This window comes from Chlamydotis macqueenii, chromosome W (genome assembly GCF_036417535.1).
Source record: "Chlamydotis macqueenii isolate bChlMac1 chromosome W, bChlMac1.mat, whole genome shotgun sequence".
Lineage (NCBI taxonomy): Eukaryota > Metazoa > Chordata > Aves > Otidiformes > Otididae > Chlamydotis > Chlamydotis macqueenii.
This window is the reverse complement of record NC_141592.1, coordinates 45,090,123-45,151,070: the sequence shown is the minus strand read 5'-3', so window position 1 is coordinate 45,151,070 and position 60,948 is coordinate 45,090,123. Positions and strand designations below refer to the sequence as shown.

At 44.7% G+C, this 60,948-nt stretch overlaps 1 pseudogene; it reads left to right on the top strand.

Moving 5' to 3' along the window:
• The first annotated feature begins 9,526 nt into the window (after window positions 1-9,526).
• On the top strand, window positions 9,527-30,958 carry LOC147596736 (uncharacterized; annotated as a pseudogene).
• Window positions 30,959-60,948: the final 29,990 nt, after the last annotated feature.

Sequence of the window (60,948 nt, the reverse complement as noted above, 5' to 3'; positions counted from 1 at the left end):
GCTTATACACACACACACACAAACATGCCACCTCTATAACAAGGAAGCTCCAAAGACTGGAGGCTCCTTTTCCGGATCTATGGGACCTGGATCAAAGGGATTTTTCCAGCTCGCTGTTAGTCTTTGTTTCCATGGACGAAGGAGCGGACGGGGTAACGGGTGCTGTTGAATCTCCTTTCTGCATGTGATTCTTCAAGGCTTCAAACATTACACGCCACACCGGTAATAACTTTTGAGCAGCAGGGTCACCCCGCGTTACACAGTCCCACAGTCTAATACCTATGGTGTTCCAGGAGCCCACTGTATAGATATTACAGAGATTTGCGTTTGATACGTGAGCGGACACCCAAGTCAACAAGCTCTTCAGGTCAGTGTTATTAATAGCACAGTTCTGTTCTTCTAACACTTTTGTTAGACTCGTTAAAACTGATTTATGTTCCTTTGAAGCAGTGCTTCTCGTCGTTCTGATCTGGAGGACCGCGGCTCTATCACCCGCCGCTTTATCCTTGATATCAGGGACCGTGGCACTTTTCCCCACTGGGAAAGCACTAGGACCCCGCTCCGCGCCCCGTGACTCCTCGGGCGCCACCTTGAAACTGGCTCCCGCCTCACTATCACCCCTCCGCGAATTTACAAGCGGTGGAGCCGATGGGGCAGAAAGAGAGACAGAGGGCATTTCTGTGTCCTCGCATCTGGGGGGTCGCCCCCTCAGCCCAGGCCCCCCCGGCAAGGAAGGCGTGATACACGGGGAAGTACACCCAAATTCCATCGCCCCTCTACCACCATCAGAGGCTCCCGGCCAAACGAGGCAGACCACCGGAGCGCCACCCCCTGTCCCCTCTGCGCCGTCTCGACCCCGTTCGTCCCCCTTCCCTTCCGAGGGCCACCCTTCTTTGATTGCAATTAAAGCCGCAACCCACACTTTGCGCGCCTCTTGAGCCTTAGCCAGCAGTCTTTTCACCGAACCTAACATCTCCAGCCGCATCGCCACACCCTTCGTTCCGACCCCCCCTTCTTCCAACGACTCTTTCCCCGCCACCTGTAACCGCGCCACGTCCATCACCTCTCCCGGCTTGTTAATCAAGCCCCTTTTCTGCATCCATAGGATGAACTCCGTCAACGGTGCCCTATGCACCGGACAATTCACATCTTTACCCAACACCTTTAATACCTTCACTGTATCAGAGATGGATGCCATCTTAACAGCAGGCAGGCATGACCGCCACGCGGCCCCAGCTCAAAACCGTCCGGACCTGTATCACGTCGGGGTCACCACTTGCCGGCTCTCTTGCCAGCTAACCTACCCCGCACGCACCGGAGCCCCGCTCCAGGGAAAGCAGGGCATCACACGGATACCGTCAAGCTAAGCCTTCAATTTAATGCTGCGCAACACAGTGTTAAATACCCGTACACCCGCTACGCACGCGAACGCATCCGCCCCCTGCGCCCATGAATCTATCCGTGCCTGCCACGCACCTGCCCCTGCACCCATGGACTTATCCATGCCCACCACGTACGTGGACGCACCTGCCCCCTGCGCCCATGGACCTATCCGCGCCTAGCGCGCGAATCACTGCAGACTGCCCCTCCTGCATACATGCAGCCCTGCTAACGTTACCCCACAGTACGTGTTTGTTTAGGGAAAAAAAATGAGATGAGTAAGAATTCCGAACCACAAATTATGCCATGTGAAAGACTAAACTGAACACAAAAAGTGTTACAGACCACTTTGCAAATGCAAATGAAGTAAAGTGAAGAATAAAATGAAAGTCCAGCTCTCCCCTAAATGTTTTTTTTGTGTTTTTCTTTAATAGTCTTCATTCTTTGCAATTTCCATGTTTATTTTCTAATTTTATTTTTTATTTTCCATGTTTATTACTAAGCAGGAGTACCTGAAGCAGATCACCTAAGTTCTTTTGGTTTGGCTTATTTTTTAATTTCCCCCTAAGTCCTTGGGTATTGTTATTTAATTGTTTCAGAGGATCAGTCAGGGCCTCTAAAGCCACAGGATAAGCCCTGCCTGACTGGTCACAGAGTCCACCAGGCAGACTGAAGTACTCGCATAACAATTATGGCTAATGATTGAGTGCTGCATGAACTGGAGCTTGAGCCACTTTCTGCTATAAAAGGTCTGTGATGATAGGCTCATCTTATGGAAACAAGGTGTCTTCCCTTTTCATCCCTGAGACAAATCAGCAATCCTCTGCTCCAGCCATCCACCAAAAAGTCTTAATCCATTATTCTTCCCAGTTCCCTTTACAGGCAAGCATGTATGATATTCTGTCCACTCTTCCTAAAAACAACATCAGCCCCTCAATTACACTCATGTATACACACACCTTCTTTCCCTTAAACAGAAACCAGAAAAATTAGAGGCAAGTAGGGGTAGAGGATTGCTCACTAAATCTTTGTTGTTGAAGACAGTGAAAGAGCTTAATGAGCACTTTGGCTGAGAGCCTGTCACGCTCCAATTTCCCTTGTGTTCTAGCCGACCTCAGATGAGTCTGGGAGGCTAGGGGCGGCTAGACCAACCTCACACACACCGGAGCATGGTTTTGCTCGTATTCTTGGGAACAGAATTAAGACTCAGAATGGAGTCAAGTGCCAGGTAACTTTATTTACCTGAGAACAAGTTTGCAAATGCAAGAGAAAAGAGAGAAAGAAAGGAAAGAGGGAGAAAAGAAGAGTTTCAGTTGCAATAGCTACCACCATGGAGCTGCGGCATCCCGACAGTCCAGTTCACTTGGTGGGGGAATGTTCTGTCCGATGTTGGTTCCGATGTTGATTCCATCGATGTTGGTTCCCTTGATGTTTGTTCCCTCTTTTGATGTTGGTTGTTTTTGTCCTTTTATTGTTAGTTTCATTGCATATTCATTGTATTCCAAGAGTTGGTTTGCCTAGCCGCACCCTTCACCTGGTGGTGATATGCATGCCCAGTACCGTCTCTGGGCCCCTCTGTTTTTCTGGCCTCCGGTTTGGGCGCATGCGGGGGGGGGTGGGGGTGGGGGGTGGGGGGCAGGGGGCAGGGCTAAATTTCTCAGAATCAGCTCTGCATTCAGGTTCGCAGGACAACAGGAATTGGCTTGCAAGATGATGGGAATTGGCTTGCAAGATAACAGGAATTGGCTTGCAAGATAACAGAAAGACTCTAGTCCTATGGTTTAACTGGTGTTCCATTGTTCGGATGGTGGTTTGATGTTTCGACAATGTTGAGACAAATATTCGACAGTCTCTTACAGAGCCCCACACTGACTTGAGCCAACTGTTCTTGCAAGGACAGCATCAGCACAGTTTTATTCTCAGTTCAGTCAGCACCTCCCCAGTGAGGAACTTCAATCACACCAGGTCCTACTTTCAGACTGCAAGGGACCATTAACTTCCACTGTATTGACGTGCGGAAAACAGACTCCACAGTCTGTAAGATTGTAAAGTAGGTATGTTTATTCAGCGCTGGGCAGCACGGGGGATCACTCCTCCAAACGTGTGCAACGTGTTAAGCAACAGGTACAGTATTTATGCATCATAGACAAGCATATTCATAGAATTCCCGCAGACTTGGTTATATATTAATTAGGTTTCCGAGAAATCATTATCGTAAGTTTCCTCCCAGGACAGGTTATTCCCCGGTCTCTGCGTCCATCTCGTGTCTGTGCTCAGGAGTCACAGTCTCTCTGGTGGTCGTTCTCTCTTCCCTATCACTATGTCCAGCTGCATGGATTCAGACCTTTGTCCTGCTTTGTTCTTGCTGCCAGGGTGGTTTCTTGATGACTTATCTTTGCTGGTTCCCAATTTCCTTGGTTATTCCACCCTATCAGTTGGTTCTAAACTTCTTAAGTCCCTTTATCTTGGTTTCAGCCACTGAGGGGAACACCCCCTCAGGATGTTCCCATCTAACTTATCTTAGCACTTGCTAGAGCATCCTGAAAGTATCTCCTTATGTTAAGTTTATGACTCTACTGTTCTTTCTCTCAAGGTTAGTAAATCATTGATCACTATTTATCAGCTTGATTCCTTAGTATTAATCCCTTCTTTCAGTATTCTTGTGGGTGACATACCAGAGAAGATCAGGGACAAATACAAGAGAAATCCACTCCTATCCTAGGCTACTTTGGTCAGATAATTCCCTTTGGATTTGTATCAAATTCCATTTAATGCCATTCATTTCTGTGGTCTCTTTTTTTTCCCCTGTCACTAAGGTCCTCTCAACTGTCCCACTGACAAGTTGGCCTTTTTCTGGTATTCCCAGGTGCCTGCATGGACACAGTATCAGATAAGCACTGTGATGAGTGACTGGATTAACTGATAAAGTTGCTAATTAAAGTCCTGTTTTCAGCACTCCTGAAAGATTAAGTGGGCCAAAATTCAGAGCACAGGGGAAGTTTTACTTTTAACAACGTACACTGCTGAGTAAATAAAAGGGTCTAACAATTTCAAAGACAGACATGTCAAGAACCTTGCAAAAACATTTTACTCCTCAGGGAATTATACAAACATACAAACGGTACAGTTCACTTTAAAGCTTTGTAGGTTTAACTTTGCAAGTCTCTTGTAAACACTGAGGCTAATTCACTAAAATCATTGCAGCATTGAAAGCACAAACATTTTATAGTCTTAACCATTCATTTCCAATTACATATTCCTAACATTTCAAACTGGCCAAAAATCAAAATTACTGGAAATAATTTCTGTCCTCTCCAGTGTAAGGTTAGATATCCAGTTACTGGCAGGACTGTACAAATGAGATAATGAAGTCATATTAGGATGGCAGTGATTAAGTATACCCATACTAAACCACTAAATGCACTCAAGGTAAACTGAGTGGCTCTGAGGCTAAGTTGACTAAGCCTCAACTGAGTCCCTGTGCAATCCATAGAAAGGCTGCTGCTTTTCTTTCTAGCACTGGCACAATTATCAAATAGTTAATCATTACTGGTTGTATAAAATAGTATGGAAAATCTAATTAGCATAAACAGAAATACTATTGCAGTTTTAAAATGTTCTCAGATGTCCCAAGTGTGCACACACCTGTTTTGTTACTTGCTTGTAATATTCCCAGATGGAAAATGATTAAGACCTATTTTGAAATAGTGTGATGAGCTGAACTGCTCTGTCTGATAATGAGCACAGAAATTTCTCAGCATGTTTTTTTTTATTAAAATGCTGCAACAGTGGTTATTTACTGTGAGGGTAACAGAACAGATGGCGAACACTTAGCAGACTGATATTTATGGGTTGCACATGCATCAGGACTTTTATTGGCATTGAGGTAATGATTCTAAATTGCAGCTTGGTTGCTTGTTTCTTTTAGGAGTGAACTTCTATTAATAAATGGAATGGAAAATGGAAGATTACGATTGAAGGACTGCACTTATGTCTTGACTACCTTGTGTTTGATATGTTCAGATTTCATAAGGTAAACCAAGGCAGGCAGGTCGTGATGAGAGCTCTCATTTATAATCTATACTAAGTTTACTTAAACATGGGTGATACAAAAAATCTGAGTACAGGTCCTGACCTGATCCCAAAATTAAGTATAACCTGGAAATATTTTTTGACACATTACAAAGACCTAATAGAGAAGTCCAAACTGACTCCACCATTACTGATGAATTCCAAAGGTGTTTGGCTCTGGACTATTAATTTAAGAGCACACTTTAATTTCGTGACACTGTGCTCTGTTGGCACTATCACTAAAGAGCGATATCACTAAAGAGTAAAACCAAAGTCATCACCTAAATCAATATTTTCTTTTAGAATGACAGGGTCACCATTGCTGGTGTTGTCTCTGCTTTCTAATTACATTTTGGATCAGGTAAACTCATTCCTTCCAGTTACTCTGCAATAGTTTACTGAACTCTGTGCCATACTTTCAAATCTCGTTGAGAAATGCTTACATTGCAGCTATGGTGTATATTTGTGATGACACTATTTCACACAAAAATAAAGAGCTCACACCTCACTTTCTTCTTACAAGTCAGTGAATGGTAAAATTGACAAGACTCTCTTCATGATCTAAAGTTGTTGTAGTTCAGCCCCACTCGGGACCAAGCTATGCAGTCTCTCACTCACTCTCACCACCCTCCGAAGGAATATTATAACAAAAAGCTCGAGGTTTGAGATAAGCAGAGGGAGAGATTATTGAAGTTACCGTTATGGGCAAAACAGACTCAACTTGGGGAAAACTATTTATTTATTATGTTAATAAAATCAAAGCAGGATAATGAGGAAGAGAACAAAACCGACTTTCATCCACCCCTCCCTCTTCCCAGGTTTAACTTAATTTCAAATTATCTCTACCTCCCTCCCCCTACCCGAGTGACACAGGGGGAAGAGGGAATGGGGGTTATGGTCAGTTCATCACATGTCATTTTCTGACACTCCTTCCTCCTCTGGGAAGAACTCCTCACATTCCTCCCCTGCTCCAACATGGGATCCCTCTCATGGGTTACAGTCCTTCATGAACTGCTCTGGCACGGGTCATTTTTCCACGGGATGCAGTACCTCAGGAACCAGGTGCCCCAGCACGCGCTCTCCATGGGCCACAGCCTCCTTCAGGCATCTGCCTGCCCTGACGTGGGGTCCTCCATGGGCTGCAGGTGGATCTCTGCTCCTCCGTGGACCTCCATGGGCTGCAGGGGGACAATCTGCTTCACCATGGTCTTCACCACAGGCTGCAGGGGAATCTTGGCCAGGAGCTGCATTACTCCTCCCCCTCCTTCTTCACTGACCTTGGTGTCTGCAGTCATTTCTCTCGCAATAAATTATTCACAGTCAGGCTCAGGCACACGCCTCTCAGGTTCTCTTCACCTATCTTCACTTCTCTCGACTGGGCCGTCTAGGTCAAGTCAGGCCCAGACAGTCACCCGACGTGAGGCCAGAGGATGAGGGTCACAAGGCCCACAAGGCTCACGCCTCCCCCTCTCTGCCTCTGCTTCTTCATTTCTTTTTTTTATTATTATTTTCTCCTTCTTAAATGCATTATCACAGAGACGTTATTGTTGTTGCAAATTAACTTGGCCCTGATCAGCAGCGAGTCAAGCGACCCAGTCAAGTCCACCAGACAATGGGGAAACTTCTATCAGCTTCTCACAGAAGCTACCACTGTAGCCCCTCCCTACACAAAGTCAGCACACTTTGCAACGTAGATATCTAATATTAATTAAAAGCTCTGGCTTGACAGCCATGAAGGCTAGAATATCTTCTTTATCCATGGAGCAGGTGCAAAACAACAATATCATAAATGCATTATTAGTAGACACAAGGTCTATTCCCTAATTTGACCTCTAAGTGGAGAGTACCAGGTGGGACTCCCATGTGATCCCACTAAATTATCTTTCACATTCATAGCAACAAGTTTAGATTTCACCAACCCAGGCTGAATTTTAAATAAGAGGCCAGTAATTATTGCAGGAACCATTTATTTTGCCCTTCCTTCAACTCCCTCTCTATGAATGTTGTTCAACTTCCTCCCTCGCTGCTTCCTCTAGGAGCTCTGGATATGTCTAGGAACAGTCTGTCTTTAGCTAAGAATTGTCTTTAGCTAATGACAAAAAATTGTCATTACCCCATTGCTTCTACAGAAGTCAGGAGCAGTAGCAGCTCTAAGAATTCTGATCTAAAAGCAATATACATCAGAAAGGATAAAAACAGGAACCTAAAAGTTAAGAAAGCTACTGCAAAGATTATCTAAAAGATAATTAGAGTTGTAGCCCTACCCCACCACTATAGTCTGATCCTGTTCCTAAGTCTACATTGAAGACTGAAAAGCAGCCTCAGGCCTCATTTAACTCCACAACAGGTTGCAAAACTCCCTGATAGAAGTTTAATGAGGAACCATTTCTTCCAGTTCCACTGACATGGATCTGATCTTGCAAGCCCAGCTGAAGCCAAAAGGAGAGTTTATTTTGGTAAGAATAACTCACGCAACAGTTTGAAAGGAAAGCTACATAGAGCAAGACACGTACTCTGCAAATCACGACTCTCTGTGAACATTTTGGTTTTAATCCCTAAATCTAATTCAGAATAGTGTTGTAAGGTTTTTGCTAATATTTCTCTGCATAAACCCTTATCTCCTCACAAACCTCTGTCCTCAGCTTCCAGTCTACTTAAAAAAAAATTTTAATTTAATTCTTTTTTCAGATTAATTTATTTATGATCTCTTTATTTTCCATTTGTTTTCCTCCTCCTGTTCCACACTGATGCCCACATCTTTTTTGTCTTTCAGTCCTTACATACTGTTTCCTTCTGGGGAATGCTGTCATTTAAGTACACTAAAATTGTCTGAGAAGAAGTTGCTAAGGGATGCGGAAGAGAAAGGTCTGTGGAGACTTTTGTTAATCATTTTATACATAGAATGTACAACATAGAGATCATTTTATGCAAGAAAAAGGAAAGCAATAAAATCAATAAAGCAAAAGAAATATGGAAATTTACAAGTGTGGAGAGATCAGATATTAAGGCTATTTGGATTCTCAAATTCTAAAAGAAAGAGGAAATTGTACAATATTTACCTCTGCATATTCTGGAGAACAGTGCACCCAGCAAATAAGGAAGTAAAAGAATGAAACATACAGAGTTATCCTGGTTTCAACTGGGATGGAGTTAATTTTCCTCTTTCCATGATTGCTCCTCAGGACAGGCTGTGTCGATCATCAGGTCATCGGGTGGTGAGAAATTGTGCATCACTGGATGTTCATGTTTGTTTGTTTTGTTTTTCAAATTATTATTATTATTCTTTTTTCCTCTTAGTATTATTATCATCATTATTATAAATATATATGTATAATTATTTTTTTTCTTTTGCTATCCTAGTAAACTGCCTTTATCTCAACCCATGAGTTTTCTTTTCTTCCCAAAAGGGGAGGAGGAGGGTGATTGAGCAGCTGTGTGGTACTTGATTGTTGACTGTAGCCAAACCATGACAGTTCTTTTGGTGCCCAACGTGGGGCTCGAAGGGTTGAGGTAACAACAGATCTGACCAGAGTGTGTTAAAGTTGTTACAAGTGCTCATTATTTTTATTTAAGAGTCCCTGGTCACCATGTTGTACTACTTGTTTGCATGGTTGTGTTATGTAAATCCTCAGGTGCAGCACATATTTCCTGTGGTGCTGTTTATCACTTCTCAGAAATGGATGAGAATTATCATTTTGTTGTACTGGGCACTACTGACTTATGATATGATAACATCACTAGTCATGAAATCAGTCTGGTCCATATATTTGGCATTGCTGGCATCTCTGTACCTCTGGCGCCATTTCACAAGAATTATTAACAATCACACTTTTTACTTTTTCTCCTTGGAGAATCAATCTATGGGGAAGACAGAGGAGGATACTTTCCCCTATTCTCTTACCTTCCCTTTTTCCTTCAAGCTAGTTACACCAGCTTTCGAGAATTTTGAATATCCTAGGGATGTGCAAGCCAGCATACTCCTATTGCTATGTCTCCTGAATGTGTTTCAGATTTTGGTTAGGATTAAACAACTATTTTAAAATACCGCCTGGAGATCTGGATGGGCAGGGGTGGCATGGCATGTGGGAGAATACGGGCAGGTACCTGGAGAACTTCTCACAGCAGCGGGTCCGCCCTAGGCCTGGCCAAGTCCACTGAACAAAGGGGAGCGACTTCTAGCAGCTTCCTACAGAAGCTACCACCTTAGGCCCCCCCTCACTAAACAAAACCACGACACCTCCAATGGTCTGGAACTTCACGCCCGAACAACTACAGAATCCTTATGAAGTGATAGAATATTTGGAAGGAAAATGCCATGGCTATTCCAAAGAGGCACAACTTATTGCTCTGTGTTGGGCCCTGGCTAGTATCTACCAAACACTGCTCAGTGTTATGCAGCACCTTCAGGAAGAAGGGAGGGAAAATCAACCGACAGATACTGCGGCTATTCCAGCCCCTGCGACAGACAGTGCAGCTACACCAACCCCAGCTACCGGCACTGTGGCTACTCCAGCCCCAGCGACAGGCACTGCGGCTGCTCCAACTCTAGATACTGGCACTGCAGCCGAATCAGAGAACCAACCCGTGTCAGTATCAGTCGCCCCTGTACAGAAGAAGAAAACTTGGAAGCGAAAGTCAGCTCGTTTAGTAAGGGATGAGGAAAAATCGGGACCATCATGAGCAGAGGAGGAAGAAGAGGAACTCATAAGAGAGGAACTCATAAACGAGACTGAAACCACCCGATCCCTATCCCTGAATGAGTTGTGAGATATATGAAAAGATTTTGGCCATGGTCCAGGCAAGCACCTTCTCACCTGGCTGCTTCAATGCTGGGATAATGGGGCCAGTAGCCAGGAATTAGAAGGCAAGGAAGCTGAACGTCTGGGATCCCTTTCTAGGGAAGCAGGCATTGACAAAGTGATTGGAAGAGGTGCACAAGCTCTCAGCCTCTGGAGGTGACTCCTGTCAAGTATGAAGGAAAGATATCTCTTCAAGGAAGATATTACCTGTCACCCAGGCAAGTGGGCCACCATAGAGAGAGGTATCCAGTACCTAAGGGAATTAGCCATGCTGGAAGTCATTTATAGTGACCTAGACGGTGAGGAGTCACCCCAAGATCCAGATGAAGTCCGGTGCACACGGCTCACGTGGCGGAAGTTTCTACGGAGTGTACCATCATCGTATGCCAATTCATTGGCAATTATGACCTGGAAAGATGGAGAGGGACCAACAATGGATGAATTGGCTAGTCAGCTCTGGCAATATGAAGACTCTCTTCTTCCCTCGTCTTGGCTGTGGAGAAACTGTCTCAGTAGGTCCAGCAGTTAAAAGAGGATAGGTCCTACTCCCCGCCCATACAGACCAATATTTCAGCTATTAGGAGTAAACACTTCCCCGCTCAAGAGAGACGGTACACATGGCGAGGTATCCTATGGTTTACCTTGCGTGACCAAGGAGAGGACATGAGAAAGTGGAATGGGAAACCTACCTCGGCCCTAGAGACACGGGTACGTGAGCTGCAGGGAAAAACAATTGCGAATAGAGGTTCTCCCTGGAAAATTGCTGCTCCAGTCTCCAGTGGACAGTTCCCCAGACGGAATAGAAGGGCTGATCTTACCTCTGATCCTATAGAAGGGACTTCTAATTCATATTCACAGGAAGTGAGCAGCGAATACTATTGTCGTAGTTCAGCCCCGATCGGGACCAGACTACGCAGTCTCTCTCTCACTCCCCCCACCCTCCAAGAGAATAGGGAGAGATAATATAAGGAAAAACGGCTTGAGGTTTGAGATAAGGACAGGGAGAAATCCTTAAAGTTACCGTTATGGGCAAAACAGACTTGACTTGGGGAAAACTATACATTTATTACTACAAACAGCAGGATAATGAGACAGAGAACAAGATAACCTCCCTCCACCCCTCCCTCTTCCCAAGCTTAACATCATCTCTACTACCTTCCCCTCTCCGAGCGGCACAGGGGGAGGAGGGAATGGGGGTTGCGGTCAGTTCATCATACGTTGTTTTACGCCGCTGTTTCATGGTTGGGGGAAGAACTCCTCAAATTTCTCCCCTGCTCCGTTGTGGGGTCCGACCCATACGCCACAATACTTCATGGAACTGCTCCGGCGTGGATTATCTTTTCCACGGAGTGCAGTCTCTCCAGAACAGCTGTCCCAGCGGGCCCTCCATGGGCCACAGCCACCTTCAGGCATCCACCTCCCCCGATGTGGAGTCCTTCACGGGCTCCATGTGGATCTCTGCTCCTCCGTGGACCTCCATGGGCTGCAGGGGGACAACCTGCTCCACCATGGTCGTCACCACAGGCTGCAGGGGAATCTTGGCCAGGAGCCGCATTACTCCTCCCCCTCCTTCTGAACTGACCTTGGCGTCTGCAGCCGTTCCTCACAACAGGCTGGCAGATGTCTCTCAGGATCTTTTTACATCTTATTCACTTCTCATCTCCTCTCCACTTCTTGCAGCCGGGCTGGACCGAGTTGGGCCCAGTCGGCCGCCTGGCGAGAGGCCAGAGGGTGAGGCCTGCAAGGCCCATGAGGCCTGCGCCTCCCCCTCTGCGCCTCTGCCCCCGCTCAGCTTCTTCACATCTTCTCTTCTCTCTTTTTTTTTCTGTTTTCCCCTTCTTAAATACGTTATTGCAGAGGCGTTATCAGGGAACATTCTGCTACCAATCGGCTCGGCCTTGGCCTGCAGCGGGTCCGCCCTAGGCCCGGCCGAGTCCACTGACCAAAGGGGAGCGACTTCTAGCATTTTCCTACAAAAGCTACCACCTTAGGCCCCCCATCACTAAACAAAACCACGACAACTATGAACAGGATTAGAGGGGCCCTGCCTCCAGCCAAGCAGAGGAGAGGGACAATCGAGTTTACTGGACTGTGTGGATTAAATGGCCTGGCACATCAGACCCACGAGAGTATAAGGCTCTAGTAGACATCGGTGAACAGAGTACCCTAATGCCATCAAGCTATAAAGGGGCACAACCCATTTGTATTTCTGGAGTGACAGGAGGATCCCAAGAGCTGACTGTATTGGAGGGTGATGTAAGTTTGACTGGGAATGAGTGGCAAAAGCACCCCATATTGACTGGCCCAGATGCTCCATGCATTCTTGGCATAGATTACCTCAGGAGTGGGTATTTCAAAGACCCAAAAGGGCACCGGTGGGCTTTTGGTATAGCCACTGTGGAGACGGAGGAGAATAAACAGCTGGCCACCTTGCCCAATCTCTCGAAAGACCCTTCTGTTGTGGGATTGCTGAAGGTTGAAGAACAAAAGGTACCAATCGCTACCACCACGGTGCACTGGTGGCAATATCGCACCAGCTGCGACTCCATATTCCCCATCCTCAAGCTGATTCGTTGACTGGAGACCCAAGGAGTGATCAGCAATTCCCACTCACCCTTTAACAGTCCCTTATGGCCAGTGCAAAAATCTAATGGAGAATGGAGACTAACAGTAGACTATCATGGCCTAAATGAGAGATTGTTCATGCAGTAGCCCTTAGGCCATTCTGGACAGGACAAGATGTGAAAAACATCCTCTACGCTGCAGGTGAGGAGAACGGCCCTACCTGGAGTCTCTGGCAGAGAACATCAAGGGAGAGTTGAGGTTGACCCCTAGGCTTTTGGTGCCGAGGATACAGAGGATCTGAGGCCAGCTATACTCCAACTGAAAAAGAGATACTGGCAGCATATGAAGGAGTTCGAGCTGCTTCAGAAGTGGTTGGTACTGAAGCACAGCTCCTCCTGGCACCCCGACTGCCAGTGCTGGGCTGGATGTTCAAAGGGAGGGTCCCCTCTACACATCATGCAACTGATGCTACGTGGAGTAAGTGGGTCATGCTGATCACACAGGGAGCTCTAATAGGAAACCCCAATCGCCCAGGCATATTAGAAGTAATCTCAGATTGGCCAGAAGGCAAAGATTTTGGAATGCCACCAGAGGAAGAGGTGACACGTGCTGAAGAAGCCCCTCTGTATAATAGTCTACCAGAAGATGAGAAGCGATATGCCCTGTTCACTGATGGATCCTGTCATATTCTAGGAAAACATCGAAAGTGGAAAGCTGCTGTGTGGAGTCCTACACGATGAGCGGCAGAAGCCACTGAAGGCCAAGGTGAATACCGGTCAGTTTGCAGAGGTGAAAGCCATCCAGCTGGCTTTGGACATCGCTGAACGGGAAAAATGGCCAAAGCTCTATCTCTACACCGACTCATGGATGGTGGTAAATGCTTTGTGGGGGTGGTTAAAGCAATGGAAACAGCAACTGGCAGCGCAGAGGCAAGCCCATCTGGGCTGCCGCACTGTGGCAAGATATTGCTGCCCGGCTAGAGAATCTCGTTGTAAAAGTACGTCACATAGATGCCCACGTACCCAAGAGTCGAGCCACAGAAGAACATCAAAACAACCAGCAAGTGGATCAGGCTGCTAAGATTAAAGTTTCCCAAGTGGACCTAGACTGGCAACACAGGGGTGAACTATTTTTAGCTCAGTGGGCCCATGACACCTTAGGCCATCTAGGAAGAGACGCAACATACAAAAAGGCTCGTGATCGAGGGGTGGATTTAACCATGGACACTATTGCACAGGTTATCCACGACTGTGAGACATGCGCTGCAATTAAGCAGGCCAAGCAGTTAAAGCCTCTTTGGTATGGAGGACAATGGCTGAAGTATAAATATGGAGAGGCCTGGCAGATTGATTACATCACACTCCCACAAACCCATCAAGGCAAGCACCATGTCCTTACAATGGTGGAAGCAACCACTGGGTGGCTAGAGACCTATCCCGTACCCCATGCCGCTGCACGAAACACCATCCTGGGCCTTGAGAAACAAGTTCTCTGGTGCCATGGCACTCCAGACAGAATTGAGTCAGACAACAGGACTCATTTCTGAAACAACCTCATAGACACCTGGGCCAAAGAGCATGGCATTGAGTGGGTATATCACATCCGCTATCATTCACAGGCGTCTGGAAAGATTGAACGGTACAATGGACCGCTGAAAACTACACTGAAAGCAATGGGTGGTGGGACCTTCAAAAATTGGGATACACATTTAGCAAAAGCCACTTGGCTAGTCAACACTCGGGGATCCACCCATCAATCGAGCTGACCCTGCCCAGTCTGAACTGTTACATACTGTAGATGGTGATAAAGTCCCTGTGGTGCATGTAAGGAATATGTTAGGGAAGACAGTCTGGGTTATTCCTCCCCTGGACAAAGGCAAACCCATCCGTGGGATTGCTTTCGCTCAAGGACCTGGATGTACTTGGTGGGTGATGTGGGAGAATGGGGAAGTCCGATGTATACCTCAAGGAGATTTGATTTTAGGTGAGAATAGCCAATAAATAGAACTGTATATAATCATGTCTGTAGTTCTTTTATGTCATATCAAAGGTATTGCAGCAACGAGCACCCTGATCAGTGAAGAATGAGCTTCAATGAAACCAAGAGAGATGCAACGGTGATGGAACAGGGACTGGCGCCCAACAACTTCCTTGAGATCAACATCTTCAACTCACAGACCATGGACATGATACACCAGCCATGCCAGATGTACCAACTGCGAGTTCCAGATGCAGCATGCAACAACCCCGTGCTACATACCATCTCTCTTGTCCTGAAAGACTCTTATGACAGATGGGGCCCAAAGTCATGGACTAAATCAACTCAGCAGACTTTGGAGGGATAGCCCATAGGTGGAAGGAGTCACATTTGTGTGTATATGTATATACGCATGAGATGGTATGGAATAAGGGGTGGATATTGTCCTGGTTTTGGCAGGGATGGAGTTAATTTTCCTCTCAGTAGATGATGTGTTTTGGATTTAGTGTGTGAAGAATGTTGATAAAACACCCTGATGATACCAGTTGTTGTGAATGAGACCAAGGACACACCATCCTGCTTTCCAAGTCTCGCTAATTTGCACATGCAGGAAGCTGGGAGAAAGACAGACAGAATAATTGACCCAAACTGGCCAAAGAGAGTATTCCATGCCATAAACGTCATGCTCAGTATATAAGTGGGGACTGGCCAGGGTGGGTATCTGTCTTCCTGGCAGATCTTTCTCCCTTGTTTGCTGGCATCGTTCCCTCTACCTTGCTGGCTCCCTTTTGCTCCTTTGCTTGCTGCTTGGTTTTGTTTCCGTGATCGCTGCTTGGGATGGGCTGTATCGGTCATTGGGACATCGGGTGGTGAGAAAACATACATCGTTCACTTTGTATATTTTAATATCCTTATATTCTGTTATTATTGTAGTTTTCCTTTGCTATTCTAGTAAACTGTCTTCATCTCAACATACGAGTTCTCCTTCCTTCCCAATTCTCTCCCTCATCCCACTGGGGAGGGGGAGCGAGAAACTGTGTGGCAATTCGTGCTAAACCATCACACACACCAGTCACACCAGATGTACCAACTGCAGGCTCCAGATGCAGCATGCAACAATCCCACAGTACATACCATCCCTCCTGCCCTGAAAGACTGTTATGACAGATGGAACCCAAAGTCATGGATACTGGACTATCTGGAGGGTTTTCCGAATCGGAACCTTCATTTCCTCCTTGTTGTGCTCCTACCGGTGGTTTATAATGCTCCGGCAGGTCTCCCATCCCAGGACCCCTTGTTTTCCCCAACTTTGTACATCTCTGCCCTATGCTGCATGCCGAGCAACACCTCTTTCCTTTTCCCCTCTTTCTTTTTTTCCTTTTCCAAAGCCATCACCATTGGGTCCTGTGGGGGTGCTAATCCACAGTCCGTTTGATATTCGGGATGATTTCAGAGGGTGAAACACATGTCCACATACGAGACCTCATCCCATTTCCCTTCTCTCCTCAAAAACAACATCAATTGCAACAAGGTATTATAATTCAATGTTCCGTTAAAGGGCCATTTCTCCTCATCATCTAATTTGTACAAAGGCCACCACTAATTGCAATACTTTATTAAAGTCTTTTTGTTTACACTTCCCCCTGGTGGCTCTCCTATCTCCTTCCAGTGAGCTAAAATGCAGCCCAGAGGGCTCCTTTTCACTATTCCGCTGCTTTGTTTGCCTCCCATAACAGACACTCTGCTTATTCTTCAGCCAAAGAATACAACCTCATTAAATTGACAACAATAATACCTTATCCAAGGCCAAAGATACAAGGGCGTACTCACCCCACAGCAAATGCACCTCAATTCAAGACAATTACCGAGATGAGATTCCTGTTTCCTGTTAAAAGAAATAACATACTTATGACACTTCAAACACAGCGCGAACAAACAAGCAGCACCGATGGCACAGCGGGCAGGCACTTGTCCGTGCTCCACACCAAATAAACCCGGCACTACTCCGCTCTACACTTCCTCCCATATACCAGTGGCATTCTTACTGATTCCTTACACCCTTTTAAGTTCCCACCAAGTTCATCTGATCCTATCCCAGTCAGACCAGTTCCCTTGACATTCACCACACAAAAATCATCCCCAAACAGTACCTCAATGTTCTGTTTACAACCAAAGCATTCAAAAAGATATATTTGGTTGCATGAAACATCCTTATGCACACGTACAGGTCAATAAGGAGTTAACAATTGGTTCGACTAACACGGTCTCAAAGTCTGTCATACGCTTTGTCCCTCTCCGGCCGCTCTCCTCACAGAGAACATGGAACCGCAGATCAGGACTCCACACTCGCTCCGCAGTCAGACTGCGTCTCACTCACTCAAACACTCACCCAGCTTACTTCAGACAGCAACATAAAACATTAACAATACAATAAAACACTTATCCCACAACCCACAGTACCAGACACAAAAACAGCTTGTATACAGCTTGTAACGACTATCATAAATCAATTATAGCTGCAATGATATAAATTCCAATTCCCATGGGTTACAACAGACAAACGATATCTATCCCACACAGTGCTCCCACTACTCCAGCGAGAAGCACTCACATCACTACAGGGACTCACGTACTTCCCTCAGGGATTCCCGCAAAGTCCCCCCGGGTCCGGACTACCCAGGGGTGAGCAACAGCTCCTTTCCCTCGCGTAGGACGTCTCCTCGCAAGTTACAGGTATCCCCTCTCTGACATACCTGGTCCCCTGATGGTCCTTGTATACTCCTGCAGTGATCGGACGAGGGAGGGAGTTCTTCCGAGAAAGGCTTGGGGCGCGCCAAAGACGTCCCCCTCTCAGCCAGTCCTGCGGTTGAGCAGAGAGGGTCCCATCTGGGTCGCCAAATTGACGCGCGGATCAAACTCTACAACTCAGAAAGAGTTATAAAGCAGGCATGTTTATTCGGTGCCGGGTGCGTGGGGGATCGCTCCTCCAAAAGCATGCACACCGACAGCACATTTTACCAAAAATTTATCCGGTGCTGGTATACATATTCATAGGATTGCACAATACAAACATACATATGCATAAGTGAGGCGGGGTTATTAAAAAAACCACTTGCGTTAGCATTTCAGATCTGTCTCTGGTGGTCATTTTCTTCTTCAGGGGTCTTATCTTCCTCTAGATGAACTTTAGTCATTCACCCATGCTCTCCTTTCACTTGGTGATTTCAGCAGTTTCTTAACAACTTCTGACCAAATTTGTGGTGGAACTAACATTCCGTCCTTTGCTAGACATATTAGTCCTTGACAAATACCAGTTTCTTGACAAATACCAGTCCCTGATAAGTTTAAGTGAGTTTCAAGGCAAACAGGATTGTTAGGCATTGTCTAGCAGACAGTTAGTCTTCTAAATCAAGCAATATTTAGCAGACAGTTAATTCCCTGTATCAATACTTTTATGAATCTTGTATCTTAACATTTAAAACAAGCTTTCAGTTGATTCTGATTAAGAATCAGGTAATAAATGTACACATTTTTCTAGGCAGTTTATCTGAACCTGTATGTATTTGAATAATAGGATTTTACTGGGAAAACCTTTTAGAGGTGTATGCAGAAAAATGTGTGTCAGAAATTCTTGAGTTCCTTTCCAAGCAGAGAACAGATTAGGGAACAAGACCAACATGTGTTTTGAGTGGGTATGATCTGTGCTTTCAAGCACATCACATTGTTGGTCACTCATCCAACTGATCACAACTCAGTAGCGTAGCTCAAGTTTCAGATATGCAAAAACACTTGGTGAACTAAGCAAGCATCTCAATTCAGTAAATATCAAGTAAGTTCAGTGTAAATGATCTATTCACAGATGTGTGATAAGTAGAGAAGGAGCTTAATCATTTTTAGCAAATTAATCACTCAGTATGAGATGTGCTCCACTTCCAACCAGAACGAGCACTGTCTTTGGTAAAGACAAGCTACTGAATTGCACATATTCCATTATTACATCTATCTCTTGCTTTCTAAGCTGTTTCCTGTCACATGTTGTAAAATTATATAGAACCCTCCCTCTGAAATATGTATTTCTCAAGTTCCTTTTCTCCTTTTATTTGTAATTATTCACAGAGAATTTCTAAATATGTGTGAAGGGTAGAATGGAGTTAATTAATTGATCATTCTGTTAGAACAAAATAAAATCCTCTCTGAACATATTAAAGCTTAGAAAAAGTCCCATATTTAATTTATGGGAAACCCAGTGCCAATTTAGGGCCTCTTTCAAGGTGCACTGAAGTTAAATAGAAAGACAAAGTTTGGACCAGACTCACATTCCCTAAATGACCCCTCTACCTTTATGGCAATCCTTAAGATTAATCATAATGCCTGTGTTTATATTGATGGGTTGGAGCAGCACAAAGGTTGAACTGGAGACTAAATTCACTGTCTGTCATAGTATTTGCCAGTAGGAGCAAGTCTAGGAAGTAGGATTTGCCTCTGAATGAATTCAAAAAGTCTATGGAAAAGTCCTATCAGGTGAATGAGAAGGTCAAACCCCTTAAAAAATGAATACTATAGATAGCACATACACAAAATCATGTGCAGATATTCAGATGATAATTTCAGGTCTGCTTCAGTCTCCATTGAAATAGCTTTTTTTTTTTCTTCTGATTTCACTATGCTTGGTAAGTCTACTTTTTTATCCAACTAGTATAGTTTCAAGTATGAAGTTGGGTTTCAAAGAAGCTAGCTGGTGTTTTCTGCTTATCCAGCTGTGTCTAATGTTGATCATATGTTCTCAATACACAGGAGGACAATTTTCTCTGCAGTAGTGTACCTTTGTGAATCAAAGGGAGTCTCTTCAATGTGTACTGGTGAGGCTTTCCAATTGCCTAAATTTCCCTTGTGCACAATTTGGTTATTTTGAGTGGTAAATGCTATAAGCATGCAACATAGATACTGCCTCTAACAGAACTCCCCCAAACTCCCCCCAGGGGTGTTGGGGAGCATACCTGGTTGCCAAACTGCAGAACAAAAGCTGCCTTACAGCTTCTGTGTGCCCACAACTTTGACTTGCACCTGCAAATGTCTCTTGGCTGTGAACATGACAAATCAAATGTACTCCTGAATCCTTACTGATGTGAAACACGCTGTATGTATGGGTGCTCAGGTCACAAACACAGCTTCTGTGGCTCTGACAGATCCTGGGGCAACAAATGGAAGATCAGCATTTGAAAATCTATTTCTCAGTGTTCTTACTTTAAATTTAAAACAGATCCTTGATATTATTATAACAGCTTTCCATTATGTTTCATCTTAATGTTAAACTGGAGAGTGAAATTGTAGTACTGGAGCTGAGGGACTAGGTTTTGTTAGGAAAAACTTGTGCTATGCTGTACTATTACATAGACAGCTAATAGAGACATATGTTGGTTCTTTTACATGTGAAAAGCTTCCTACTTGAGTGGCAAGCGGAATATGATTAGAAAAGGCAAGCAGGAGACTGCGCTTGCACATTTGACCCTCCTTCACTGAAATCATAGTCCCAGCATATAGATGTGCCCATACTGTAATTAGCTTTCTTCCTCTGAGCCTCCTGTCTTGCCTGCTTGGAGGCAGAAGGCACACAAACGTGAGGAGAGCCCTGGCTCACACTCTGGAGCTGTGAAACAGTCTATGTAGCTATTTCTTGAGCAAGTCATATGGCAGTTAATTCACAAATGTGAAAAAAGCGTATAAATTCAGAGAACGGAGAAAACTTTTAGGAAGGGAAAGCAGCAAAGACAGATCACATAACAGCCTAAATACGTGACATATCCTTAGATAAAGCTGAAACTACAGCCAACAACTGCTGCTAGAGTCTGCCAGGGAGTAGATGTCATGACTAGCAAACGTGCTTGGTGTCTTGGTAGTGCTGACTGTTGAGACCAGAAGTACTCAAGAAGATCAAGAAAAAATGGGTCAGTTAGGCCAAAGAAATAATATTTCACTGTTCAGAAGAGTGCTTATTGGTGTTTATTTTCCTTAAAAAAAAAGTTGTTAGAATTATATTTTCAACTCTGACTGCACCAGACTTCCACGTTAGCAAGTGCAAGGGATGATTATTCAGCACAGCACTCAGACACAATTTAACTTCAGTTCTTAATGCATTTGAATTTAATACTACCTAAATAAATTCAGGAAGTATTTTGTTGAAGTGTGTCTTTGTATGACGTACAAAGTGCATGCCAAATTATGTTTTTCCATGGACTTTAGAAGTATAAATGTAGATGTTTAGAATTTAGATATTTAGACGGAGGAGCAGAGATTCACGTGCAGCCCATGGAGGACCTCACGTCGGGGCAGGCGGATGCCTGAAGGAGGCTGTGGCCTGTGGAGGGCCTGCTGCTCCTCCCTGGACCTCCACGGGCTGCAGGGGGACAGCCTGCTTCACCATGGTCTTCACCACGGGATGCAGGGGAATCTCTGCCGGGAGCAACATTACTCCTCCCCCTCCTTCTTCACTGACCTTGGCGTCTGCAGCCATTCCTCTCACAAGAAAAATTCTTCACAACAGGCTGGCAGACGCCTCTCAGGATCTCTTCACATCTTATTCACATCTCATCTCCTCTCCACTTCTTGCAGCCAGGCCGGGCCCAGACGACTGCCCGGCGGGAGGCCAGAGGGTGAGGCCTGCAAGGCCCACAAGGCTCACGCCTCCCCCTCTCTGCCCCTGCTCAGCATCTTCACATCTTCTCCCTCTTTTTTTTTCTGTTTTCCTCTTCTTAAACACGTTATCGCAGAGGCGTTATCAGGGAACATTCTGCTACCAATTGGCTCGGCCTTGGCCAGCAGCAGGTCCACCCTAGGCCCGGCCGAGTCCACTGAACAAAGGGGAGCAACTTCTAGCAGTTTCCTACAGAAGCTACCACCTTAGGCCCCCCCTCACTAAACAAAACCAGAACAGTAATGACTGATAATGGAAAAAAGTAGCAGAATAAGGAGAGGGAAGGGAAAAAGTTGAGGAAGGCTGTCTCATTTCATTATATTGCTCCTCTATTTTCAGAGCTGCTCCAAAACTATTTTCCCTAGGTTTTTTTTTCCTCTCTCTTCTTAGCTATTTGCAAAATTTGCAGTTGTTTTATTTATCTTGTAATGCATTTTGAGTGATATGATATATGGAACATGTTACCTAAAAAAAGATATACTGCATATTTACAATTTCTTCTAAGACAGATTCAAATTCAAACAGTATATAAACAGGTTCAACTCAGTTTGAGGTCTACAGTATTCATACTCATTTATATCAAGACTCAATTTGGTCCAGAACATCTGTAAAAATCTATGCCTCCTTCAGTCCTCATGCAGCACTAATCTAACACATTTCTGTTTTTACAATGATTGTACAAATTTCTACTTCATTTTAGAAAAGCCTGAGAGTAGAAAATAAACCACAGAGCCTAATAAAATCCAGCTTTCAGGCAAACCTTCTTGCATGTTAAATTGAACAGTACAAAGTACCAATGGCTTGTATTAGTACCATCCATTTTGTTAGCATTTTTCCAATTTATCTTGTGTTACAAACCCTCAGAGTACTATGTCTATTGTAAATATTTAAGCATTACTGTTGACATAAAGATAATACTGACAAATTGCATTGTCATTTCTGCTGAGGATTACTGAACATGTGTAGTGCAGAGCAACTTTAATATCCACACCAAGCCCTGCGTTCATGCCGAACTGTGTTTAGTCTACAAAATGGTACTGTTCCTCAACTGAACTTTTAGCTTTGATTTACACAAAACATGAAACAACCTTTCTTGGATCAATTAATTGTTTGACTTTCCTAATACATCTTCATTTTAACTAGATTATGTCTGTTTTTTTAATCTTGTCCTATTTGGACTGGCCCAAGGGCTACTGCATGAACAGTCTCCTGTTTAATTTGTTCAAAGGCTTTTCATTGCTCAGGGCCCCATTGTCCTGGTTTCAGCAGGGATGGAGTTAATTTTCTTCTTAGTAGCCGGTGTGTTTTGGATTTCGTGTGTGAAGAATGTTGATAAAAACATTCTGATGATACGAGTTGTTGTGAATGAGACCAAGGACACTGTCTGGCTTTCCAAGTCTCGTTAACATGCAGATGCGGGAAGCTGGGCGAAAGACAGACAGAATAATTGATCCAAACTGGCCAAAGAGAGTATTCCATGCCATAAACGTCATGCTCAGTATATAAGTGGGGGTTGCCCATGGGAGGGGGTATTCCTTTTCTTTTCGGACATTCTTGTCGGGTATCCGTGCGGGCACCCTTTTCTTCTCTCTTGCTTGCTGGCATCGTTCCCTCTACCTTGCTGCTTGCTCTCCCCCCTTTTGCTTGCTGCTCGGTGTTGTTCCTGTGATCGCTGCTCAGGACGGGCTGCGTCGGTCATTCGGACATCGGGTGGTGAGAAATTGCACATTGTTCATTTTGTATATTTTGTATATATTAATATCCTTATATCCTGTTAGCTTTGTAGTTTTTAGTATTTTTAGTAAACTGTTTTTATCTCAACCCACGAGTTTTCCTTTCTTCCCAATTTCTCTCCCCCGTCCCACTGGGTAGGGGGAGGGTGAATAAGAAACTGTGTGGTGATCCGGGCTAAACCACCACACCCATTTAAAATATTTCTTCTTTCAGGTTACTTTATACAGAGGGCTTATAATCACACTGTAATTCGAGATATGCATTCACCAGAAACCCACAGTGCCCAAGAAAGCTTGCATTTCCTTTTTGTCAGTTGGTGGAGTCATAGCTGTTATTTTGTTGACCACATCCATCTTGCCATTTCATTCCTAAAAACTGGATCTTTTGTGCAGGTCCTTTGACCTTACTTTGTTTTATGGCAAACCCAGCTTTCAGGAAGATTTAATTACTTATTTAATCTATTTATTTATTAACATTATTAATTAATTAATTTATTTAATTATTTTATCTCATTAAAAAAAAAAATCTTCTGATGCTGTATTGCCCCACACAATTATATCAATGTGCTGCAAGTGTTCTGGAGCTCCACCCTTTTTCTATACAGTCTGGATCAGTCCATGGCAAATGGTGGGGCTGTGCTTCCACCCCTGGGGCAGTCGATTCCGGGTGTACCAGACCCCCCTCCAAGTGAAAGCAAATTGTGGCCTGCATTCTGCTGCCAAAGGAATGGAGAAGAACGCATTGGCGATATCAGTGGTGGCATACCACTTGGCTGCCTTTGACTCCAGTTCCTACTGAAGTTCTAGCGTGTCTGGCACAGCAGCACTCAGTGGTGGTGTTATCTCATTCAGGCCACGATAGCCCACTGTTAACCTCCACTCTCCATTAGATTTTCTCACTGACCATATGGGACTCCTAAAGGGTGAGCGGGACTTGCTGATCTCTCCCTGGCTCTCCAGTCAATGAATCTGCTTATAGACGGGGATCAGGGAGTCTCGGTGGGTGCAATATTACCACTGGTGGACAGTGGTGGTAGCAATCAGCACCTGTTGTTCTTCAGCCCTCAGCAACCCCAGAACAGAAAGATCCTCTGAGAAACCAGGCAAGGTGGACAGCTGTTTAATTTCCTCCATCTCTCAAGCACCTACACCAAAAGCCCACCAGTACCCTCTCGGGTCCTTGAAATACTACCTCGGAAGGGGATCTATAGCAAGAATGCACAGAACATCTGGGCCAGTCATAATGGGATGCTTTTGCCACTCATTCCCTGTTAGGCTCACTTCAGCCTCCAGTACAGTTAGCTTTTTGGATCTCTCTGTCACTCCAGAAATACAAATAGGTTCTGCCCCATTATATCTTGATGGCATCAAGGTACATTGTGAACCAGTGTCCACTAGAGCTTTATACTCTTGTGGGTCTGACATGCCAAGCCGTCAGATCCACATGGTCCAATAAACTCTGTTATCCCTCTCCTCCACCTGGCTGGAGGCAAGGCCTCTCTAATCCCAGCCAGAGTATTTATTGTTCATTTCTTTTAAATATACGTCAGAAGTCCCTTTGAGAGGCTCAGAAGTAAGGCTATTCCTTCTATTCTGCCTATTGGAGACCGGTGCAGAAATTTTCCAGGGAGAACTTCTATTTGCAATTGTTTTCCCCCCACAACTCATGTCTCTAGGGCTGAGGTAGGTTTCCCATCCCACTTCCCCATGTTCTCTCCTTGGTCACACGAGGCAAACCACAGGGTATCCTGCCACATGTACCATCTCTCTTGAGCAGGGAAACATTTACTCCCAATAGCTGAAATATTGGCCCATACCAGTGGAGAGTAGGACCTATCCTTTTTGAATTGCTGGAACTCCTGGGACAGTTTCTCCACAGCCAAGATGCAGGCCCACAGGGAGGAAGATAGACTTCCTTCTTACTGCCGGAGCTGGCCAGCCAGTTCATCCACTGTTTCTTCCTCTCCATCTTCCCAGGTCATATCTGCCAGTGAGTTGGCATATGACAATGGTGCTCTTCAAACAAACTTCCACCACATTGGTCACGTGCACCTGACTTCATCTGGATCCTTAGATAACTGCTCATTGTCCAGGTCATCATAAATGACCTCCAGCACAGCTAATTCCCTCAGGTACTGGATACTCCTCTCCATGGTAGCCCACTTGCCTGGGTGACATATTACATCCTCCTTGAAAGGATACCTCTCCTTCACACCTGACAGGAGTCCCCTCCAGAGGCTGAGAGCTGGTGTCCCTTTTCCAATTGCTTTGTCAATGCCCCCTTCTCTAGAAAGGGATCCCAGCTGCCTGGCTTCTCTGCCCTCTAATTCCAGGCTACTGGCCCCATTGTCCCAGCACCAGAGCAGCCAGCTGACAATGAGCTCACCCAGACAACAGCTGAAATCCTTTCACATATCTCACGACTGTGTGGCAATTCGGGCTAAACCATCACACACACCAGTCACACCAGATGTACCAACTGCAGGCTCCAGATGCAGCATGCAACAATCCCACACTACATACCATCCCTCCTGCCCTGAAAGACTGTTATGACAGATGGAACCCAAAGTCATGGACTAAATGAACTCAACAGACATTTTGGAAGGATGGCCCATAGACTGAGGGAATGAAATCTGTGTGTATATATCAAAGCATGACATAGATGGTATGGAATAAGAGATGGATACTGTCCTAGTTTTGGCTAGGATGGAGTTAATTTTCCTCTCAGTAGATGATGTGTTTTGGATTTCGTATGAGAAGAATGTTGAGGGTGATTGAGCAGCTGTGTGGTACTTGATTGCTGACTGTAGCTAAACCAGGACAACAGTGAAGAACAACAAACATCCCCTAGGAGAATTGCTTACAACTGCAGAACTAGAAAGGGGGAAAACACTGACTCCCTTCCACCTACAGATAGATAAATTGGTAACAACAGTGATGGGGACTTGCAAATGGCAGAAAATAAACATGCAAGGTTTGGAGGCAATTTCTTTTGAGAGAGATTCCACAATGGAAGAATTCAGCAAAATCTACATTTTCTGTTTCACATCTTTACTTGACACCTTGTTGATTCTGCAATGTTGCAGAGCATTTTCTGGACTAGCAGTAGCAGAGATGTAGGGGAGGGATTATTCTAGCAAACCTTTGCCTTGTCAGAAGCATATTGGCACAGCTGTCTGCACCTGAGTACAAGCTTGTACCTAGCATGTGGTACAACTGCCCTTTAGGTAAAAACTGTACACATGTTTTTTCTCTTCCTTTACATTTTGCCTTTAATCTCACTTGAACTTCTATGGACAACAGTAGGAATAGTAGCAAATAATGTATGCCAATATATTGGTAGAAGCCCTCAGGAAGAAATGTCCTGCCAAAATCAAACCAAAAGGCTTGCCAAGCAGAGTGCTTTGGAACATGAAAGCAAATCCTGGCAACGTATGAAAATGAAGAGACAAAGCACTGTAACTTTGAGGTCTCGCACACAGACTTGTACGATACTTTGCAAGAACAACTGGTTCTCCTCTCAGCAGTGGTTCTTGTCTATGCAGGAGCTGGACTATCACCTTTTGCAATACTGTGTCATACTCCACCTCTTTCCCTCTATCAGTATGTGGCTGCATTCAGCTCTACATATAGCTGGGACCAAGATATAAGCATGTCTTCTACCAATGCTATGCACTATACAAGATATTACAAATACACAAACTGTTGTGAACACTGAGAGCTACCATTATATTTATGGTGATTTTTGACAAGTGTGCACATCAAATGGGTAACTAAAATAATTTGCTACTTAAATAAATAAACTTTTCTCTTTCCCTTTTTTCATCTCTCCTCTGAATATCCAGTCAATTTCTAACATACTTTTTTTTGTCAGTGAGGAGCTTACTTTAAAACAAAACAAAACAAAACAAAACTTTAATTCTCTGCTTTCCCTCAGAGCACTGCTCCTGCCAAAGGAGCTGTGAATAAAAGTCAGCTTTCGCTGCCTTCTCAAGCATCTTCCATGTTTTCTGACTCCACCAGATCTACTTCACAGATGCCTTCCTGGGTAAGACATCATTATCATCTCCTCTCCCCTACACAGCGCTGTCATGGTTTGATACTATCACTTACGCAATGCTCCCGTCTCCTATCTGGTTAATTAGAAGTGTGCAATGCGACTCAGACTGAAACAATAATCTTACAAGGGATTCTATAAAATCAAATGCTGAGCCAGCTGGTTATCTTTTCTAATGAAGTAATCCAGTTGTGCTTTCTAGTCGGAAATTGAGTCCAATACTGTATATCACAGAATTATGTCTTTTACAGTTACCACACAAGCAGCCTGTGATCCTCCAGTTTCCAGCCCTCTACTATCTATATACCCCACACAACACAGATTGTACATATGGCAGAAAGAACTCAGCTTCCCGGGATAGCTCTACTGCCTTCATTGGGGTTACTCCAGGCATGAGTTTCCACTCTATAAAAATAGCAAAATGCACTCCAAACACTCCCCTAAATGCTCTGACAAAGAGATGTCTTGTCGTAACAGACTGGCTTTGGATCAGTGCCTGCAGGGAACACATTAGTCACTTTTCTTCCAACCCTAAGTAAACAGCCAGACTTCATGCATGGCCTCCAAAGGAAGGTCCTTTGCAGTCTTGTTTGTACTGACAGCTGCTATTTACATACCTTTGAGAATGGCAATGATTCTGACACTGTCTAACTCTCCATGTAAGTCAGTAGAGATGCAAGAGTTATAAATCAGGAAATAATGCTTCTTGCAAATAAGCCCAGAGTAGTTAAAATAATCCTAAATAAGATAGCACAATCATTTCTCAAAATAACAATAGAGAGAATCGATTGCCTGGAAAGCTGGATTTCAGTTCATCCAGATGTGTGCAATGGAATATTTTTTTTGTTTTCTTACAGCTATTAAAAATATATCCATCTTAGCTTTCACCATGGAAAATTAACAAACTCAGGGGCTAGTCATGAATGACACTAGAATCAATTTAATAGAGACAAAAAAATGTCTGAGACAAAACTGATTTAGAGACAGGAATAATTTATAATGCCCTCTCCCCAGTATAGACTGTTCTCTCCACTGCAGTCACTTTAATCTCAAATATCTGTAATGTGGCATGCACCTAAAAGAAGCCTCCACAGCTTGTTTGGAAAGTCAGGGAGAAAAAAATTCTCAATTATTAGGATACAAAAATATGAATAGATCCCCAAATATGAAATAAGTACTTATTTTTTTTCTACCAGACATGACCAACATTACTGGATCCTTTTCATTAACTGAGCAGAAAAAAAAGCTGTGTATTGAGACAGCACAGAGCTCAAACAACTCCTATGTTCCTTCTAACAGACAGCACTCCTCAAAAAGCCAAAAAATAAAAGATGACAAAACACTATTTGGAATTTTTTTTCCCGGTGGAATCACATACTTTTACCAAATGTTCCTCTATAAAAGCATAGCAGTAGGTAACAAGTAAACTAACAGTATGGGAGAAATATATTCACCTGTCACCCTCTCCATCACTTTCATCTGCACTGACCCATTCTAGATTTACAGCCTTGGTCCATTCATCTCAACTTAGGAAAGCTTAACTTTCTATTTACCAATTCTGCAGTAGAGTTCTAAAACACTACTGCAAAATAGCATGTTTGGATCATCGCAATAAATTACTCCCATGGAGATGTTTACAAGTAAAAACTGAAAGAATATTTTTAAGTGTAATTTTCCCCCATTTCTTCTTTGATGCAAGTGTTATGCTGCTTGAAAACAATGCCAGACTTAGCACTGGATAGAGCCCTCCATTGAATAGAGATAAAATCATAGGAGAGAGAACAAAAAAAAATCAGTCCCTTGATAAATTAAATCCTTGGTCTCTCTGCTCAAACAGCCAGCAAGGATCTCAGCTAAAGCCAAACACAGTAGCAGTGGTTTTCTGTGATGTAAACTCATCTTCAGGATGATCTGGATCAAGACAATCGAAGAGATTTTCAGTCAGATACAAAATGAACATTTTTAAAGAAAAGAAGTCAAAATGAGATGAAAAATGTCAACAGAGGAAAAAATTGCAAGCAAAAGCAAGTGCTCTGGAGAACATGAGAGCTCATCAACCTCTCCAGTGACTTGGAAAGCACCTGAACAGTGTGAAGCGAGTTAACAGTTGACTTGCATGGTTTGTAAATACATCAGGAAGTTGCCATTGTATGAGTACTAATTTTATGCTATGGAAAGGGTAAAACAGGTGGGCTGGAGTAAAACTTTATGTTGCACCAGTGTGCAATGCTTGCACTGAAATGACCCAGTTATTCCTCTTTTAACTTAGAGATGAGAACTGGATTTCTGCACTGAGATCTGTTTACATTATCCCAGGAATTGCTCCTCCTTTGGGAAATGCTGTTGTGACGTAACTTTTCTGTAGGCAGCTAGGGTCTGGCGGCCGGAAGATATCGCGCTGTACGGGAAGATAGGACCCCTCTCCGGATAGCCAATAGCGTTTAGTCTATGATAGCCAATAGCGTTTAGTCTATGATGTAAGCAGACAGAAGTGACGTTGTAAACCCAAGCTATATAAGGCCGTGTTACCTACCAATAAAGGCCATTTGCCGTCCACCACATTGGTGTCTGCGAGCTGATGGACCGAGCGGCCTGGGGGTGGTCGCCGTGCTGTTCCTGAACCAGGTCGCCACGCCAACAAAGGCAACAAGTGGTGCCGAAACCCGGGAAAATCGCCTGGACGGGTGAACGGCGGCCGGAGCGGCAGGACCAGCCCGGCGGGGAGGACGCTCCCGGACCAACAAGGAGGATGGAAGCCCTTGTGAAGGTCGTATCACAGTTACATAAGCAGTGGGGTATTGATTGTAAGCCCCAAGATTTTACTCTCGTAGTTGCGAGGCTTTTACAGATTGGGGTCATTGACCAGCCGGTGGATATTCTCCACCCTGAAGTGTGGGATAAATGCACTAAAGCGTTAGCCGAGGAGACTATGTCCTCGGGTAGTGGGAAAAACCTTAAGTCGTGGGGGAAAGTCGTACAGGCCCTGCAGAAGGCCTTACAAGAGCAGGAAACCTGGAGGGCAGCAAGGGACTGTTTGTTAGTCACTCCGAAATTGGGAGTCGGGGCAGCTACGCAGACTCCGCACCCCCCAAACGGCAATGATTCCGCAGAGTCTAAAGACTTACGAGAGGGCAGTACACCCCCTCTACCCCTGAGCCCTTCGCCCCCTGAACCCCCGAACCCTGACCCGCTTACGGAGGGGCAGAAGTGCACACTGTCCTTCTGGAGTGGGTTAGCTGAGGAAGCCAGGGGCGCCGAAGCCCGGGAAAGACCGCCGCCTTATGCGCCCCAAAATGGCGCCGAACCCCAGGGGGGAGGGCGGGACAAAGACGTCCCCGGCGGGAAAACGGAGGAAGCGCTTGAACTAACAAGCGCACACGAACCGGAAGGGGAGGAGAACGAGAAGGAGAAGAGTGGTGGAGGCGACCGGAAAGAGGAGAGGAGCGCGAGCGAGGGGCAGAGAGCCAATCAGAGCGCCCATCTGAAAACACGCCCTCATAGGGCAAACACCCCGCTGAGCAGAAGGAGGGGCAAGCCAAGAGGGAGGGAACGGTCCGCCCGCAAGGGAAGTGGGCGGGGCCGGAGCCCAACGAGAAAAACCGGTCAGTCGAGTTCCGACTCCGGATCAGATAGCAGCTCGACGACTGCCTTGCAACTGATTCAAACTCAGAGGAGGAGGACATGAGGGTAAATAGAGTCAAAAGCAAAAATACCCACATCCAAAATAAAAAGGAATCGCGAAGGGAAAAAATTCCTCTCACGGATTGGAAGAAAATAAATATTGCCTGTGCCGATTGGGTCCCATCGACGCTGGCGTTCCCGGTCTGGGTGGCGGACGGGGGACAAAGGGTCTACTCGCCAATAAACCGCAAGGATATACAAGCGATTGTTAAAGCAATTGTGGGCAAAGGGCTCAATTCTGCCCTGGTCTCCACCCTCATAGACGGTGTCTTTGGGGGAGACGACATGCTCCCATTTGATATAAAACAAACTTGTAGACTGATCTTTGATGGGGCAGGGATGATTGTTTTTAAACAAGAATGGGAGGACAACTGTGCGAAGCAACTAGCCCAAGTAACCGGGGCGGTTCACCCGCTACACGGCTCCAGCCTGCAGCGGCTGATGGGTTCAGACCCGACAATGATTACCCCCCAGGCGCAGGCCCAGGGCATGCGGGCCCATGAAGTTATGACAACTACATGTGCGGCCAGAGAAGCTATTTGCACAGCCTCTAGAGCTATTGTCAAGCCGTCGCCCTGGTCCACAGTAAAGCAAAAAGAAAGCGAAAGCTTTGCGCAATTTGTGGATCGCCTCCAGACAGCGATTGACTCCTCGACCCTGCCTTTGGAAGCGAAAGGCCCAGTTGTACAGAGTGCTTACGTCAGCAGTGTAATTCAGCAACCAAAAAATCCTACGATCACTGCCAATGGGGTCGAGTATCGCGGACACGATTAAGTATGTCACGAACGAAGAGCATTTAGCCCCGATCCAGGTGGCTGTCCGCACTGCAATAGCTAATGTGATGGCATGTTTTAAATGCGGCCAGGTGGGCCACGTTGTAGCAAACTGCCCTCGGTTGGGGAACCTGCCAACAGCACCCCCACCCCCCACCCCCCCCCCCCCCCCCCCCCCGCCAAAATCGACCCAGAGGACCGTGTTGGGCCTGTGGAAAGAAAGGGCATTTCGCTAAAGAATGCAGATCTAAAATCCAGGGAAACGGGAGGGGGAGAGGGCACCTGGGCCGCACACAGCCCTCTCCCACTTGGGACACGAGGCGGCCCAATTGTGCAGAGGAATCTTGGCCAGGAGCCACATTACTCCTCCCCCTCCTTCTTCACTGACCTTGGCATCTGCAGCCGTTCCTCACAACAGGCTGGCAGACGTCTCTCAGGATCCTTTTTACATCTTATTCACTTCTCATCTCCTCTCCACTTCTTGCAGCTGGGCCGGGCCGAGTTGGGCCCAGTTGGCTGCCCGGCGGGAGGCCAGAGGGTGAGGCCTGCAAGGCCCATGAGGCTCGCGCCTCCCCCTCTCTGCCCCCCGCTCAGCTGCTTCACATCTTCTCCTCTTTTTCTGTTTTCCCCTTCTTAAATACGTTATCGCAGAGGCGTTATCACGGGACATTCTGCTACCAATTGGCTTGGCCTTGGCCAGCAGCGGGTCCGCCCTAGGCCCGGCCGAGTCCACTGACCAAAGGGGAGCGACTTCTAGCATTTTCCTACAGAAGCTACCACCTTAGGCCCCCCCTTACTAACAAAGCCACGACACCCTACTAAAAGCCAGGGTGACAAATTTACCATAAGGGCCACTGCCGCATACCCACTCCCACCAATCAGACTGACGTGGAAATCGTCTGACCCAGTGTGGGTCGAGCAGTGGCCCCTGTCAAAGCCTCGAATGGACGCTCTTCTTGAGCTACTTGACTGCGAACTACAACGAGGTCACATAGAGCCTTCCACTAGCCCGTGGAACACCCCAGTTTTTGTAATACCCAAACAATCTGGCGAGGGGTTTCGCCTCCTCCATGACCTGCGTGAAGTAAATAAGAGAATTCAACCAATGGGTCCTGTCCAAACACTGTTGCCTATGAACTCTATGATACCAGAAGGACAGCCTTGCGCTGTCCTTGACGTTAAGGACTGTTTCTTTTCAATACCCCTGCATGAAGAGGACAAAGAGCGGTTTTCTTTTTCTGTCGTGTTCCCGAACAGCCAACGCCCCAACCTACGCTTCCAGTGGAAAGTGCTGCCTCAAGGAATGATCAACTCACCCACTATCTGCCAGATCACAGTGGACCGAGCGCTGGCACCGGTTCGGCGCAGTGACCCAACCGCCACTATCATTCAATACATGGATGATATCTTGATCGCCGCACCGTCAGGAAGTCAAGTGGACCAACTGGTGTTAACGGTCTCGGAAACTTTAAAAACTAATGGATTCAAAATTGCGAGCGCAAAAATCAAAAGAGGACCACGTGTGAGTTTTTTGGGAGTGGGAATTACAGGTTCTTACATAACCCCTCCCCAGATAAAGATCCGTCGGCATATCAAAACGCTCCATGACATGCAACAGCTAGTGGGGTCCTTGCAATGGCTTTGTAACATCGTCTTGATCCCTCCAGAAACCATGGCCCCCTTGTACGATCTTCTAAAAGGAAAAAACCCATGGGAGCGAAAAATTCTGACGATGGAAGCAATGAACTCCCTCGACTTCATCGAGCAACAGGTATCGTCAGGCACACTCGCCAGATGGAACCCAGGTGCACCGCTCGATCTGTATGTACACTTCACGGAAAAGGGGGGAGTAGGGGCACTAGCCCAGGGTCCCCCTGAAAAAGCGCAGCCAATACAATGGATAGTCCTGGGAAAGCTGTCGCATGCATACTCTCCAGGAGTCGAGTGTCTTGGCAACCTCATCATGAAAGGCAGAAAACTCGCCCTGAGACATCTAGGCATCGAACCCGCCAGAATATACCTACCCTTCCGCAAACAGCTTCCAACACAGTCAGTGGCAATGTCAGAACATTTAGCCATAGCCCTCGTCGGATTTGGAGGAGAAATCCAGTACGCTGTAAAGCCCCCTTGGAGTCAAATGCTGGCAATTGTCGACATCGACCTTCCACGAAAAATCATGGACCGGCCCCAACAGGGACCAACGGTGTTCACAGATGCATCCTCGGCGACCTCAACCGCAGCAGCAGTATGGCAATCGGAAGGAGAATGGTGCTGCATTAAAGCGACCGATCGTGCGCTTTCAGTCCAGCAGCTAGAAGCAACGGCAGTAGTACTAGCCTGCGGACTGTTCCCGACAGAACACCTTAACATTGTGACCGATTCGATGTTCGTGGCTAAACTTTGCTTGGCCATGTCGGGGCCTGGCATGTCAACATCCACAACAGCATTGATGCTAGAAGAAGCACTTTCTTCCCGAAAGGGCACCATATCGGTCATCCACGTCAACAGTCACAGTCCAATCAAGGGATTCTTCCAAACTGGTAACGACAAAGCAGACGCCGCTGCAAAAGGGCTGTGGACGCTAAGAGATGCCTGTCAGCTACATGAGTCTCTCCATATTGGAACTGAAGCGCTAGCGAAGACATGTGGGATTTCAGTCACGGACGCGAAACACATAGTAGCTACGTGTCCCCACTGTCAGAAAGCGCCACTATGGTCCCGTGGAGTCAACCCCAGAGGTCTTAAAGCCTCTGAGGTGTGGCAAACGGACTTTACGCTGTGTCAGCTACTGAAGCCTCGAGCGTGGCTAGCGGTAACTGTAGACACGTATAGCGGAGTGATCGTAGCCACACAACACCTTAAGACTGACTCCAAAGCGACCATCCAACATTGGCTGACAGCCATGGCGTGGCTTGGCGTCCCTAATCAGATCAAAACGGACAATGGTCCGAATTTCGTTTCTAAACCAGTCCAAGCAATTGCTTTGAAATGGGGTATTACTCTAATACACGGTATCCCGTACAACAGCATGGGACAAGCCATAGTTGAGCAGGCAAACCAAACTCTAAAATCTAAATTAGAAGTTCTAGCAAAACCAGAAGGTTTTACCGACACCATTCCTTCAGGGGACCAAACACGCCTTCTGGCGACCGCTTTGTTAGCATTAAACCAATTCCCCAGGGGGGAAGAGGTGAATAGCCCCACCCAGAAACATTGGGCCACTCGAGCACTGGAAGAAGGCCCATTGGTTACAATTAGAAATGAGTTGGGAGAATGGGAACGAGGGTGGAGTCTAGTTCTAACAGGGCGAGGGTATGCTGCTGTCAAAAAAGATGGCAGAATCAAATGGTGTCCGCTTAAGTCAATTAAACCGGACCTCCAGAATAAAGCTAATGAAAACTGCGAGTTTTTGTCCACAGGATCGGATTATCGAACACCCCCGTGATCCGTACGCCCCGGTGACAAGAGATGATGACAAGTCGGCAAGCACCTTGTCTGCACCCCGAAGTTCCACATCAGCGGATTCCAAACAACGGCGAAATAGCCCCCACAGGTGGAGGCTGTGACGGTTTTGTGTGATTTTAATCTTGGGGCTTGTATCGTCATCTAGTGGCTTATATGACCATCAACCATGGGAATGGGTGCTAGTGAGATGGGAGGATCAGAGGATATTACAAAGAATCGTTACCTCAGGACCCCCTAGCTTTAACGTGTCCCCCTGTGATCTAGTCCCCATTGATCCCTGTTTAAAATACATGATGTACTACATGTGCCCCAGCTCTAATCCCGGCAGATCTTATTGCAACGCCCCTAATCAATACTATTGTTCCTATTGGGGATGTGAAACTATAGCCTCTGATTGGGTGCCAGGTGCGGGACCAGACAAGTATTTAAAGGTACAATGGGGGCCCCGTGGATGTGTCAGGCGCGATAGTCGGCCACAGCTGGGCCCCCGTCGTGGAGGAGAGGCAAAAGGGAAGTGGTGTGAATATCTTATATTAGATGTAACTAACAGTAACGATCTGGCAAAACCTGGGGCTTTAGATATTGGGAATCCCATACAGATAGAGGAGGACTGTTTTTTATTAAAAAACAGGGAGTAAGAAGCAGCACGACAATTGGCCCCAATGTTGTAATCAAAAATAATAACCAGCAAAGAAAGGAAACTTTGCCGATATCCACCCCTGTTCCAACCAGTCCCCTACCACCTAAACCAGTAGTTCCCTTAAGCAGATCAAATGTAAACCCCTACTGCCAGCCCAACAAGCCGTTTCTTGATGTGTTAAACGCTACCTTCTGGTCTCTGAATCAGTCAAACCCGAATCTTACGAGTTCTTGTTGGTTGTGCTATGATATGAATCCCCCCTTCTATGAGGGCGTTGCCCTCAATGCTTCCTTTAACTATTCATCAGATATCAACCCTACCCGGTGTAGGCGGGACACACCACGAAAACGAATTACCCTGAGCCAAGTCAGAGGCCAAGGCGTATGTTTTGGTAATATCTCATTGGCAAACAGGGTTAGTGCTGTTTGCGCAAATACCGTTACGATTAATAGAACCTATAAATGGGCTATCCTGTCTGCGTTCGGAATGTGGATCTGCCACCAATTGGGGGTAACCCCCTGTGTGTCCCTTGAACTTTTTAATGATTCCGCTGACTTTTGTATACAGGTTTTGATTGTTCCCAAGGTGCTATATCATACAGAAGAAGAGATGTACTATCATTGGGGAGAAGCTAACATCAGACTCCAAAAAAGAGAAGTACTGACAGCAGTAACGATAGCGACGTTGCTTGGTTTGGGAGTAGCCGGCACGGCCACGGGAGTGACCTCCCTGGTGACGCAGCAACGAGGCCTAACTCAACTACAAATCGCCATCGATGAGGACCTGCAAAAAATTGAAAAATCCATAAGTTTCCTGGAACAATCCCTCTCCTCGCTCTCAGAAGTTGTTTTGCAAAACAGACGGGGATTAGACCTCCTGTTCATGCAACAAGGAGGCCTCTGTGCCGCCTTGAAAGAGGAATGTTGCTTTTATGCGGACCACACTGGAGTGGTCAGAGACTCGATGGCCAAACTGAGAGAAAGATTGGCTCAAAGAAAAAAGGAGAGGGAAGCCCAACAAGGGTGGTTTGAGTCATGGTTCAGCCATTCACCGTGGTTAACCACCCTGATATCTACCCTGATAGGGCCGATCACAACGATCGTGATAGCGTTGATCTTCGGACCCTGTATATTGAATAGACTTGTGTCGTTTGTCAGGAGTTGGTTAGAGACGGTTACCATCATGTTAGTGGAACGCCGACAACTGCTTTAAGTTTGTGTTTAGAATTAACCCCAGTTATCCCCAGTTACTCTGTTACTCCTAGTTATTCCCCAGTTACTATCCGCCCAGTGTGCCTTATGCTTGCTGTCGCGAGATGATGACATAGTGTTTTGAATTTAGTTTATTAGTAATATTAGATTTGCCTTTGCTTTTATACCCGCTCACAAAGTGCCATTAATTGATCTTTTTAAGGTAACAACTGTTTTAAGAATGTCCTTGTTTAAAATTTCCCCTTGTTATCCCCAGTTGCACCCCGTTACATTTAGTTACCCCTCAGTTATCTCTTGCTTAGTGTATCCTGTGTTTTCTATCCAAGTTTGTGATATATATATTTTTTAAGATTGCTATAAAGCATAGAACAAGAACAGAATATTTTAGCTAATTTAGTTATACACTTAGTGTGTTTTTTATCCACAATTACGATATATTTATTTTTTAAAGATTGTTATGTTTTTAGCCAATTTAATTAGCATAGGGAGGGGGGAAATGTAGGCAGCTAGGGTCTGGCGGCCAGAAGATATCGCGCTGTATGGGAAGATAGGACCCCTCTCCGGATAGCCAATAGCGTTTAGTCTATGATGTAAGCAGACAGAAGTGACGTTGTAAACCCAAGCTATATAAGGCCGTGTTACCTACCAATAAATGCCATTTGCCGTCCACCACATTGGTGTCTGCGAGCTGATGGACCGAGCGGCCTGGGGGTGGTCGCCGTGCCATTCCTGAACCAGGTCGCCACGCCAACAAAGGCAACACTTTTCCTCAGATCCTTGCTTTGCAATGTCTCCACTGACCAACTGAGCCTCAAGCTTGCTCTCTTCTGAATATTGACAACACTCCTGCTAGCATACAGAAACCTCAGAGGGGATTAACAATGAGAGAGCAGTCAATATCCATTGGTGTTTGATAATAAAGTTTGTGCTGTTTGATTGAAACCAACCCCTTTGGCGTGTTTGCCGTAATTTTGCACTTCGAGATCGCATTAAAAGAACCATCACGAGTCCCAAGTGGGCCGTGACATTTTTTAAATTGGCGTAGTCGGCAGGATCCTGAAAGACAGAGAGGTGCAGGTTGTGTGTGGTCTGTAACAGGGGAAGAACGGTTCGGTCTAGCTGCACCTAGCCCTACATCCATTCGGATGAGAAGTGTCTAGAAAGCAAGGGAGCCGATCTGAATTTCCCGCACACCTCACACACCTGGTGGACTTGAACTTGAGCTGAGGTTTGGACTCTGTCTGACGGGAGTTAATAATAAGATCTCTTAGTGCAAAAGGGGGATCTGTCCTCATATAGATGAGGCTGACTACTCGGGGAAGTGAAGGGCGACTGCAGAGAGTCTGCATTTGTGGAAACTAAGTTTGGCCTCCCTGTAGTAGATTTTGGACCCTTCAACCACTTGGGGAAGAGAAGGGCGACGCAGGGGAACTGCGTGTGTGGAAACTAAGTTTAACCTCTCCGAAGTGGGTTTGGTCCCTTCATAATAAGAATGGCAGAAAAAGTTGATGATCCGTACCCTTTGTTAGTGAGAAATCGAGACTCGCTTTATGAGCTCTTGGCACAGCACGGTGCCCGGCTGTCCATACCTGGGCAAGATTGGGCTCGGGATAATTGGACAAATTTGCAGAGCATAGTAGATTGAGTGACTTCCTTGCAGAAGGAGGTAAGGGTAAAATCCGGCAAAGGCAAAGCCATATGCTGACGCGGAAGTCACAGACACTGCTGACGACCAATATGATCAAGCAAATGCCAATTTATTGTTGATACATCCCGGTTAATATAGCCCTTCTAATTCCGTATCATACGCAAGCTCTCTACTAATTGGTTAACTATATCATGCACGCGCTGCTAGCTAAAATATGATTCGTTAAGTCTCTTTGTTCACGCGCACGGCTCTCTCCACCTGCACCTGCTTCACGTTCAGCCCCCAGTCACGTATGCCAGCTGTTTTCCTTCTTCTCAAGGTTGCTTCATTTACTTTCTCACAGGAAGCTTCATTACTTTCTCACAGGAGGCCTCATTATTTTCTCACAGGTGGCTTCAGTACTTTCTTACAGGCAGCTTCAGTACTTTCTCACAAGCGGCTTCAGTGATGTCCTTGAGGCCTGCTGCTCACAAACATAACAATTCCATTCGGTCTGGATTGTTCACTAAGTGCCCCTGGTACTCCAGGTATCCAACAGCCATAGTTTGTGCTGTTCTGGGTGCAAGTCTGGTAGTAGCAGTAGAGGACTGCCTTAAGCGGCGAGAGCAGGAGCAACAGATTATTGAGTCACTCCAGCATTTGGTGGAGGCCCTTCAGGGGACAGTATCCACCCTCGAAAAGCAGCTGGAGGAAGAAAAGGAATAAAATCTTTTGCTAAAATCTATCTTGAGGGAGGAATATCCAAAGAATACAAAATTGGAGAGTGAGACAGATCTGAAGCTTGAGGAGAGAGGTATTCGACAGGTAAGTCCAATATACTCTCAGAAGAAAATGGAGGAAGTGAGGGATCGCTCCGGCGACCACCCTCGGGTGAGACCTTTGGTTAAAACAGAATTCTTTTATTTGAATGATGAGGATAGCGACCCACAGATAACAACTAAGGAGTCGCCGTATACCGCTACTGAGCTTGCCAAACTGAAGCAGGAGTATGGGCGCCTTGCCAACAAATCTGAGACGGAGTATGAGTGGCGTGTGTCTCTAACTGGGGGAGGATCAAATTCAGCTGAGTGAAAAGGAGGCTGAGGGATATTGGGGTCCTGGAGTCTTTTTTGACCACAGGAGATAATCGTGCCCCATGGTCCTTAACTCAGCAAGCTGCTTATTGGGCTGGGGGGTTAAACCCTTTGGAGAGAGGGGATCCTCTTGCAATCACTGACACGGTTGATCAGCTGGTGGAAAGCGTCCAAAAAGCTGCTTGTTTGCAAATGATGAAGGAAAGAAAGTTAACTCCTAGATGTGAATCTCCAGTGATGTTGCCGGTGGACCCTGAGAGCATGACTCCCTTAATAAGGGGACTTCCAGAGTCACTTAAACCTTTGGGGATTCAACTTCGAAAGACCACTGAGGCACTCGGTCCCTTAGAAAGATTGGAGGGCTTTATGAGAGGCCGTGGAAATACAACCAATAGCCCCGTGAATGTGTCTCCCTCCGATCTCAGCCCATCTCGACCCTCGTCAGGTGATAAAGCAAAGGTGTGGACCTGGGGGGAGGTAGCACAGGAGCTGATAAATTATGGGAGAAAATATGGTCCAGTAAAACTCCCAGAGGACAGACCAAAAGGAATCCGTCAGATAGAAATCAGGGACTCGCCCCCTCACGTCAGTCAACCCAGCCCTCGTTTTAAAACAGCGGGGGGAGCACAGCCCATGACCCGACAACAGTGGTGGCTTTTGGGAATTAAAAAGGGAGTTCCAAGGGATGTAATGAACGGTTTACCCCTTGAAAAGCTGAGCTAGGTGGTATCAGGATGGTCTAACCCAAAACAGTACCCACCCAAAGGAAAAGAAATCTCACCCATCACGCCCACAGCCCCACCTTTGGAAGACACAGGCAACAGAAACAGTGAGGTTTTTCCCCAGAAGCAGGAAAACTAGAACCTCCATTCCCCATTGGTGAGCGAGGGAATGGAGGATGGATTTATATCCAGCAGGTCACCAAGACTAGTAGGGGAGATTTGCTAATTATGACTATTGTGGGTCCAAAACATGCACTGGTGACCTTTTTGATTGATACCGGTGCCCAAGTCTACATCCTGACTAAAGAAGATGCACAAAGGTGTGGTGTCTCTCCCTCTAGGCAATGTTTTTGTGTCCTGAATGCTTTAGGGTCAACAGAAGCCATGAGTGTTGCTCAGGTAAAGCTGACGTTGCCACGAGAGGAAAACACGGTCACTGTTACGATGGTGATTGGGAATATTCCTGCTAATTTATTAGGAATGGATGTCCTTAAAGGGAAAGTTTGGAAAGACCCAAAAGGGTTGTGGTGGACTTTTGGGACCCCACAATTACATATTAGGTTGCTCCAAACTGCACCCTCTCTGCAAAGTAACTAATGTCAAACAATATCCCTTTCCCCTGGGAGCAAAAGAAGGTATCAGACCTGTTGTGCAGGAACTGCGGGAGCAAGGGGTTGTGATAAATACACATTCTCCTTTTAACTCTCCAGTGTGACCAGTGCGAAAACCTAATGGAAAGTGGCGACTCACAGTGGATTTTAGGAGACTGAATGCCAACACCAAACCTTTGACTGCCGCAGTGCCCAATTTGGCCAAATTGGTAACAATAATTCAGGAGAAAGCTCACACAATTATGGCAACCATAGATGTCAAAGACATGTTTTTTATGGTACCTTTGCAACCAGAGGACAGAGACCGTTTTGCCTTTACATGGGAAGGGCAACAATATACTTTCACCCGGCTAACCCAGGGGTACAAGCACTCTCCTACATTGGCTCATCATGCTTTAGCCCAAGAATTGGAAAAAATACCAAAACATGAAGCTGTAGATTTTTACCAATATATTGATGACATCCTTGTGGGGGGAAAAGAAATAAAGGAGGTTTTAAATTTTTAATTTTAAAATTGCTTCTGCAATTTTTAAAAAGGGGAACAAGGAAGACCGGGGTAACTACAGGCCGGTCAGCCTCACCTCTGTGCCTGGCAAGGTCATGGAGCAGATTCTCCTGGAAACCATGCTAAGGCACATGGAGAGCAAGGAGGTGGTAGGTGATAGCCAATATGGCTTCACTAAGTGCCTGAAAAATTTGGTGGTCTTCTATGATGACGTTACAGCATTGGTGGACAAGGGACGAGCAACTGAGAGCATTGAGAGCAGCCCTGAGGAGAAGGACTTGGGAGTGCTGGTGGATGAGAAGCTTAACATGAGCCGGCAATGCGCTCTTGCGGCCCAGAAGGCCAACCGCATCCTGGGCTGCATCAAGAGGAGTGTGGCCAGCAGGTCGAGGGAGGTGATTCTCCCTCTCTACTCTGCCCTGGTGAGACCACACCTGGAGTACTGTGTCCAGTTCTGGAGCTCCCAACATAAGAAGGACATGGACCAGTTGGAGAAGGTCCAGAGGAGGGCCACAAAGATGATAAAAGGGCTGGAGCACCTCTCCTGTGAGGACAGGCTGAGAGAGTTGTGGCTGTTCAGCCTGGAGAAGAGGAGGCTCCGGGGAGACCTGATAGCGGTCTTCCAGTACCTCAAGGGGGCCTACAAGAAAGATGGGGAGAGGCTGTTTAGTAGGGCCTGTTGCAATAGGACGAGGGGTAATGGTTTTAAAATAGAGGGAGGTAGATTTAGATTGGAAATTAGGAAAAAAATTTTTACAATGCGAGTTATAGAACACTGGAACAGGTTGCCCAGAAAGGTGGTGGAGGCCCCATCCCTGGAAACGTTCAAGGCCAGGCTGGATGAGGCTCTGAGCAACCTGATCTAGTTGGGGATGTCCCTGCTCCTTGCAGGGGGGTTGGACTAGATGACCTTTGAAGGTCCCTTCCAACCCTAACCATTCTATGATTCTATGATTCTATGAAACAACAGACCAGAATTTAATTTCTCACTTGGAGAATTTGGGTTTGCAAATTCCTCCCAAAAAAGGTCCAAAAGCCATCACAAGAAGTAAAGTTTTTGGGAATTTGGTGTAAAGGGGGAATGACGTGTATCCCACCAGACACCCTCACTTCTTTAGATCAGATTAACATGCCTGAGTTAAAAAAGGATTTACAACAGGCTTTAGGACTATTGGTGTTCTGGAGAAAACATTTTTCGGACTTCTCCATTATTGCTAGACCTCTTTATGATTTGCTGAGGAAAGGGGTCAAATGGGAATGGACCCCATCTCAGGAAGAAGCTATGCAATTGTTAATTTTTGAAGCAACGGCTCACCAGGCTCTCGGTCCTATCCACCCTACAGACCCTTTTCAGGTGAAATGGGGATTTGCCATATCAGGATTATCAGTACACATATGGCAACGGGGCCCTGAGGGTCCAACTTGGCCTGTGGGATTTTATTCTCGCAGCTTTAAAGATGCCGAGAGGAGATACACTGCTTGGGAGAAAGGGTTGTTTGTGGTTAGCCTGGCTCTCACAGAAGTAGAGAAAATTGCATGCCAACAACCAATTGTACTGAGAGGCCCATTTAAAGTTATAAAGGCAGTTACCAGCAAGACCCCTCCCCCTGATGGGGTGGCCCAGAAAGCCTCAGTACGAAAATGGTATGCCCAGATTGAACACTACTGTAACATTTTCTTAGTCACCGAAGGAGCTTTAAAACACTTGGCTATACAAGAAACAGAAAATTCGGATGGCAGCCAAGATAAACCTGCCTCTGTCATCCAAGCGGCTCTTCCTTTCTCCCCCGACCAAGCAGTGAGTGCCTGGTTTACCGATGCTTCTGCAAAGAGAGAAGGGAAAGTATGGAAATACCGAGCAGTAGCTCTCCACACCTCCTCTGATGAACAAATTATTACAGAGGGAGTGGGCAGCGCCCAAGTAGGAGAGTTAATTGCAGTGTGGAGTGTTTTCCAGCATGAAGCTCAAGCCACTTCTCCTGTCCACATTTATACTGATTCCTACGCTGTGTTTAAGGGTTGTACTGAATGGCTGCCTTTTTGGGAGCAAAATGAATGGGAGGTTAACAGAATCCCAGTGTGGCAAAAGGAAAAATGGCAAGATATCTTAAACATTGCTAAACAGGGGAACTTTGCCGTGGGATGGGTAGCTTCTCATCAGGTAGATGGGGGCTCAGCGGCTGAATGGAACAGCAGAGCGGATGAGTTAGCAAGGCTAGCCCCTGTACAAAAGGACCAAGTCACAGAAGATTGGGAACGCCTGCTAGAATGGTTGCATGTAAAGCGTAAACACACAGGAGCTAAGGATCTGTATCGTGAAGCCCTTGCTCGAGGCTGGCCTGTCACCAGAGCAACATGCGAAACTTGCATATCTGCCTGTGAGCGATGTCGTAGGTGACTGGAAAGACACCCTTTAGAAGATGATCCCCTGCATCTAAGAGAGGGTAAAGGTTTGTGGGACGCATGGCAGGTAGATTATATTGGACCCTTTAAGAAATCAGGAGGGAAACATTTTGTGTTGGTGGGAGTGGAAATAACATCAGGACTAGTCCAAGCAGAAGCCTTTAACAGGGCTACGGGGGAAAGCACTGTGAGAGCATTGCGACAATGGTTTGGAACTTTTCCAAAACCACAAGAAATACAGTCTGATAACGGTTCCCACTTCACTGCCAGAATAGTACAGGATTGGGCATGAAGTGAAGGGATTAAATGGATTTTTCACACTCCTTATTACCCACAAGCTAATGGTACTGTAGAGAGAACCAATGGTTTGTTAAAATGACTTTTGAAACCACAGGAAGGCAATTGGGATGCTCGCCTGTGGGAAGCTGTCACAGGTGTAAATGACAGATGGGGGGTAAATGGATGCCCCAAAATCACTGCCTTCTGTCCAAAAGCCCCTACTTTAATCCCCTCTTTAAAAGGACCGAATGATTCTAAGAATCCAGCTCACTTCCCAGGACAACCTGTTTTAGTGGAGCTTCCCACTGTGGGAACAGTACCATTGGTCCTAAAAACCCCACTAAATGCATATGCGTGGATAGCCTCTGATGCCCTGGGAGAGGAACATTGGATAAATACCCGTTGGATAGTTCCATCATTTTAACTGTGCCTCAAGGAGGCAAGCTCTGTTATTTTATCTTGCAGAAGAACTCCGAGGGACAACAGAGAGTGGGAAAAGCTGCACATGGATGATAATTTGGAAGCATAAATTCTAAAAATGACCAATTGTTTAATTGGATTTATGATTGAGCTTATAATATTTTTCTGCATTTTACCACTAACCTGTAATCAGAAGAACACCAAATGGCCATGGTCTCATGCCTACCTTAGGTTTGCAGGAAGCATGGGACCACCTTTTAAACGGTGGAACTGAAACTTGGCCACTGTGGTTAAGCATGAAATGGAAATGTACTCAGAGCATGAGTGGGGCTGGGACAGAGACAGCAGGGCTCCCCTCTTGATGGAAACAATTGGAGAAAAAATTCAAATAGGCTGCCGAATGGTCAATGGATCTATCCGTGAAAAAGCAACCCAAATTACTGTAAGAAGAACTAATGATTCTGTACTCACAAAGAGTCTCTGTGCCCTTGAAAAGGAAAAATTGGAATGCTGGAGTAATTTTACACTAACCCAACCTGTCTTTGTAATCTGTCTCTGGAACATCCAGAAAGGTGACATAGCACTCACCTTTAAATTTAAAATGGCCATTACTGAGCCAACAACAACTACTACTCCCAGCCCCAACATGACAACAAACACAGAACCACTTACCACTGAACCAGTTATTGTACTGAACCCGAAAATCTTTGGGATTGGACCATATGTAATCAGAAATATGGGCCAGCAACAGATGTTATTCCATCCATCATGGTCCCTCAAACAAGTTGAATTGTCAATGCAAAATAATGCTTCAGATATTCAGCCAGCTTGCTCACCTTTCCTAAAAACCTCTTATGAGGGATGGACAACCTGGCTGCAAAAACAGACCCCTTCTGAGAAACGAATAAAGAGAGACCTAACTGGTGTTCTGGGAACAGGATTGGGAGTTCTAAATAGTATTGATTCAGAGGTATTGATGAACAAATTGGCTACCACAACTAGTGACCTGACTAAATTGCAACGTCCTTTATGATCTTCCCTATTGGCTTTGGGAACTAATTAATGTATGTTATCGAATATATTACCAAAATGGGAGAAGGTGAATGAAAAAGACCGTGAATTGGTTATAGATGCACTCGGTGTGGTCCAAAACAACCTCTCCCTGGCTCTCAGTTGTATCCAAGCTCAACTGTGGATGCAATCAGTAGCCGCATCAATTATAAGAGAAGGTGAAGAAGGCACTTTCCCCACTGCAATTTGGAAAATAGTTTGGGACAGTGCCACTGACTTCGAAAGGACATTCCAATCCTGGTGGTATCTGCTTAATTTTACCTATAACCCCATCAACAGCGTGGCCACAGCTTTTGTGTTAACAATACACAATGCTTCGGTAGATACAATATACCCAATCATTGCGCTAGGACTGAACCACAACGGAACTGTACTCTATCCTCTAGAGCATAGAGTATGGGCTCGGAAAAATGGGGATAAATGGCAAAGTATTGATGTTGATGCATGTATTGTGTGGGAACAACAAGGATTCATTTGTGAAAGCAATACCATCAGAGCCCAAGACATTTGTCTTGACACTGAACAAAACATTTGCCATTTCGAGATGCATCCTGACAAAAACCCTGAGACAATACTTGTATATATTGGCAAAGGATGTGCATGCTTACGGACTGTTTGCGATTCCATATCTGTAGGTGATGTAGTTGTAGATACTAGGAACCACTCACATTTTTGTGTTTGTAATTTTACTAAAATCACTGGATGTGACTTTTCTTACTTAGCACCGGTGACCTCTCACAAACTCTTGCAATCTAATTACACACTGATTCATGAACTGCTACCTGCACCAATTGGAATGAATCTCACTTTGGTAAATAAATTACTACAACACCAGGATTTGATCAAGATCCTGGGAAAGATCAGGGAAAATGGACAAAAAACCTTGGTAACAGTTCATCATGATGTGGACGAAATACACCATGTTTTGAAAAGGGTAGAAAAGGATGGAGAATATAGATGGTGGGACACAGTTTTTGGGTGGTCACCTACTGCAACAGGCATCTTGAACAAATTGTGTCACCCCATTGTTGTTCTCTTAATACTGGTCTTAATAAGTTTTGTTTTATCAGCAATAGTGTATGTCAAAATTTGGAAAATGATGAATCAGTTGACACATTTGACTTCTGTACTTAATGCACACAGTCTGCTAAATGTTCCAACCTACATAGATATTCCAAAATCTGCTAGTGCAAGGCAGATTGCCTAGAGAAAAATGATATAGAATTAGAAGATTTTTAGTGTATGTTAGAGAAACTGCTTAACTTTTTGCAAATTGTACAGTAATTATGCTGCTGTTACTTTTCTCCTTCTCTTTCTCTCTTCTTTCCTGTCTCTCTTTGAGGGTTATGCTACCACCATGCGGTCCTGACGACAATGTTGAGCCACGGGGTGGTGTAAGGGTCGGTCAGAAAATCAGTATTGTCTCAGCCTTGTCATCGAGGACTTCCAGGTGGACTATGGATTAGATGTGGCCTAAAAGTTAGGCTCACAACTTGACATGAGTTGCTGTGAGCAGCCTGCCTGAGATGCAGTTGTTTTTTTTTTTTCTCCTGGGAACAGAATGGAACTGTTATGGACAAGGCTGACTCTGGCCTAACAACAAAATGTACAACATCCTTGAGATGGAGGACAGAGTGGTGCAGAGGTGCCATGGCTCATCCCTGTTGTCAAGACTGGCAGAGATAACCGTGCAGCTGCTATCGAGGAGGATGAATCACAACTGCTGTCTCAAAAACAACGGTGAGAAAGTGCCCTTTAACAGAACTTTGCTATCCTAAGGGCCGAGAGCAGGCGGAGATCCCCGAAGTAAGGAGGAGCAAGGTTTGCCATTTAGCATAAAAGGTCGACCCCTAACAACGAGACCCCCGAAGAGCTCTCCCCACCAAGGATCGACATCGACATCGAACGTGAGGACCGGCAGGACGCTGCCTGGATCTGGGACCATAGGGACGCCTTGGACCCGCAGTGGTAGCTATTATCTTCTTTTTTCCCTTCCCTATCTTTACTTTTCCTTTTCACTCCCTTTCACCTATCGCATGCCGCTTTATGGCCAAAATAATAAAGTTTGTGCTGTTTGATTGAAACCAACCCCTTTGGCGTGTTCGCCGTAATTTTGCACTTCGAGATCGCATTAAAAGAACCATCACGAGTCCCGAGTGGGCCGTGACAGCTATTGATGCAATTTTTATAAATTACAACATGTGAGGAAGGCGTTACATTATTTTAGTTTATGAACTGAGCTGCACTAATAAAGTATCTGCCTAGAAAAAGTAGCTTGGGTCAGAAACAGTGTCTTACTCTTTTTTTATAACTTATTATGTTAATTTATGAGTATTATGGAAATTAGACCAAATTACTAACCACTTTCTGTTATAACAGCTCAAAGATCAATTGCTTGGGATAATCAGAGCTCTGAGAAAGCTATTCTGTTTTCTTATATCCCATCCACAAAGCAGTTTTTAACAGTCATCACACACTGTCTACCAATGATTAAAAGAATCTTCAAAGTCCATTAGGATGATCCATTCCTTAGGTTGCCAGGAAGGTCTCTGAGGCCCTGTACATGACGTACACCAGTCTCACTGCAATCTCAATATCTATTGACCTAGGGACCAGAGAAAGGCTAAAGAAGAGAACAAAACTGTGCAGTGTCATGTCCAGCTCGCGTCGTTCCACACTGACTGGAAATGAAATGTCACTTGGCTCAAGCATAAAGTTCACTGAGGGGACAGGAGCATCAAGCAACACAAGCTGTTTGTTATCCAGCTGACTTCCTAAGAGCACGAAGAAATGGACCAAATGTTTTGCTAGTAAGATAGATCTCTAAGAGAGGCCTCAAGTCTCAGCTTGACCAAAGCTTGAAGAAAACGAGTTGCATGTCAGACTTGTGTGATGATACTAATTGAACAAACTAGCAGATGACTAACATTATTCATTTATCATTCACTTTGAAGGCAGGTACTGAAATAATCATAACAATCAACTTGACCATCTTGTAGAACTAAATAAGAACTGAAGCAATCTTATATGGTCTCAGGCTCAATGGGATAGGATTCATCTCACACCTCAGCCAATGGAAAATGAAGCATTCAGCCATGTTAAAAAAGAAAGCCTGAAGAACTACATCAAAAATGAAACATATTGGGATCAACTGCTCTCAGCAGTTGTCTAACCCTCTTAATTTACTAGAAGAGCTCATATAAAAGTTGCTAAGCTCAGGTGATATCAATCATACCTAGAACAAATATTTTAAAGAATCATTCAATTTTTTTTTAAATGCATATTTCACTATGATTCTGTGCTGGTTTTGGCTGGGGTAGAGTTAATTTTCTTCATAGTAGCTAGTATGGGGCTATGTTTTGGATTTGTGCTGGAAACAGTGTTGATAATACAGGGATGTTTTAGTTATTGCTGAGCAGTGCTTACACAGAGTCAAGGCCTTTTCTGCTCTTTATACCATCCTGCCAGCGAGTAGGCTGGGGGTGCACAAGAAGTTGGGAGGGGACACAGTTGGCACGACTGACCCCAACTGACCAAAGGGATATTCCATATCATATGACATCATTACAATTTGTAATTACTATTATTATTTTATTTTTTCAATTATTAAACCGTTCTTATCTCAAAAAAAAAACCAACCCACAAACCACATACCCAAGAGTTGAGTCAATGAAGAACATCAAAACAATGAGCAAGTAGACCAGGTTGCTAGACTTGAAGTGGCTCAGGTGGACCTGGATTGGGAACATAAGAGTGAGCTATTTATAAGGGATGGAGTTAATTTTCTTCTCAGTAGCTGGTATGTTTTGGATTTCAGATGTGAAGAATGTTGATAAACACACTGATGATAAGAGTTGTTGCTAATGAGACCAAGGACACTGTCCAGCTTTCCAGGTCTCGCTAATGTGCAGGTGCAGGAAGATGGGAGGGATATAGCCAGAACAGTTGACCCAAACTGGCCAAAGAGAGTATTCCATGCCATAAATGTCATGCTCAGTACTTAAGTGGGGGTTGCCCAGGGGAGGTGGGCATCTCTGGCTCTCGCTCTCTCCTTCTCACTCCTTTGCTGGCTGCTTGGTTTTCGTTTTCCATGATCACTGCTTGGGACAGGCTGTATCAGTCATTGGGACATCGGGTGGTGAGAAATCGTGCATTGTTCATTTTGTATATTTTAGTATCTTTATATTCTCTTATTATTGTCATTCTCCTTTGCTATTCTAGTAAACTGTCTTCATCTCAAACCATGATTTTTCCTTTCTTCCCAATTCTCTCCCTCATCCCGCTAGGGAGGGGTAGGGAGAGCGAGAAACTGTGTGGTAACTCAGGCTAAACCATCACAGGATACAACATACAAATGGGCTTGTGATCAAGAGGTGGACTTGACTATTGATGCCATTGCACGGGTTATCCATGAGTGTCAAACATGCGCCATAATCAAACAAGCCAAGCAGCTAAAGTCTTTTTGGTATGAAGGACGATGGCTGAAATATCAGTATGGGGAAGCCTGGCAGATTGATTATATCACACTACCACAAGCCCACCAAGGCAAGCACCATGTGCTTACAATGGTGGAAGCAACTACTGGATGGTTGAAAACATACCCTGTGACCCATGCCACTGCCTGGAACACTATCCTGGGCCTTGAGAAGCAAGTTTTATGGCAACATAGCACCCCTGAAAGAACTGAGTCAGACAACGGGACTCATTTTCAAAACAACCTCATAAACACATAGGCCAAAGAACATGGTATTGACTGGGTGTATCCCATCCTCTATGACGCACCAGCCTCTGGGAAAATTGAACAGTACAATGGACTGCTGAAAACTGCACTGAGAGCAATGGGTGATGGGACATTCAAGCATTGGAATACGCATTCAGCAGAAGCCACTTTGGCTAGTTAACACTAGAGGATCTGCCAGTCGACCTGGCCCTGCCCAATCAAAACCCCTGCGCACTGTGGAAAGAGATAAGATCTCCATAGTATATATTATGAACTCGTTGGGAAAAACAGTCTGGGTTATTCCTTCCTCAACAAAGGGCAAACATATTTGTGGGATTGTTTTTGCTCAAGGATCTGGGTGCACTTGGTGGGTAATGCAGAAGGATGGGGGAGTCCAATGTGTACCTCAAGGTGATTTAATCCTGTGTGAAAATAATCCATTATTTGAGTTGCATGTTATGGGAATTACTATAGCAGGAACCCCTTGTTGCTAGCCAGGCTAAGAGCAAGGGGAGGAGTTTATTGCAATGTTAAAACCTATAACCTGGCCCAAAGGGACCAGGGGTGGAGATTGTAATGGAAATACATTTAAATTGTTGTAACCCATTATTTGAGTTGGATGTTATAGGAATTATTATAGCAGGAACCACTTGGATCAATGGAGGACAAGCTTTACAAGAAGCAGTGCAAGTGCAGCAGTGACCCAACCTGAACTGGCTTTGGTGCCCAATAACTCCATGCAACACACCACCTCTCCTGTCCTCAGTAACCACCATAACAGATGGAGTCCAAAGTCATGGAATAAATGAACATTTTGGGAACATTTATGGACATTTTACAGACATTTCACAGGGGTGGTCCATAGACTAAGGGAATGATATCTATGTATTATACCAAAGGATGAGAATGGGGGGTGGTGGTTAATGAGGTTGTACTGGATAGTGTGGGACCTGAGCATGACATTAATGGTATGTAATAAGGGGTGAAGAATGTGCTGGTTTTGGCTGGGGTAGAGTTACTTTTCTTCATAGTAGCTAGTATGAGGCTATGTTTTGGATTTGTGCTGAAAACAGCATTGATAATACAGGGATGGTTTTGTTATTGCTGAGCAGTGTCAAGCCTTTTCTGCTTCTCACACTGCCCCACCAGCGAGTAGGCTGAGGGTGCACAAGAAGTTGGGAGGGGACACAGCTGGGACAGTTGACCCAAACTGGCCAAAGAAAGTATTCCATACCATTAAATATCATGCTCAGTATATAAGTGGGGATTGGCCAGGGGGCAGCACTCTCACTCTTCTCTCTCACTGCTCAAGATCATTCCAGGATCGCTTTCGGTTTCATTCTGTGATTGCTGCTCAGGATAGACTGTATCAGTAATTGTGTGGTGAGAAATTGTGCATTTTTTGTTTTGTATATTTTATTATACTTATTTTTTTTATTATTATCAATATATATTATCTTTCCTTTTCTATCCTAGTAAACTGTCTAAACCCACGATTTTTCTTTTCTTCCCAATTCTCTCCCCCATTCCCCTGGGGAGGGGGAGGGTGAGCGAGCAGTTGTGTGGTACTTGATTGCTGACTGGGGTTAAATCACAACAGTGATGTTGGGAGTTATGGTGTTTCTCTTCCCAAGTAACCATTACACATGATGAAGCCCTGCTTTCCTGGAGATGGCTGAACATCTGCCTGCCAATAGGAAGTAGTGAATTAATTCCTTGTTTTGTTTTGCTTGTGTGCATTGCTTTTGCTTTACCTATTAAACTGTCTTTATCTCAACCCATGAGTTTTCTCACTTACACTCTTCCAATTCTCTCCCTCATCCCACTGGGCAGGGAGTGAGCGAGGGTAGCGGCTATGTGGTGCTTAGTTGCCGGCTGGGGTTAAACTGCGACAGTCCTTTTCACTGTGTTCTTTAATCTCAACATCCCTCAGTGGCATTTTGATCTTCTAACTCCCAGAAAGAATGTCAGACTACTTAACTATTCAGGAAATATAACAAGAGAGAAAAGAGACAGTGATCAATAAAGAAAAATAATCAACATTTTATTAGCACTTCAACAATTACCTGATGTTCCACGGTAAAGCACAGTTTTAAAGATAACACTAGTACCTCTGATCCAACATAACTGTATGATTTTTTTTCCAAATACAAAGGGAAAAAATTCACCTCTCCTTTTTATTAAAGAAAAGTTGTCTTACATTAGCTACTTATAAGTAGAGAAATGATGCATACCGCTGTATAGATACTTCAAGTTTGACAAAATAAAAATTAATGTTTTAGAAGGTTAAATCCTTTCAAATCTCTTTTTTTGCTTAGTTGTGAGGGAGAGAGATAGAGGATCATTTCCTAGTCTTTCCCGTTCTCCCATTTGCCTCCTATTTTTTTGCAGACCTAAAAGAAAAGTTGAATACAATGAAATCAAGAGGCCATACATGCTACGTTCAAACATAACTGCCACGATGTTTTAATTTAAAATTAAATTGCAAGTATTTTCCTGCAGTGTACAACATATTAATGCTTATGTGATAAATTTTATTTCAATTATATAAAAGAGATTTGCAATAAGAGTAGCTTCTTTCATACACTGTTACATTTTTTAATGCATTACATGCTCAAAGTCTGGGTTTTAAGTGATCTTCACAAAAACAGAGGTAGCTAAGTGGAAATACTATATTTTATATGAGGTCTCAATACATGGTGTAACAAAAAAAAGTTTGTTCTATCAATCAAGATGGATTAATTTCAAGACTTGCTTCATATTAATTTGTCTTACCCAGATATGAATGCTTTCTAACACAGGTACAGCTATTTATATTTAGCCTTTGTCACCATGGACAGTTGCTAAATCATTATGGAAACACGATAAATTCATTTTATTAGGCAAATATTTGAGTTCCACTCAAGTACACTTAGCATAAAAACAAAACAGCATTATATATCATAATTCAATTCTTTACTGAACTTATGGAAATTTAACAGTGCTTTTAATTAGATTAGGGAGAAGTCAAATAATAAAACCACTGGATTTTAAGTCTGGTATGTTTCTGTGCCATACAAACAATAGCTTAGTTATTTAGGAAAAATTCTAATAAACTCCAGCATCTTAAATACGTTCAAAAGTATCTTTTCCAGCATCACAAAGATGTTAATCCAGAAAGCATCACTAAATTTTAAAGTGGCAAATACAGTTAAAAGTCTAAGTGAACAAAACCTGAAACACTGTGGTCCAAATTCTGTGAACAGATCAGATATGCAAAATGTTCTGCCTGTGAAGAACTGGACCATATTTTCCTCAGACAGTTAAAAAGGAAACAACTGGAAAAGATGGAGAATTTAGCAGCTGCTGAAAACAGTTAAGCAGTGCAAGTAAGCGTACATTTCCTTGTCAGGCTTGAAGATTACTGGGTAGGTCCCTGAAATCCCGTGTTTTGTTTTACACAGTGTAAGTGGACACTACAAAAAAGTGGAACTGTATTTTAAAGAAAATTAACTTTCCTAAAGTGTTCCTGATTCACAGCATCCATACAATCCACAAAAGAAACAGTTCAATTTTTTTTTTAATAGAGTTTTAACAGAATATTATGTTTGCAATTCTGCTTTCAATTTTGATGAATAAATAGTTGGTTTTGTCCATACTGGCCAAAGAACAGCTTTGATAAGACAAAATACAATTTTGGCACAGTAATTTTTAGTGAATTTCTATGACAGAAGTACAGAGGAGGAGGAAACCAATAGCTGCTTAAAGATGACAAAGAGAAGTTACTTCCTGCTTCTAACAGCTCAACGTTAACCTTAAAAAGCACATTTTCGTTCTTTAATTCATTGCCTCATGGGAGATTTGGTTTGAAGGACTAATGTGCCCATCCTTTCATAAAAGCCTACATCCCTGACTGAACTACATCTCCTAGAAGTCAATGCAGTCTTCTCCAAATGCCAGCTGCATTACGACAGTAAGAGATTCTTTTAACTTCTGTTTTCCATTACCTCTGTGACAAAACTGTAGTCGCAATCATGAGTGGAATATAAATCAGTATTTAGCTTTGATATGATTCCCTGACTTTGGCCTGTAGGGCATCACAAGTCATCTTCGCATCTCCCAACAACATGGCAGTATTGGGTTTGTAGAAGACTGGATTGCCCACAGCTGCATAACCAACTCCCAAAGATCTCTTCATTACAATTACCTGCATATAAAGAGTTCATGTTTTACACAGTGAAAACCAACCATCATTCCCCCTCAAATGAAGACGACACAAAGCCAACCTCCATAAACGAAGGGAGAGGAAGAGAGACCCCTGGCCAAAATAAGGTGCTCACTGCTACAAAACTGTATTTAAAATTTTAATATACCAGATAAATTGAAATCTGGACCAATTTCAGAAACATGTTATTGTTAAACACAATTTTACATGTCAGATGAAGTGATTGTGGACACTACATCTATTCATATATTTTCATTACTTTATTCCATGTAAAAAAGTAAAATAAAGATGGGCACTGATTATTATAACATAGGTTTTTGAGACTTTTTCATTTCTAAACTATTTTGAGAACTCAATTCCCTGTCGACACCACAGTTCAGATGAGCGTTCACATCAATATCTGGTGCAACGCTGTTCGGTATTTCTCCAGACTATTACTCTGTATTACTTCATACGTGAAATTAAAAAAAAAAAAAAAAGAAAAAAAATCCTAAAATAAATTTCAGCGAGTTTTGGCCATTAAATGCCAAATTAGTTAACCTTCGCACCTTCAGGAGAGAAACTGTGAAGCTGTACCAACTTTAAATATGTAAATGTTTATTTCTCAAATTGCATCACATAGCTATGGACAAAACACTGATTAATGTATGTGCCTATGACACTGAGTACTTTAATAGTTCAGTATAACAACACTGAACTAAAAAAAAAAATTCACAAAGAGTGCAAAGGAATAGTTAACCTGAAGAAGAACTGAGGCTAAGACTGGGTTCAGAAGAAGAGATCAAAAAAGATTTAACATCAAGGAAACTTGATGTGAGCAGAACATCATTTGTTCTAATCACATTTTTTGAGCAGAAGTACTTGCATTGGTCTTTTCAACTGCAGTCACCATTAGTCTCACTAAAGCATTTGCTGATGATTATAACATCATGAACACTGCATCACACTTACAGAGCGCTGTTTTGTTGGACAATGTGCAGAAAAGTTTCCCATGGAAACCAGAAGAGTAAGATAATCTTGTTAGCTTCTCCTATAAACCATGTTTTTAAAAGCATGCTATCTATAGGTAGGTGCTGACACGACCCTTAATCTCACCTGTTTGGACTTACAAACCTCAAGAACTGGCATTCCAGCTATGACAGAGATCGAATCTTCCTGAGCTGCTGAATTAACTGTATTATTTGCACCAATTACAAGGACCAAGTCAGTTTCTGCAGCAAGAGAAAGATAATAAAACTGATGAAAAATTATCTGAAAACTGACACTGAGGCTGATGTACATTTGTGTGTTAAATCTGATCTTTAGAGGCAGAAGAATCCCTTATGGTAAGCACTCCACAAACATTTACGGGGACTTCATTCACAAATGTTTTACAAACTTATAAAGGCAAGTTATACGTGAGAGTCCAAGTGTGCTACCAACTACACCCAGCAAACTGCAAGCATCTAGAACCCCATTTCAAGGGGCTCATTAGGCCACTCTGCCACACAAAGTTAAATCCTTTGATATTTAAATGTGGTTTCATACACACATAGTATCAGCACTTTCAAATCTCTCTGTGCCTGGTTTTTCCTTTGAGTATTCTTTAGAAAAACCTTTTACTAGAAACTTTCTTATTTTTAAATAAAGATGTAGGAGAGCAAGATGAAGTATGTACATTGCTATACTGGTTTGCAAGATATAACATGGTCAAATCATCCACAGCACCTGACCTAAAAAAGACCCAGCAGTTTTCCTGCATGGAGCAGTAACAGTGATTAAAAAAAAGACACAGCATTTGTCATTTATTTCACAGCTACAAGCAATTTTTTAAAAGTTCTCTTGGTTCTGGAGAAAATAAGGTTCACAGGCCTATTTATCCCTCTCCCTTCAATACCTACTCTTTTCTGTACTCCTGTATCCAATATTTCCCTTTGCTTTAACCTGTCTATACTCTGCTTCTCAGTTTTCTGCTTTTGAGTCAGGCCATTTCTCATATTCCTCTGTGCTCACTTGCCATCAGCTGGGAGAGCACTCAGATTGCAAGAGAAAGACCTCTGCTCCTCTGCAGTGATATCACAACAGGCACAAAGAGAAACTAAATGGTCTAACATTTTCTGTTTTTAAAATCCTTATGTGATGTAAAAACAGAAGAATCAAATAAAAATTGACAAGACCAAATCCAATCTACTAGAAACTTACAGCTCGCATATTAAACTGGGAAGTCTTCGTTGATCTCATCCATTTCCAGTACAATATCATAGGGAACACCAGCTGTAACTGGTTCCTAGGATTTCTATGCACAAAATTTACCCAACATATGATATTTAAAAGCACAACAGTATTTATTGCTCTATTATAGCCTCGCATAAGCAGTTACAGTTCCTAGCAGAAGCAATTACTAGCATATTGTTTTCCCTTTATGAGAGTCTTACCAACCTGACTATGCCAGAGACACTGCTGAGCAGGAGGATGATGATCAGCGGGGTCAGAGCAGAGAAGGGAGGTAGGCGCAGCACCTTCAGGGCATCCCCTGTTGTTCGTAGAGTGTGCTCTGGGTCCTTTCTCTCTCTCTCTCTGCTCTGAGCTGCCTCTGTTTATACCCTCAGCAGATTCAGTGGAAGAGTACTGACCAGGTGTTGGTGCATGCGTGGCCAGCGCATGCAACAAGGCCTGCCAAGTACATGCCCTGCTGGCTAACAGCGGTTCCCGGATAGCAGCAACATCCTGCTCAATAACAACCCTCCTAGATCCCCTCTCTGAGATAACAACCCTCCTAGCTCCCCTCTCCAAGGTCGCGTTCTCACAGCTGTGTGCAGCTTGTAATTTCCCACAGTGGCCCTACACTGACCATCATCTGAAATCCCTCATACACCAGCTTCTGCTAGGAGTACATTCAGCTGACCAGGCATATGGCCAGTCACAGAGTGAATACCAAACCTAACAGGAAAAAGTCCATCCCCATTAATAAGTATTGACCACTCTGTTTTATATGACAAAATTGCCACCTGTGCCCTACAAGGCTGAGAAGTTTTTTAAGTATAAACACACATACAAATTAATAAAAAGAAATGGTTAAATCTTAACAATATTGTAAGTACTTTTCCAGTGTTACAGGGAACTGAGTGGGTGGGAAAGGGAACAAGGCCCATAGATTTGACTCTTCACCTGGAGAGCAGGTGTTCCTTTTCTGGAAAGTTAAAAGTATGACTGACACAACAGGTATGCAAAAGAATATGCTCAATTCCTAGTAAAACTAAAAAAAGCTAGGAGTACATTTTCAATCCTTCCATCCTAAGAAGGCTCTTTCAGTAAGTTGTTGTACCTACAAAGTGACTTTGGAGACCCTACTGCAATAAAAAGGCCAAGGACACTTCTAGTGACAACACAGAAGGAAATAGTAGCCAGAAATGCCCAGAAACACGTCACTGCAGGATAGACCAACAGAGTAAATTTTCCCCCCAGCAAAAGCTTATACCAACAAGCTCAGTGGATTTTCCTCAATTTTTGAAGTAATAGGACTATTTTACCATTCTGTCTGGCTACAATCATCAGCCTGAGACACATCACGCACAGCAAGCATTCATGTCCACCTTCCAAGCAGTACCATATTTATAGAATCATAGAATCATAGAATAGTTTGAGTTGGAAGGGATCTTTAAAGGTCATCTAGTCCAACCCCCCTGCAAGGAGCAGAGACATCCCTGACTAGATCAGGTTGCTCAGAGCCTCATCCAACCTGGCCTTGAATGTTTCCAGGGATGGGGCATCCACCACCTCTCTGGGCAACAGTTTGGCCCCAGCTATGCCCATGTCCCATGGGGCTGCCGTGAAGCTATTCTGTGCAGAGCACTGCATTTCACAGTGACAAGACCTGTTCACTGCACTGCTCCCCATCCAGATCAGATCCTTGCTCCTTTAGGACCAGTATAACTGCTCCCACAGTCATGTGCTTTTCTCTGCACTTTAATCTCCACCAAAAAACCACAGATCTTGAAGGAGGTATCTGTAGAAGGAGTTTGAAGAGCCCATGAGGCAGGAAGGATCAGAGAAATGCTGGATTGTTGGGTATTAAAAGACAGGAACAGGGAGGAAAGTCCCATCTCCTTGCTTTAGGTAGAGGCAAAGTATCATAGAATCGTCCGAAAGGGACCTGGGGGTGCTGGTAGACAGACGGCTGAACGTGAGCCAGCAGTGTGCCCAGGTGGCCAAGAAGGCCAACAGCATTATGCCTTGCATCAGGAACAGTGCGGTCAGCAGGAGTAGGGAAGTGATTGTGCCCCTGTACTCGGCACTTGTGAGGCCGCACCTCGAATACTGTGTTCAGTTTTGGGCCTCTTAGTACAAGAAGGACATTGAGTTGCTGGAGTGCATCCAGAGAAGGGCAACAAAGCTGGTGAGGGGTCTGGAGCACAAGTCTTATGAGGAGTGGCTGAGGGAACTGGGATTGTTTAGTCCGGAGAAGAGGAGGCTGCTCTCTACAACTACCTGAAAGGAGGTTGCAGGGAGGCGGATATTGGTCTCTTCTCCCAAGTAACTAGTGACAGGACGAGAGGAAATAGCCTCAAGTTGTGGCAGGGGAGGTTTAGGTTGGATATTAGGAAACACTTCTTTACTGAAAGAGTGGTCAGGCACTGGAACAGGCTGCCCAAAGCAGTGGTGGAGTCACCATCCCTGGAGGTGTTCAAAGAACATGTAGACGTGGCACTTCAGGACATGGTTTAGTGGACATGGTGGTGTTAGGTTGATGGTTGGACTTGATGATCTTGGAGGTCTTCTCCAACCTTAAAGATTCTATGATTCTATGATTCCCTCCAGCATGTTGACTGCACCACACAGTTTGGTATCATCGGCAAACTTGCTGAGGGTGTCCATGTCGCCAACAAAGGTGTTGAACAGGGCCAGGCCCAACACGGACCCCTGAGGGACACCACTCATCACCAGTTTCCGCTGGCATATCGAGTCACTGACCACAACTCTGAGTTTGGCCATCCAGCTAGTTCCTTAACCACTGAGTGGTCCATCCATCAAACTCATGTCTCTCCAGTTTAGAGAGAAGGATGTCATGTGGGACAGTGTCAAATGCTTTGCACAAGTCCAGGTAGATAATGTCAGTTAGAATCATAGAATCATAGAATAGTTAGAGTTGGAAGGGACCTTCAAAGGTCATCTAGTCCAACCCCCCTGCAAGGAGCAAGGACATCCCCAACTAGATCAGGTTGCTCAGAGCCTCATCCAACCTGGCCTTGAACGTTTCCAGGGATGGGGCCTCCACCACCTTTCTGGGCAACCTGTTCCAGTGTTCTATAACTCGCATCGTAAAAAAATTTTTCCTAATTTCCAATCTAAATCTACCCCCCTCTATTTTAAAACCATTACCCCTCGTCCTATTGCAACAGGCCCTACTAAACAGCCTCTCCCCATCTTTCTTGTAGGCCCCCTTGAGGTACTGGAAGACTGCTATCAGGTCTCCCCGGAGCCTCCTCTTCTCCAGGCTGAACAGCCCCAACTCTCTCAGCTTGTCCTCATAGGAGAGGTGCTCCAGCCCTTTTATCATCTTTGTGGCCCTCCTCTGGACCTTCTCCAACTGGTCCATGTCCTTCTTATGTTGGGGGCTCCAGAACTGGACACAGTACTCCAGGTGTGGTCTCACCAGGGCAGAGTAGAGAGGGAGAATCACCTCCCTCGACCTGCTGGCCACACTCCTCTTGATGCAGCCCAGGATGCGGTTGGCCTTCTGGGCCGCAAGAGCGCATTGCCGGCTCATGTTAAGCTTCTCATCCACCAGCACTCCCAAGTCCTTCTCCTCAGGGCTGCTCTCAATGCTCTCAGTTGCTCGTCCCTTGTCCACCAATGCTGTAACGTCATCATAGAAGACCACCAAATTTTTCAGGCACTTAGTGAAGCCATATTGGCTATCACCTACCACCTCCTTGCTCTCCATGTGCCTTAGCATGGTTTCCAGGAGAATCTGCTCCATGACCTTGCCAGGCACAGAGGTGAGGCTGACCGGCCTGTAGTTCCCTGGGTCTTCCTTGTTTCCCTTTTTAAAAATTCAGGTTATGTTTCCCTTCTTCCAGTCAATGGGAACCTCACCAGACTGCCATGACTTCTCAAATATGATGGCCAGCAGCTTGGCAACTTCATCCACCATTTCCCTCAGGACCCATGGATATATCTCATCAGGTCCCATGGACCTGTGCACCTTCAGGTTCCTTAGATGTTCCCGAACCTGCTCTTCCAGTACAGCGGGCAGTTCTTCATTCTCCC